The sequence below is a fragment of the Miscanthus floridulus genome, chromosome 3, assembly GCF_019320115.1.
Source record: "Miscanthus floridulus cultivar M001 chromosome 3, ASM1932011v1, whole genome shotgun sequence".
NCBI lineage: Eukaryota > Viridiplantae > Streptophyta > Magnoliopsida > Poales > Poaceae > Miscanthus > Miscanthus floridulus.
In genome coordinates this window covers 113,132,079-113,204,167 of record NC_089582.1, presented here as the reverse complement: position 1 = coordinate 113,204,167, position 72,089 = coordinate 113,132,079, and the positions used below count along the sequence as shown (strand labels likewise).

Below are 72,089 nucleotides of genomic sequence, written 5' to 3'. Positions count from 1 at the left end.
ACCTCCGAAGATGCTAACTTGAAGACATGCCTATTCACCAAAACAACACTTGGGTGGCTATGGCATAGAAGACTTGCTCATGTTGGGATGAGCTCACTCAAGAAGCTAATGAAGAATGATTTGGTGAGAGGGTTGAAGGATGTGAAGTTTGAGAAGGACAAGCTTTGTAGTGCATGTCAAGCCGGCAAGCAAGTTGCAAATACTCATCCAACAAAAGCTTTCATGTCAACCACAAGAGTGCTAAAACTCCTTCATATGGACTTATTTGGACCAACAACATACAAGAGTTTGGGAGGAAATCTTTATTGTCTTATGATTGTTGATGACTATTTAAGATACACATGGGTATTCTTCCTTCATGACAAATCTGAAGTTGCATCATGCTTCAAGAAGTTTGCCAAGAGAGCACAAAATGAATTTGAAGTGAAGCTCAAGAAGATTAGAAGTGACAACAGCAAAGAATTTGACAACACAAACATAGAAGCCTATTGTGATGAAGTTGGGATCAAGCATAAGGTCTCCGCAACTTATACTCCTCAACAAAATGGTGTAGTTGAGAGAAAAAACCAGACATTGATCACTCTTGCAAGAACAATGCTTGATGAGTACAACACTCCCGAACCTCTATGGACGGAAGCTATCAACACCGCTTGCTAAGCATCCAACCGCCTATTCCTTCAAAAGTTCCTTGGCAAGACACCTTATGAGTTGCTCAATGGGAAGAAGCCAGACGTATCCTTGTTTAGGGTGTTTGGTTGCAAATGCTACATCTACAAGAAGCAGCAACACCTAGGGAAGTTTCAAAGACGTTGTGATATTGGTTTTCTTGTTGGTTACTCATCAAAGTCCAAAGCATATAGAGTATTTAATCATACCACCGGCTTGGTTGAAGAAACATATGATGTGGAATTTGATGAATCTAACGGCTCCCAAGGAGCACATGAGAATCTTGATGATGTAGATGATAAACCATTGAGGGAGGCTATGAAGAACATTCTGGTTGGAGAAATCAAGCCTAAAGATGATGTACAAGTGATTGATCCACCTTCTTCATCAAATGTGTCACAAGATGGTGAAAAGATGGAAGAGTAGAAAATGAAGACACTCATATCTCCCATGAGCAAATGGTGACACAAGCATAAGATGTTGATGCTCCACAACCTCCTCCTCAAGTGGTCAATAGAAGAAACACACCTCTACTACAAGATCATCCACAAGATCTCATCATAGGGAGTCCATCAAAGGGTGTAATGGCTCGCTCACAAAAACTTGCTTCATTTATTGCACATCACTCTTTTGTCTCTTGCTTTGAGCCTACTAAGGTAGAAGAAGCTCTTCAAGATCCGGATTGGATTAATGCCATACATGAAGAGTTGAACAACTTCACCCGCAATGAAGTTTAGACTCTTGAAGAGCGGCTATAAGGTGCAAGAGTCATTGGAACAAAGTGGGTGTTCCACAACAAGCAAGATGATCAAGGCATTGTTGTGAGGAACAAGGCAAGACTAGTTGCAAAGGGGTTCTCTCAAGTTGAAGGTTTGAATTTTGGAGAGACCTTTGCACCAGTTGCAAGACTAGAAGCCATCTGTATCCTCCTTGCATATGCATCACATCATGAAATGAAACTATATCAAATGGATATGAAAAGTACATTCTTAAATGGCTTTATTAATGAACTAGTCTATATTGATCAACCTCCCGGGTTTGAAGACCCTAGATATCCTAATCGTGTTTATAGGTTGTTCAAGGCGTTATATGGGCTTAAGCAAGTCCCAAGAGCTTGGTATGAGTGCCTTTGGGACTTCCTCATTGAGAAGGGCTTTACCATTGGGAAGGTCGACACCACACTATTCACCTAGAAGCTTGATGGATATATCTTCATTTGTCAAGTGTATGTTGATGATATCATCTTTGGATCATCAAATGTAGATTCTTGCAAAGAATTTGGTGAATTGATGTCGAAGAAGTTTGAGATGTCAATGATTGGAGAGCTTACATTCTTTCTTGATTTTCAAGTCAAGCAAATGAGAGAAGGGATTTTCATCTCTCAAGAGAAATGTACAAATGATCTTCTCAAGAGATTCAAGATGGATGAATGTAAGCCAATCAAGACACTAATGCCAACTAATAGACATCTCGACCTAGATGAGGGAGGTAACACGGTTGATCAAACTCTCTACTGCTGTATGATTGGTAGCTTGTTATATTTAACCGCACCTAGGCCTGGCATCATGTTTAGTGTGTGTATGTGTGCTAGATTTCAAGCTAATTCTAAGGAAACTCATTTGATTGTTGTTAAAACAATCCTTAGGTATCTTAAGCACACACCAAGAATTGACCTTTGGTATCCCAAAGGAGCTATATTTGAATTAGTTGGCTATTCTGATTCGGACTATGCCGGTTGCAAAGTTGATAGAAAAAGCATATCCGGAGGGTGCTATTTGCTTGGTAGATCACTTGTGTCTTGGTCCTCCAAGAAACAAAATAGTGTGTCTTTGTCCACCGCCGAAGCGGAATACATTGCCGTGGGTGCTTGTTGTGCATAAATTCTTTATATGAAATAAACTTTGCTAGACTATGGTATAGTTCTAGAAAAAGTACATCTTTTGTGCGACAATGAAAGTGCAGTAAAACTTGCAAATAATCCGGTTCAATACTCTCGCACTAAGCACATAGATACCTGCCATCACTTTCTTAGAGATCATGTTGCAAAGAATGATATTTTATTAGAAGGTGTAAGGACCGAGGATCAATTAGTGGATATCTTCACTAAACCGCTAGATGAGGCGACTTTTTGTCGATTGCAGAATGAGCTCAATGTTCTTGATTTTAGTAACTTCACTAAAAATGAGCTTGTGTTGTCCCTTGTATTGCATTGTAATATACAACATGTTTAATCTTTGGTAATGCATATAGGGCTTGTCTAACATGGTTAAGATAACCGCCGTAAAGCGAGTGAAGAAGCTTAACCTTGGATCAAACTTGACAAGCAACTAGATTTACCTTCAAGTATTGCATTGCATATGCATGAATGTTGCTTTGTCGTTTATCTTCAATTGCACTCTTACTACCTATTTTCCTAAAAAGAAAAAGGCAAAATATTTTAAAAATTGAAGGGTTTGAGAGAGGTCACTCACATCAGTCCCAATTGGTGTTTATTTGGATCTTATTGAAGTTGGGACTTGATTGGGAACATGCAGCATGAAGGACTTTGAATATTTGCTGGAAAAAGAGTGACCGGACGCTGCACCAGACTCTGAAGTCTAGCGTCCGGTTAGTTCATAAGAGGTGAACATGCTGTGATGGAGTGCCCGGACTCTATTGTTCAGCGTCCTGTCAGTTGACGTTCCTGTGTCCGGTCGATTGAAGACAAAGGAGATAGGTTACACCAGACTCTAACTGCATCCGGTCGGTGTTCACCGGACGCGTCCGGCCCCAATTTATGGGGTTTTGGACCTCTCTGGAATCGACCAGACTCTGGGTGGCAGCATCCGGTCGTTGCCACTGGAGCGTTCAGTCAGTAGAAATCGTGTGGGTTCAGGACTTCTTCTCCATTTCCTTTTGTCTCATCGGGGGACCCCTTATAATCACGTTGTGACCTATCCCGCATCTCCACCACGCCAACTTCGCCATGGCCTGCCCTAGCCGCTGTAGCACCGCTGTGACTCCCTGTGCTCGTGCGATGCTAGCCCCGCGCCGCCGCATCCCATGCCACCATGTTGGAGCTACTCCGCCCGCCCACACCTCTGCTATGCCCACCTACGCCTCTGCTCCACGTGCCCAGCCCACGCCATCATGCCCTGCCCATACCGTCGTGCCCGCGCCATCCATGCATGCGCCATCTACGCCACCACCCATGCTCCAGCGTCACCGCATGGCATAGCCCCACGCCACCGCACCCTGCCAGTGACCACCGCGCCTCCACGCCATCACCGTGCTAGCCCATGTTGTGCCCTAGGCGCCTCCCGCACAGCCATCCTAGCGCCACCGCATCTCACCGGAGCCCACGCTTCCAAGTCCTAGCTCTACCATGTCCACGTCTCTACAGCGTGCGCCCCTGATCTAGAGCCCCCATTGCTAGCTTCACCATTACAGCATCCTCATTGCATTGCTCGGTCACCGAACTTCATCGCAACCCTAACCCTTGCCTCGCATTGCCTCCCGGTGGTTTCCCGATTGACGTTCCTCTTCTTTTTGGATCACCGGTTCATCAGGTAGCAAGCCCTCGTTTCCAATTTTGTATCCATTGCTTGCTTTCTTAGGGTTTCATATCTCTATATATATTGTATTTATTTGTATATTCTATCTATTCTATCATGCAGCGAGTCGGTGCCATTGTGGTCCCATTGACAGTTATTAGTTAACTCAGGGCCAAGCTCATGAGTATGGATCGAGACCAAGCCTCAGAAGTGATAGTTGGCAGTTGATCTTTGTCAGCGGCAGTTATTGTTTTCAGCTTCATTAGATGGCTCGTGTTAAGAATGTCGGAGGAGGTCCTAGTGATGAGGATCCGAGGCCCACGCCTCGCCAGCCTATAGATACAAAAGGCAAGGCGACGAAGAAGCTAGCAACGAGGAAGCACAAGTACCCTAATATAGATACAGCGAGAGCAGCCGCAGTTGCAGAGGCCGCAGAGTGCGCAGAGAGAGGAGGTGCTCGGAGTGGTGTTGTTATTATAGATCAGCTTTCTCCATCTACAAGGGCTGCACTTGAGCAGGTTGAGTGCCGTCATGATGGTCCAGCTGGGACTATCATGGTTGGAGGACGGCGGGTGGCTATTGATGAGAGTTAGTCTTAGGGGGAGTCACAGCAGCAACCACAGCCAGTGGAGCAGACTCAGGAGGAAGAGCATGCCGAGGAGACAGAGCAGGCACCTCAGCCACATATTCCCTACTCTGGTCGTACCCGTGCTCCAGTCACACCGAGATCAGAGACACAGCGGAGGGGTTCTCATCCACTGCCTAGACCACAAGGTCAGCCTCCAGTGCCTCATCTAGATTTGAGGGCTGCCATGGCCAAGCAGGTGTAGCAGCTCAGATTTGTGGACTTTGAGCAGTGGTTCCTGCCGAGGAGGGATGACTGAGCTTCAGAGGGCTTCTACACACCACTGTAGGAAGATTTTTATAATGCATATCTTAACAGTGGGGGCAGTATTAAGATCTCAGAGGGTGTGCAACATTGAGTCCATTGTAGCAGCAGCTGGAGAGCATATTCGCCCTTACTTAGCTTACTTGCTAGGGCTGATAGATTTACTTGGATGGACATGCTTATATGTTCCATCTTGGGTCCATCAGTTCTATGCTACACTCTGGATTGGCCCATAGCATAGATTCATTCACTTTGCTTTCAGAGGCAGAGATTACAGGTTGATGAGCTCTAGGGTCAGAGAGATACTCAAGCTTTAGAAGCAGCCCATCAGGCTTCATGAGGTTTGCTATGGACAGACAACGCCTCCCAGACGCCCTCACGACGGTCTTGTGCCTCCTACAGATCTAGTCCGCCATTGTTTCATAGATCCTTTTGGTGAAGGGTCAAGCAGGACACCCAATGATCTCACTCCTACTGCTAGAGTGTTTGATGCTATTATGAGGAGGACACTACTTCCAAGGATGGGGTATCATGAGGGCTTGACTCGCATACAGCTATGACTACTGAACTCTCTGATGCAGCAGACTGTGTTTGACATTTGGGATCTTCTTCTTTCAGAGATGGAGGATACTATTGTAGAGGGGCTCAGGGGTCACAGGCAGCTGCCATATGCTCACTAGATTACATTCTTGATCCACCAGGCAGTTACTGTGAGGCCACCTGAGATGCTGGCAGAGTATAGTGGTGCTACTATAGAGTTCCCTGCATACAACATGACTCAGATGGTTCGCCATAGTGCAGTGAGGACTCCTAGCCAGCTGCGCCATCGTCCAGAGGTGCCAGAGACTATAGCCCAGCAGGATGAGACTATCAAGGGCATAGCAGCTACTGAGGAGGAGCAGTTAGATGCTCAGTAGGAGGGGATGGTTGAGAGCAACCCCAGTGATAGCTCAGATGAGGACTATCGTGATATCCCTCAGATGCCTCCATGATGACTTGACCATGAGGCCGGTAGCTCTAGTTTAGCTCCACCTACACCACAGACAGACCCCGCTCTACTTGCCATACTTGAGTGGATGAGGCAGGATCAGGCTCGCCAGGCTCAGGAGACAGCTGCTACTTTCGCATAGTTCCAAACTAGGCAGGATGAGTTCCAGCGATGGCAGTAGGCGATCCAGCAGCAGCAGCAGCAGGCCATGCATTAGTAGTAGCTTCTCATGCAGCAGCAGTTACTTGGGTTTATGCAGCATATTATGACAGCCATTAGGGCTCCACCGCCATAGCCTTCGCCCCAGCTTGGTCAGTCTACCACCACTTCTATAACTCTAGCTTTATAGCCCAGTGGGCTTCAGAGTCAGGGACCGCCAGCGCCATAGTTTCCTTCACCTACACAGCAGGTGTCCTAGTGGTTTGCTTCATTAGTGCTAGCCCCGCAGTTCACTCCTCTTCATACAGGCTTTACTTTGCCTTAGAGTTTGTTAGTGCTCATCCCAGTTTCTAGGAGCCTTGGTGCTTCATTTAGTGAGTTGACAGGGCAGCCTACTCCGCTAGAGCTATATGTCCCAGGTCCTTCCACAGTTGTACCTATTACCAAGACTATAGAGACACTCCCTTTGTCTATTGCATCAACAGAGCAGGCAGCGCCAGTTATAGATCCGACCCAAACCGCTTCAGCATCGCTTCTAGCTCCAGAGGGCCAGACTGCTCAGAGCTCTAGATTAGATGATAATGGTACATAGTTCTAGCTCGCTCCTCATACCTCAGCGCCTAACTCGTTTGCTGCAGCCCCACCAACCAACCCTTAGGTTTTGGTGTTTGACGCTAAAGGGGGAGAGGGATCAAGTATGTTAGACTTAGGGGGGGCGACTTAGGGGGAGCTTAGTATTCTATTTGGTTTTTATGTGTGATACACTATTATGCATTCGTGTGTTTACTTTTATGCATCAAACTATATTTATGTGATAGTGATATCTACGTGATCATGATATTTGACAGACATGTGTGCTCTCTACTTTGAATCTTGTATATGTCACATCACTTGTGTTATGCTCATTTGCTTTGCTTTCGCGTTTAACTCCGATGCAAATGAGCTTTATTACTTGTACTCATGCTTATTTCATACCGTTGGAGTACATTATGTTGGCTTGGGTCATATCAGCTTGCCTAACTCTTTTGTTCTTATTGACAAAAGCTTATATGATCCAAGCATGTTAAAAACCTCAACTCTTTCACATACTCGAGGTGGTATTGTCATCAATCACCAAAAAGAGGGAGATTGAAAGCATCTAGGCCCCAAGTTGGGTTTCGGTGATTAATGACAATATGTGATTACTGTGACTAACGTGTGTTTTGCAGAGGCAATTAAGTTAGGTCATGGTAATGGAGATCGATTGGGCTATCATGGTGGTCATGCCCCTATGATAGAAATCATTTCGGTTTTCAAAGGATGGATGACAAGGTTAAGGATGGACTAGTTCTAAGTGTCGATTAGAGTTGAAGAGACACTTAGAGTAGTTTAGGACTTTGTTTTTCCTTTGGCCATACTATTAAGGGGGTATGGATGGGTAGCTTGACCTAGGTGAGCCTAGTGAGTTAGGTGTGGTGCACACTTGCTAAATCTAGCACTAGGTAGCTCCTAAAAAGCCCTTAGATCCATTGGAGCAAATTTCATTCACATATGATCGAGAGTTGGAAGTGAATGGAGGGTCAAATACTGACCGGACGCTGGCTCCGGGGTGACCGGACGCTGGCACAGAGTCCGGTCAGTTCATTTGATCAAGGTGAAATTGTCTGGTGCGACCGGACGCTGAGAGGTGAAGTGACCGGACACTAAGTCCCAGCGTCCGGTTGACTCCAGTAAGGTTCTAGAGAGGGAAAATCATGACCGAACGTGTCCGGTCAGTGTTGACCGGACATTGTACAGCGTTCAGTCACAACTTAAACACTGGAGTTTAGGGAGAACTGACCAGATCGTCCGGTCAACATGACCGGAGCGTCCGGTCACCCCGCAAAGGCACATAACGATTTGTTTTTCAGCCATGGTTATAAATACTTCCTCCATTCGTGTGTGGGTGGACTTTTGCTCATTCCAACAGCTGAGAAACACCTTTGAGAGTGCCAAGAAGAGCAAGGTCCTAGTGAGGTGATTGAGATTTGAGAATCCCAAAGAGATCCCTCATTAGTGAAAGCAAGAGTAGCAAAGTGTGCATCCACCCTTCTCATTAGGCTTGTCGTGGTCAAGTGAGAGTTCGTGCTTGTTACTCTTGGTGATCGCCATCACCTAGATGGCTTGGTGGTGATTGGGGGCTTGGTGATCATCCAGTGGAGCTTGTGGATGACCCAACTCAAGTTGTGAGTGGTTGTGGGTGATTCACCGTGACAGAGTGTCAAAGAATCAACCCGTAGAGAGCACTTGATCCTTGCGCGGATCAAGGAGGAGCTACACTCTTGCGTGGGTGCTCCAACGAGGACTAGTGGGGAGTGGCGACTCTCCGATACCTGGGCAAAACATCATCGCGTTCCTCCTCTCTTTACTTTGTGCATTTACTTTGAGCAATTCAATTCTTGTCATTTACATTGTTAGAATTGCCATGCTAGAGTAGGATTGGAACATAGGTTGCTAAACTTTTGTACGGTAGATCAATAGAAACACTTTCTAGGCACAAGGGGTTAATTGGGCTAACCGTAGGATTCAATTATTGCAAAGAAATTTCGAATTAGCCCAATTCACCCCCCCCCTCTTGGGCATCTTGATCCTTTCAGGCGCCAAGTCTTGCTCAAGCTTCATTGCCACGTGGTCCATCTCTCCATAGCCTCCAACTTGCCCTTCACGCTTGCAACCGGTCCATCAAGCCAAGTCTTGTCTTGATCTTCTCCCCCTTAGTCACATGACTCAATGTCATGTCTCATATGTAATGAGCTCTTTCATCACATGTGTGAGCCTAGTAACAAATCCAAGCCATCTTCACCATCATGGCATGAATTGCTCACATAAGTGTACCTGTGGACTAATCACCTATGTATCTCACATTTAAACATATTAGTCCACCTAGTTTGTAATTCAATTACCAAAACCAAACTAGGGACCTTTCAAGTACCTGTGGCGGCAAGGCAGGCGAGAGTTGTGTGCGATGACTAGATAGTGCATGCTTGTGGTAGCTGCACAGGGCAGGTGGGTGTTGTGTGCAGCCATGGCGTCATAGCTGCGCCGCTGCACGTGCTAGTTCAACCCGCTCAGCTCCTTCCTCTATGCATACTCTGCTTGACTACTTCCACGCCCTGCACGGTGTCCTCGTCCCCCATGCCGGAGTCGCTCATGGATGAACCACCGCACAGGGGCCACAAGTTCAGCAGGGAGAAGCTCATACTCATCATCATTGGCATTGTCCTGTTGCTCCTCTTCTACCTCCTACTCTATTTCCTGAGTAGGAACAAGCAGGCGACTAAGGAGGATGGTGCTGGCGCTGCGTCGTGGTGGCCGGGCATGGCAAGAAGCCCCAGTCTGGCGCAACGGAGGTGGAGTCCAAAGGCGACCGCCATAGCTACCTCCGCTCATTCTGCCTCGATGACAACGGCGCGGCGCACTACTCCACGTGGTACATGGAGCGATGGCACACTACTCTGCACGCACTGCCTCTGGGAGGATGGTGAGCTGTATGAGCTAGAGTGTAGTACGTGGAGCGACGACGCACGGTGAGATGAGGCATCCATGGGTGGGCTCGGTCTGATGGAAGGAGGCAGAGACTTCATGTCCGTATGCTCTATTGTATGCATATGTGCTGATGGTTGGCCCTTATACACTAGTAGGTGTAGAAAATGGCATGGATGGAGGAGGGATGAAATTATAATGGCAGATCTCTGAATAGACAAATTGTAATGACGTTTCTCCAAACTCAGAGAACTATAATGGCATAGATCCAAAAAAACTTTATAAAGACCTCTATCGGCCAGAAGGTACTGAGGACATGGATACTCTCCTTGGAATGGTGCTAAGGAAAGTTTTTGAGGCGATGAACGCAACTTTAGAAGCCTCGGTGTCTAAGGAGGAGATCAAGGCAGCGCTTTTTCATATGTTCCCAACAATGGCGCTTGGGCCTGATGGCTATCTAGCTCATTTCTTCTAGAGACATTGGGATTTGTGTGGGGATGAAGTGTGTGAAGTTGTCCTTCGGGTACTCAAGGGGGAGAATGACCCTTCAGTGATTAACAACACTTATGTTGTTCTGATCCCAATGGTGGTGAAACAAGAATAATTGGGGCAGTTCCCTCCCATCTTCCTGTGCAATGTAATTTATAAGATAGACTGAAAAACTATGGCTAACAGATTGTGGATCATTTTATCAGAAATTATTTTAGAAGAGCAGTCGGCATTTGTGTTGGTAAGGCTTATTACGGACAACATCTTGGCAGCCTATGAATGTCTTAAAAGAAGAGGGCGTGGGAGAAGATGTGTTGTGCGGTTAAACTTGATATGAAGAAGGCATATGATCACGTTGAGTGGGATTATTTTCATAGAATTATGCTGAACCTGGGTTTTAGTAGCACATGGGTGCACATGGTTATGAGGCTAGTGAAGTCGGTCACTTTTTGGGTGCTATTTAATGGTGAAAGACTAGAAAGTTTCAAACCATCATGGAGGATTTGTAAGGAGATCCAATTTCTCCCTATCATTTCTTGCTGACAGAAGAGGGCCTTTTGTGCCTGTTAAATTCAAGAATTTAGTCATCGAACTTAAGTGGCATTAGGGTAGTGTCATGGGGTCAGAACCACGGCAAGCATTATTGTTCGAGTCGGTGTCAGAGTACGTGTCTCTGGTGGCTCGGGTGGACTCAAGAACACAAGAATCATAGAGATGACACAACAGGTTATCCTGGTTTAGGCCAATCGGTGCCCTACGTCCAGTAGCTGATGATTCTTGTACTCAAAAGCACCTAGAATCAGGGGGTTACAACAAGGTTGTAGAGAGATTTGGTAGGGGGTTAGCTCGGTGCTAATCCTAAGGTTGCCTCGCCATCGGTGGAGTCTTCCCCTCGACGAAGAGGAGGAAGACGACGGGATGCGGTGGAGGAGCTCTCGGTGCCCCTCTCTGGGTTGCCTTGCTCTCGGTGTTGAGCAGAGGCCAAGGAATGGAATGGAGTGGAATGATCAGCCTTCTGGTCATCCTCTATCCATCTAGGTCCAACCTTATCCCTTATATAATGAGATAGGTTGGGTACATGGCAGTTTGGGGAAACTAGTCTATGGTCTACATGCGCCTGAGTCCAGGAGGGCCTTGCAGTGATGCGCTGTGGACCGTGGCGGTGTCATAGAGCCAAAGAAGCCTTGGGCATCGTCCGACTGCTCTGTTCTGACACTCTGTATATCAGGCTATGTTAGCTTGGACCGGCCTCCCCTAGGTGGACCTTCTAAAGTCTTCTTGGCGGTGAAGGTGGTTAGCTTTAGGGGCTGACATGTGGGCCTCTAAGCCCCTGGAGGCCGTGGGGAAGCTTTGTCTTCTTGTGTCATGCCCCATGCGTGACCTTGTTGGGAAAGTGGCCGGCAATGCCGTGTCTAAGGGGCAGCGCCGAGGAGCCCCCGAGCCTCGGTAGCTCGAGGCATGTCTTCTTGCGCCGGGCCTTGGCTAGCGTCATTGGCGGAGTAGGAGCCAAGGGCTAGGCCAAAGTGTTGTCGTGGATTGGGAACCTTAGGGATCGGGCAAGCCCCCGAGCCCCAAGTAGAGGGCGTGGTGGAGTTAGGATCGGTCGAGTTTCTTCTTAGAGGGTGCATGCGAATGTACCCAATGGGTATAGCCCCTAAGCCCCTGGGCAATCCTGGAGGGGTCGGTCAGGGGTCTTCATCGTTCAGGAACCATTGGACCCGAGGCTTAACATACCCATATGTTAGGATCTTGTCAGGTGGCACCGTCGGCCCCGATGGTGAGTCACCTATTGTCTGCGGATGACAACTTGCTATTTTTCAGGGCAAATAGGGAGAATGCGGAGGAGGTGAAGGATGCTCTTTGCCTTTATTGTCGAGCTTCCGGGTAAATGGTAAATATGGAGAAATCATCTATCCACTTCGTGAAGGGGTGTACTGCCCAAGTGAGGGAGGAGATTAAAGTGATGCTAGATATACACTCTGAAGTGCTAAGTGACAAGTATCTGGGGATGCCAACAGATATGGGTATCTCAGGAAATGGGGCGTTCAGATATCTAAAAGATAGGATCTGGAGCAGCATTCAAGGTTGGATGGAGAAGTGTCTGTCGGTAGGAGGAAAAGAGGTGCTTATTAAGTCAGTGGCACAGGCTATTCCAACTTACTCAATGTCTTGCTTTAAACTACCAAGAGGCCTTTGTCAACATGTGGACAACTTGATGCACTGTTTTTGGTGGGGAAGTAAAGATGGGAAGCATCAGACATGTTGGGCTGCTTGGGAAGATATGACTATGCCGAAGTACATGGGTGGTCATGGCTTTTGAGACATGGAGTTATTTAACTTAGCTCTTCTCGCTCTCCAAGCATGGCGAATTCTGCAGGACTCGAGGGCTCTCAGTTCATGGATTCTCAAGGCCATCTACTTCGCGGAGGGTGAGTTCTTGGAAGCAACATTTGGCCAGAACCCATCACACACTTGGAGGTCAATAATCAAGGGAAGAGACACCCTAGTTCAGGGATTGATTAGAAGGATTGGCATAGGAGAGCAAACTGATATTTGGTCTCAAATTGGCTACTAAGAGATGGCCTGATGAGGCCAGTGTGCTATGTTAAAGATGACCCCTTACAAGGTTAGCGAGCTGATTTATCAGACTCTTCGGAGGTGGGACAAGTAGTTGGTGAATGAATTTTTCTTACCGATGGATGCCGAAGTTATTTTACCCTCACACATGTTCTATCGAACATTTGGTGGGCGTCATCTGCAGCGGCGTTCGACTTGCATCCATGGCCAGTGTGTGGGGGCGGATTTTTTTTAATTTTAACACTTTTTTGAACTTAATTTTAAATCTAACACTCTCGGTTTTTTTAAACTAACACTTTTGGCCGCGCCTATTGCCCTGGCGTGGCCAAATGCCTGTGCCGCGCCATGCATGGTGGCGCGGCAGAGGGCTGACATGGCGGCGACCAGAAATGCTGGCCGCTGACATGGCAGGGCTTTGCCGTGCCACCGATCTTGGCGCAGCAGTGCCGCGCCCTGATCCATGGCGCGGCAGAGCCAGGAATAACCTCCGCCGCGACTAGTCCCGCTGGCCGAGCAGCAAAGTGACCTACCGCCCACGCCTACCATCGCCCGCACCTATCCGCCTATCTTCGCCCGCGCCTGCCCACCGCCGTGCACGCCGTCTGCCGTGGCCGCGTTAGCCTTCGCCTGCTAGCCTGTGCCAACCAGGCAGCTAGGCCACCGGCCGTCGGGTGCGGCCGCCACGCCCGCACGCCGGCGCGCCTCCCCCTCTGGTCACACACGGCGGCTGCCCTACGCCCATGCCTCCTGGCCTGGTCTTGCACACTGCAACGAGGTACTCCACTAATATAGTTAGCACAGTTAATAAAGTTAGTAAAATTATTAAAGTATAATTATTATAGTTAGTAAAGTTAGTTAGTTAAGTTAGTATACATAATATAATAAGTTAGTATAGGTAGTAAAGTTAGGTAGTTTAGTTAGTACAGTTATAGTATGTCTTGTATAGATGTTAATATTTGATTAGTTAGTATAGTTATAGTTAGAAAATATATTAATGTTAGTATGGACATTACGTACGATGATTTCGACGACTTAATGAAGTTTCTTGAAATGCTTCTGCAGATGGATTGTTGTGTTAGAGTTTTGTATGGAGGAAGTGTTAGGAGAGAGGATGGTATGTTTGAGGATATGGAAGAAGAATTGGAATGGTTTGATGAACCTCCTAGCTTCAACGACCTTTGTGTCCGTTTGAATATAAAGTTTGGCGGTGATTTCACACTAAAGGGGAGGTTTGATACTGGGAAGACTAGGGCACACTATGTCCTCATGCCCTTGCGCGACCCTGCTCACTGGTCCCGCTACACTAGGGTTCTCTAAGGTTCCAATGTGCCCATGGCTGAGGTGGTGGTGGAGAATGGGTACAGGATGCATGGTGTTTAGGACGGCCCGTCCAGTGATGGTTTCGGAGGCAATGAAAAAGAATTAGGGGTCGAAGGGGAAGCATGTCAGGATAACATGGATTTGGATGGTCAGTTGATGCAGGAGCAGTTTCATTCAACTGCAGTAGGCTATATAAGCAATGACTTCGATGTGAATGAGTTCGAATGGGAGCAGGAGGAGGAGGACAGGATTGGTGATGTAGTTAGCAGTGATTCAGATGATTCTGATGATGACCAAGGAGGTACAGATGCTATGGCAACAACGGCTAATGTCATGCCAGTATCGGTACATACTATGCCATTACCAGTACCAACTGAGGTTTTGCAAGGTGTCCATGCTCAGGGTAGACTAGTCATAGATTTGGCTGCAGATGATATCCCCTATGATTCATGGGCCAGAATTAGCGAAGCGCAGTAGTATGTTCCACCACCACCTTACACAGCGATTGAGCTTGAGCAACTAAGGTCGAAGAACGTACCTTTTAGGGGCATTCTAAACTATAGGGATGTTAGCATGACGGATATGGTAGTTTATGATACCAGTCTCTAGATGTGTAGGAATTCATTGTATAACCATGAGACAGAAACCCTTAGGAAGGGGATGATATTCAACACAATGTCAGAGATGAAACTCTTCCTTCAGGACTATGCTGTGTACCACCATAGACCGTACACCGTCACTCATTCGGACCAGGAGTTGAGGTACCACTTGATATGCAAAAACGGTTGTCTGTGGAGGTTAAATGCACGTAGGAGACAGAGTGATGGCAAGTGGAGGATAACTAAAGTTGTTGAACCCCACACTTGCCTAGACAATAGGAGGAAGGAAAATCATCAGCAGCTCACTACACGTTACCTTGCTCATCGTATATTGGGGCTCGTTGATGACAACAATGACATCTCGGTGTCTTTTTTACAACAATCCATATCTAGATTCATTAGGTACGATGTGACGTACGGAAAGGCTTGGCGTGCTAAGCAAATTGCTCTGGTGATTCGATGGGGTACTTGGGAGGAAGCGTACAACAGAGTGTCCCGCATCTTATGTGCAATGCATTATTACAACCCTAGCTTGAAATGATTTGTGGACACCGGAGGGATGTTTTTTCGGGACCCATTGAGGCATGTCCTCTATCGTGTGTTCTGGTTGTTTGCGTAAATGGAACATGCATTCTAGTTTTGTCAGCCAGTCGTACTTATTGATGGCACTTTCCTAACAGGAAAGTATAGGGGCACCTTGATGATGGCTGCTGCTGTTGATCCTAAGGACCAGATAGTACCCGTGGCATTTGCTTTGGTAGAGGGAGAGAACAATGAATCGTGGTCATGGTTCATGCAGCTTCTACGTGTGCAAGTGCTTGGCCCAACTCGCACTATATGTTTGATCTCCGACCGTCACGCAGGGCTTCTTAATGCTGTAGCTGAGCATATAGATGGGTTCCCGCCTCTAGTACATAGATGGTGCATGAGACACTTTGCCGCTAATTTCTGGTGGCGTCAGCGGAAGTAGGAGGTATGTGACAAGGTAAAGGCTCTATGTTGTGTACGTACAGAGCACCAGTTCAAGGAGACAAAGAGAGAACTAGACAAGATGTTAAATGCAGCGGAAAAGGCCTGGTTAGAGGCGCAGATGGAACAAAAGGCTAAGTGGGCGTTAGCATATGACAAGGGGGGTTTCAGGTATGGCATCATGACCACTAACTCCTCAGAGTCCTTCAACCGTGTATTCATCAGAGTTCGATCATTGCCTATGTCTGAAATTGTTGAGTTCTCCTTTCATAAGTGCAACGAATATTTTGTGAAGAGGTGGGAGCTTGCGCAGAGGAATATAGCTGAGTAGGGATGTTTTGGAAAGGCCGGAGCTGAACATTTGAAGGAGGCCAAGGAATTGGCAAAGTAGCACACCACCGAGCCATATGGACCCCACCGCCATATCTTTAGTGTACGGGGCAAGGGTGGCACAAGCCTGGGCGGCGAATGTTATGGTGGACGAAACTACCGAGTTGATCTTGAAAAGGTAGAGTGCAGTTGCAATGTCCCTCAGATCATGCATGCCCCTTGTTCTCATATGATCACGGCCTGTAGGGTTCGTGGGTACAACTATGAGGATCTACCATATATGTCACCCTTGTATCTTCGTTCGAACACCGTTAGTATTTGGAAGATGAGCTTTGAGCATACCTTGACCTAACACAGTGGTCACCTTATAATGGTTATGACTATGTGCCGCATCTAGATCTAATGAAGGTAGGGGAGGGTAGGAGGAAGAAGAAGCGACTGAAGGGGGACATGGATGCTATGAGAGGGTACGGCGAAGGCATGTACAGCGGGGGAGATTTCAACGAGACCCGTGGCAGGAATCTTTGAGCCGTTTGTAAACAATCTGGCCACAAGGCTAGCTGACATAGAAGACAGCAGGTGATTTCATATTGTATTCAAATTGCATAACAAGTAGTTCAAATTTTGCAATGCTACATAATGTTAATCTAAAAATTGTTAATTTGAATACTCTAACCCTTTGTTTATCATTTTGTAACAGGATGGCCCCTCCCACGCCACACCAGCTGATCCCCCTTCTTGATGTGGAGTATGACGACCCCCTTCTTGTACCGGACGATGAGGTTCATTACATCGTAGGACTTAGTTCATTACGTCGAACTTATGCCGAACGAATATTGTTGTCGAAAACTTATAGACTCATAAACCAATGAAAATGTTGTATGGCAACTTATCGTCCATTTATTTGCTTCATGTTCGTTTTGTACAACACTTATAGTTTTGTACAGCACCTCCGCCTGTAAGCCCACCTTCGCTTGTAGTTCTGTAGTTTTGTACAGCACAGACGCGCCGTGGGCTATGGCACGACAAATGATTACGTTCGTTTTAGAAATTTTTAACGCATGATACAAATAGATGTGATCACTTAAGATCGATCATGGGTAATCCGAGTACATGATATATGGGTACAATACATTAGTAGTTCAAATGGAATATAAGACAACACAATAGAATTTCTACTACATGGCTACATTGATCATTAATAAACCATGGAACTAACAAACAGCACAATAAAAAACCCTCAGTCAGAAACATACTGAGTAAGCAACTCATCGTCTGAGTACCAATCCTCAACCACAACCCTGTTGCTGTGGCTAGGCTCACCTGTGTTGCTCTAACCTGCCTGTCGCCTATAGTAAGCGGCCTCCGCTTCATCTGCGGCCGCTACGGCCTGAGTGAAGAACGCGTCGTCATCCTCCTCCGCCTGTAAGCCCATCTCTGCTAGAGTGATGAGCTCGCTCAGTCTGCCAGTGTCATCCTCATCCTCCTTCGCCTACAAGCCTGCCTCTGCTAGAGCGATGAGCTCGCTCAGTCTGCTAGTGTCGTCCTCATCCTCCACCGCCTACAAGCCCGCCTCTGCTAGAGCAATTAGCTCACTAAGTCTGCCAGTGTCGTCCTCATCCTCGTCCCCCTCATCAGACAACACAATCGGGGATTGAACGGTACGACTAGCTCGCGATCTATGCTCATCTAACTTCTTCTCCTCATACCTTGCACGAGCCACCTCTGTGGCATGATCCTCGCTGCAACCAGTCCCTTCATATATAAAATGCAATCAGATAGCAACGTGATTATATTATATTTAAAATCAGGCAACAAAAATAGGTGTTCAAGCACTCACTGGCACATAATGCAGCAACATGCTTGTTCAAGACCTGCATCTTTACTCTTGTCTCCTCCCTTGCCCTCTCCTCCTCTAACGTCATCCATCTCTCTAATCCTCATTTGTTAAGCCCAACATCGATCGGGTTACAAATACCACGCTGTCTAGCAAACCCATGCATCTTTTCTTTGTGATGTTTAACGAATAGGTTGACGTAGTCAGGTCTATATCCCCTCTTCCTTTCAATTAGTTGCCTCTTCTTCAGTTCATCCAAGAACTTAGCTTGACCATCGTAACGTTCCCACCTGCATTTCCTAGTGCTCTGTTCAAAAGAAATATTATATCATATATGTCTTAGCAAAAGAAACAAAATACGATTTCATGTTTACCACAAAAATAACGAACCTCTTCGTACTCAACCATATGGCCGCAATAATGGCCTATTCCAAGCTCCGAAGGGACTAGGCCATAGTTAGAATTAACACCACATTCGCACTTGACTGGTGGTGCTTTGTAAATTAACCTTTCTTTCTTCTTTTATTTTGCTTTTGGAGGTTCTTCGGGCCATTTGTTCTTAGGACCATACAACCACTTCTTGAAACGACACTTCGCCATTGAGTACACCTAAATAACGTGACATTAGTACATGACACATATAGCTCAACATTTCAACACATACACTTTGCACTTACTTCATGCTTGTTTGGACACATAAACTCCAACATATTGTTAGGGTTTATCACGGCTCGGTCTCCGCAATGGCACAGAGGAGGTTCCTCGAGTCGTCTAACTACGGCTAAGTGCTTCTCCTTAGCCGTCATTGGAGGGGGGTTAGGGGGAGGTGGAACCCACCGCTCGAAGTGCTCTCGTGGATGTCGCTCTCTCCACCAATCATCGAAAAGGAGGTACATGGGGTCAAACTTGTCTGCACTGTCGATCCACTAAAAGAAAAGGCACCTCTCATGGGCCTACACAACAAAAATTCAACAAAATATTAGTAACCTAGTAATACAAATGAAGAAGAAAAATATACGGAAACAATAACTTACATTAAAATGACTGCACGTGTAGAGCAACGAGCCGCTGTGTCCGGATGTCTCGATTGAAAAACGTTGGTCGGACGACCACAGTCACAGTTAGGGACAGGGAGTTCAGGAGGGACAGGGGCATCTTTGCTAGACTCGTCGGGGTACATTTCTCTAGGACGACCCCGTTTTCGCCATAACTGCTTCCGAAACATGTCTTCCATCTAATAAAACGGTTCAAATTAAACACCAATCAAAACAACGCAAATTAATGTAAAATATAATCATTTGCAATGCAACTAAAATATTATAAACAACAATTATAGCAACAAAAATATACATAGCAAACATACTTCTAACTAAATAATTAACCTTAACATTGACAAACTCATACTAATATCTTCAACATAGTTCCCAAACATAATTTTCCTACTTACCTTAACTCCCATTGATAATATCCTATCCACCATTTAAACGAAAATAAAATGTGCGTCATTACCTTGAACTAGGACGAGGAGGGAGGGAGGCGGCCGGAGAATGGAAGGGAAGGGAGAGAGGCGACAATGGAGGCCCAGGCTGCCGCCGTTCGTGGAGCAGCGGCCGGCGTGCTTGGCGACGGTCAGGAGCGGGAGCGACGCCTAGGCCATTTTGCTGCTCGGCCAACGGGACTGGCCGTGGCGGAGGTTATACCCGGCTCAGGGCACGGCACTGCCGCACCATGTATTAGGGCGTGGCAGAGCCCTGCCACGTCAGCGGCCAGCGTTTCTGGTCGCCGCCACGTCAGCCCTCTGCCGCGCCACCGTGCATGGCGCGGCATAGGCATTTGGTCGTGCCATGGCAATAGGCGCGGCCAAAAGTGTTAGTTTTAAAAAAAACCGAGAGTGTTAGATTTAAAATTAAGTTCGAAAAAGTGTTAAAATTAAAAAAATTTGTATGTGTGGGGGTGGGTGTGGGGTGGGGGGCGGTGGAGCTACACCCCGAGGCCAGCGCGGGGAGGTCGGAGTCGTGGCCCATGGCCGTAGAAGCGCGCCACGGAGGCGACCCGAACCTCAAGCTCCTCGTTGTCCTTGCTCATCAGCGTCATCATCCTCGCGCGGCCGTGTGCCATGGAGGGAGGAGGCTACGGCAACACACACGCAGGGGCCTGGCTGAGCCGTGGGCCGTGGAGAGAGGAGGCTGCGGCAACGCGCACGCAGGGGCCTGGGGAAGCTCACGCAGGGATCAGCGGCGCTCGCGTGGTGGCCGGCATAGCTCGCACGGAGGAAGGCAGCTGGCGGTGCTCGCGTGGAGGAAGCCAGCTGATGGTGGACGAGGAGGTGAGCGGACGAGCGTGCGGGTGCTAGTCAAGCCTAGCTCCGCAAAAACGGCCGCCCACTGCGTTTTCGCTAAGCCTAGCTAAGAGGGTGTCAGTGCACTACCAGAGCATGGCAACGGGTCTTAACCAAGCTACCAAACACTTCGAAGTTGCATTGCCGGAGTAAGCCTAGCTCCACAAAAACGGCCGACCACTGCATTTTCGCTAGCTAAGAGGGTGTCAGTGCACTACCAGAGCATGGCTACGGGCCTTAACCAAGCTGCCAAACACTTCGAAGTTGCATTGCGGGAGTATGGACAGAGATAGCGCAGAACCCCAAACACTCCCTCAGTGAAGTGATTCTCCAAAATAAATCAGAGGACTATGGGCTGAAGAAATATAGCTTGTTCTAATTCACTCCATACATAGAATCACTCTACGCATAGTTTATCCTAAAAAAATCATAGAGAAACTTCCATAAAAAAAATCTCCTCTCTCAGAGAATAAGCCATAGCATAGAATATATAGAGCAGGAGCTCTGCCTAGCATATGTTGGAGTCGACGTTGCAGGAGTTCAAAAAAAGGGGAATAATAGTTGCAAACTTTGAAATGCCATGTCGGTGTTTTGACAAACGCATGTCTAGTGCATTGTCAGCATCATATCTCAGTGCAAATTCCACGCAACTGTTACACCCAGGATTAAGTCTTACAGGGCGCACATGAGAGGCATAGTAGCACAAGTTTTTGCCACATAAATATCATCTAACCGGAGTGTCCACCAAAAAAATGCAGCCTGTCAGATACTGGAGGGACGTGCGAGGAATAAACACTCTTCCTCCCCCAAGTCACCTGCACAAACAAAAATGGACCAAGGCACCATACAAAATTAAACACAAGAAAATATGGCAGGATATTAGGAATACCAAACCCTATCAAGCAACTAGCTAATTTTTAAGAAACAACAACGAATAATCTTGCTGATTAAAGAAAACTGTGATCGTTTCCTTCCTCCCATTTATTTTTGTGGACATGTTTAGAAAACTTGGTGCAAGGAGCCAAAAATCGTGATGTACCTTTCTACTCATGCATACTTTAGCATCTTAAAAAGACATACTTGTTGCAGGTGTGCCTATAGTTTGTGTTTCACAGACTATGTTTTCTCCATTGTCTGACAGTTCAAAAAAGTGTGGGCTTCCATTTGTCTCACATTCAGGTACCATTATATAATGATTTGAACCTTTCATGTCATATCTTGCTATAAACTTGACAGTCTACCACCCTTGTTGCAGTTACTGCACCTGTCCCGCAATTTATATTTGGTATTTTGGGTGGGCCTTCTAGATCATTTTCCATACATGCAGGTAAGTTGTCTAACATCATGCTAAGTATACTTTTCTCCAGTCTCTTTGTTTTTACTCAAACCCCAGAACTTAAACCTTCCCATACAATCTTTGGCTGGTTGATTCAACTTTTTGCCTTTGAGATTGTATGGTTACTGGTGTCCCATCTTATTATTGGTTTGCAAGTTCATGATCAGCCATGGTCGAATTATGTATGTATAAATCCATAATTACTAGTTAGTTTGGACCTTGATTGATTTTGCCAGCAAGGAATCTTTTCTTCGTTGATTCCTGATGGTACTCAAACAGCCATATTGAAACTAGAAGCGTGCAAGTAGCCACAATATAAGTAATACTCATCTTTAGATTGTAATGGTGCTCGTCCATTAAAGTTTAGATGGTCAGTTACTCACATTGCTACTTTAGTAGGCTGTGATTTGCTTTAGACAGGATTACTTTAGTTGAGTTATCTTATGCTGACATAGACTGCTGATTCGATGTAGTGAAGTATTTAAGCAGTATTTTTTCAGCTTAGAAGATTGCACATTTTCATCCTATCCATTACCATGTTGTGATTGAATTAATTCTTTTGTGTACTAGCACTGTCTAGCTTCCTTGCTGTCGATTTAATAGAACAATTTACTTTCTCAATAAAATTAAATTACAAATATGTACTGACATGACAAGCTAACAATACATACTGAAATACCTATCTATCTAGCAACCTAGACCTGCTTTTTTGTCCTTGCAATTCATGATTGAAAAGATGATAACCACTTCCTAGAAGCACAGTGCTACTGTAATGTTTCTTTTTGAATGAATGGGTATAAGATTGTGCCAATTTCTTTCTCAGAGTTTAGAGTTTCTTTTTCATAGAAACACTTGTAAGATTGTGTGTTCTAACAAAGAACACTGTTTGGCCTATTTTTGATGCATAATAAGTAATAGCTGCTTATATATGCTGTGACCTCGTTTTTTATTTTATGGATACATAATAAGATTATTTGGATTTCTAGTTATTTATTTGTCGTCTTTTTTTACTGCAAAATTCATTGCAGGAACCAATAATCCTGATGATGCAATCACTGAGCATAATCTGTATAACTGTTCTGATTAGCTTTTTGAAATCCAGATTGGTGATAGTAAAGAATTATGTGAGAGGATATCTATTGAAAAATGTGATATGGTTTGCAAGATTTTTGGGTTTGAGAAAAGGTACAATGAGTTTGTGAGACCTCGTGAGATCATTGCTTGTTTCAAGGTGTTTAATGGTTCCTAAAGATAAAGATTCGAGTCATCACTCGACAGTGTTTTTACATCGGCAAACATTTTAGATAGCTAATCACAATCCAAGATATTTCAGTGCTTTTGATATTATGGCTCATGAGTCTGGTATGACTAATGATGAGTGGAACATGTTCTTGGATTATTTGGTTAAAAAAATCTATGTTATTGAGAACTAAAATTATCAATATCAAAAATTCAAATATTGATGTATGATTATAGTATAATTGACCGTCAAGATAACACCGAACTGGATTTTTGCAAAAGGGAGTGCGACGCATCTTATGATGCAGAAAGTTATAGTTTGGCTTTTATCATCTGGCAAGGGGATGAAATAATCTATTCTAAAATTTTCAAAAACGTTAGCTGTAAATCAGTAACAGAAGCGAAGTTCTATGCGGCTTTTGCTCTTCTATCCAAAGCCAAAAAATTGGACAATCAGTAGTTGTTGTTGTGTTCTGACTGTGTGACAATATGTGATATTCTCAGTGATGAGCACTGCATTCAGTATGTGGAAGCCCCATAATGAGACTTTCCCTCTCTGATCCTTTGCAGATGATGGGCTTCCACGTACTGAATGCAGTGCTCACCACTGAGAACATCACATATTGTCACACAGTCAGAACACAACAGCAACTTCTGAATGCCCAAATTCTTGGCTTTGGATAAAAGAGTAAAAGCTGCATAAAACTCCGCTTCTGTTACTGATTTGCGGTTAACGTTTTTGAAAATTTTAGAATAGATTATTTTATCCCCTCACCAGATGATAAAAGCCAAACTATAACTTTCTGCATCATAAGATGCGCCGCACTCCCCTTTGCAAAAATTCAGTTCGGTGTTCTCTTGGTGAGCAATTATACCATGATCATACATCAATATTTGAATTTTTGATATTGATAATTTCCAGTTCTCAATAACATAGATTTTTTTAACCAAATAATCCAAGTACATGTTCCACTCATCATCAGTCATTACCAGACTCATGAGCCATAATATCAAAAGCACTGAAATATCTTGAATTGTGATTAGCTATCTGAAATGTTTGCCGTTGTAAAAACACTGTCGAATAATGACTCAAATCTTTATCTTTAGAAACCATTAAACGTCTTAAAACAAGCAATGGTCTCACAAACTCATTGTACCTTCTCAAACCTAAGAATCTTGCAAACCATATCATATTTTTCAATAAATATTCTCTCACATAATTCTTTACTATCACCAATCTGGATTTCAAAAAGCTAATCAGAACAGTTATACAAATTATGCTCAGTTAAAAATCCAAATAATCTTATTATGCATCCATAAAATAAAAAACGAGGTCACAGCATATATAAGCAGCTATTACTTATTATGCATAAAAAACAGGCCAAACAGTGTTCTTTGTTAAAAGACATAATCTTACAAGTGTTTCTATAAAAAAGAAACTCTAAACTCTGAGAAAGAAATTAGCACAATCTTATACACATTCATTCAAAAAGAAACATTATAGTAGCACTGTGCTTCTAGAAAGTGATTATCACCTTTTTAATCATGAATTGCAAGAACAAAAAAGCAGGTCTAGGTTGCTAGATAGATAGGTATTTCAGTACGTGTTGCAAGCTTGTCATGTCAGTACATATTTGCAATTTAATTTCATTGAGAAAGTAAATTGTTCTATTAAATCGACAGCAAGGAAGCTAGACAGTGGTAGTACACAAGAGAATTAATTCAATCACAACATAGCAATGGATAGGATGAAAATGTGTAATCTTTTAAGCTGAAAAAACACTGCTTAAATACTTCACTACATCGAATCAGCAGTCTATGTCAGCATAAGATAACTCAACTAAAGTAATCCTTATCTAAAGCAAATCACAGCCTACTAAAGTAGCAATGTGAGCAACTGAGCATCTAAACTCTAATGGACGAGCACCATTACAATATAAAAATGAGTATTACTTATATTGTGGCAACTTGCACGCTTCTAGTTTCAATATGGCTGTTTGAGTATCATCTGGAATCAACGAAGAAACGATTCCTTGCTGGCAAAATCAATAAAGGTCCAAACTAACTAGCAACTACGGATTTATACATACATAATTCGACCATGGCTGATCATGAACTTGCAAACCAATAATAAAATAGGGCATACATAATTCGACCATGGCTGATCATGAACTTGCAAACCAATAATAAGATGGGACATCGGTAACCATACAATCTCAAAGGCAAAAAGTTGAATCAACCAGCAGAAGATTGTATAGGAAGGTTTAAGTTCTGGGGTTTGAGTAAAAACAAAGAGACTGAAGAAAAGTATACTTAGCATGATGTTAGACAACTTACCTGCATGTATGGAAAATGATCTAGAAGGTGGGTAACTTACCTGCATGTATGGAAAATGATCTAGAAGGCCCACCCAAAGTACCAAATATAAATTGCGGGACAGGTGCAGTAACTGCAACAAGGGTGTTAGATTGTCAAGTTTATAGCAAGATATCACATGAAAGGTTCAAATCATTATATAATGGTACCTGAATGTGAGACAAATGGAAGCCCATAATTTTTTGAACTGTCAGACAATGGAGAAAACATAGTCTGTGAAACACAAACTATAGGCACACCTACAACAAGTAGGTTTTTTTAAGATAAGTTTGGTAGAGAATTGTTAACAATGTGCAATACAACCAGACAAAAGTTGAACATGAGACTGGAGAAGCAAATGTGAAACAAAACAAGTGTTTGTTTCAATTTACCTGCATTTGAAACTGATAACAACACTTTCTTTTCAGGTACTGTGAATCTACCGAACACAGGATGCGAGTTCGGAGAAACCAAACAACCTGAAATGGGTAGGACAGTTACAATTGATAGCAAATATCCAGATACATAAACAATTGTATCACAGAACCAAACAAGACCAACTGACCATTCTAAACTGTAATAATGGAGCACCAAAACAATCTAAAGATGTATATTACTTATATAGTGGCCCTTTGCTGGAATCTAGTTTCAATATGGTTGTCCGAGTAACAAGTGGAATCAACAAAGAAAAGATCCCCAGCTTTTAAAGTGTAATGCAGTAGCATGCCATGGTACAGAAAATCTCTCCTTGCTGACCAGATCAATTCGACCATGACTGGTCATGAACTTCCAAACTTATATTAAGATGGGACACCAGCAACCATACAATCACAAAGGGAAAAAGATGAATCAACCAACAGAAGATTGTATGGGAAGGTTTAAGTTCTGGGGTTTGTCAGTAAAAACAAAGAGACTAGAGAAAAGTTTACTTAGCATAATGGATCTAGAGAAAAGTTTGCCAATTTAGCTGCATTTATGGAAATAGATCTAGTAGGGCCACCCAAGTACTAAATATAAACTGCGGGACAGGAGCAGTAACTGCAACAAGGATGATAGATTGTTGAGTCCATAGCAAGATGTAACAGGAAAGGTTAAAATAATTATATAAAGGTACCTGAATGTGTCACAGATGGAATCCAACATTTTTTTGCGCTGTCAGCCAACTGAGAAGGCATGGTCCGTGAAACACAAACCATTGGTACACCTGCAACAAGTAGCTCTTTTTAAGTTAAGTTTGGTAGAGAATTGTTAACAATGGGCAATAAAACCAGGCAAATGTAGTCCATGAGATTGGACCAGCAAATGTGCAACAAAACAAACGATTGTAGTTTCAACTTACCTGCATTTGAAACTGATGATGTCACATCCTTTCCAGGGACTGTGAATCTACCAATCACAGGATGCGAGTCCGGAGAAACCAAACAACCTGAAATGGGTAGGACAGTTACAATTGATAGCAAATATCCAGATACATCAACAACTGTTCACCGAACCAGACAAGACAATCACAACAAAATATATTGTTCACAAAAAACATCTACCAAACAACCTAAACTGGGTAGGACAGTTAGAATTGATAGCAAATATCCACATAACCCAACAAGTGTAGTACAGAAACAGACACCAGCATCATAACAAAATATATTATTAAAAAAGTGTTATCCTGAATTACTACGTAATACTTCCATGGAGTGGATACATAGCATCAAAATAAGATTATTTAGTTTTATATCTAATAATTTGTGAGAAGGACAAGTGTTAGGGAAAACAATTTGAAAGAGGCACCGTCAAAAGCTGATTGGGTAAAATATTTCGAAGCTACCCCCACCAAATCCAATAAAGAGAACATCCATCGCAAAACCTAGATAGGGTACATTATGATTTACCCGATCCAACAAAGAACACAACCCAAAACCTAAATGGGGTACATTATGATTCAGAAAATGTGGTTTGTTGGACACGTGACTTTACCAAATATTACACTCGGCTGGAAAAAACAGGCTTTGAAACGAAGGGATAAGATACAGGGCAAGCACTAATTACCTGGAAATTCGGCAGTGGCCTGCTCCGTGTAAACAGGCCGAAGCTGGTGCCGGTGCCGGCGTCCCAAAGCCAGACGGATGCGAGGCATCCTGCTAGCTAACTTCGCACCGACCCACCGATCTCCAAACTCGAACTCTGGGAGGGTGGGTTGGAGTACGAGGGAAGAGGGTTGTTGAGGAGAGGGTAACCAGGCCGGACGAGGCTAAACCATATACAGGGCAACCTCTCACATGTCATCACATTCCAATTCGCTTTCACATACAACTTCCTCGCGGTATCCTACTCCATCGTCCATTGTTGTCGGTAACGGATCCTTACTCCCCGTTACATCCACTGGCTCTACAGTTATTTGACCATCTTTACGTCTTAATAATGTGCTAGTTTCCCCACAACTTATTAAGAACCTAATTTCTATTCGCCAGTTCACTATTGATAGCAATTGTTCTGTTGAGTTTGATCCAACTAGGTGTTCTGTGAAGGATCTTCTGTCTCGGAACATGATCGTCAGGTGCAATAGCTCCGGACCGTTGTACCCTCTCCGGCTGCCAGCTGCTCAATCCTTGGTCGCCGCCACCGAGTCTTCACTTTGGCATCGCCGCCTCGATCATCCTGGACACGAGGCCCTCTCCAAGTTTGCATCGAGTCTTCCTACTTGTTGTCATGATACTACTACTGTCTGTCATGCATGTCAATTAGGTTGTCATGTGCGTCTTCCATTTCATTTGTCAACTTCTCGAGCGTCCAATAAATTTGATCTGGTACATTGTGATCTGTGGACATCACCTGTTCTTAGTGTCTCGGGCTATAAATATTACTTGGCTATTCTTGATGATTGTTCACATTATTTATGGACGTTTCCTCTGAAATTGAAATTTGACGCTTTTCCGACAATCGCTCACTTTTTTGCCCTTGTGTCCACTCAGTTCGGCACCACAATCAAGGCAGTTCAGTGCGACAACGGTCGTGAGTTTGACAACTCCAGCTCCCGCACGTTCTTCCTTACCCATGGTGTTCGCCTCCGCATGTCGTGCCCATACACTTCCGCCCAGAACGGTAAGGCCGAACGCATCATTCGTTCCATTAACAATGTGACTCGCTCCCTACTGTTCCAGGCTTCCCTCCCACCCTCATTCTAGGTCGAAGCTATGCAGACAGCCACATATCTCATTAACATCCACCAAAACGCTGAGCTCATCCACCCCGCACTTTGCCCTCTTCGGCACAGCGCCCTCCTATGATCACCTACACGTTTTTGGCTGCACTTGTTATCCCAACTTGTCCGCCACAGCTCCCCACAAACTTCCCCTCGATCCACCTTGTGTGTCTTCCTGGGATATTCAGCCCATCATAAAGGATACCGCTGCCTTGATCTCTCTTCCAATAGAGTTATCATCTCTCGTCACGTCGTCTTTGACGAGTCAGCATTCCCCTATGCTGAGCGTGCCTCCACTCAATCACCCGCAGACTTTGATTTTTTGGACATTACTGACTATGTGCCGGCTCCCATCGGACCAGCACATAAGTTTCTATCTGCAGGCACTGGTCCTTCGACACCCGCACAACCACGTGCGGCTGTGGCTGACACCGATGATGACCTGGCTGGTTCAGCAGCGCTTGATGCGCTCCCAGCCAGTCCACCAGTTGCGCCTGCCTCGCCTTCGCCCGCACAGCCACGTGTGGCCCCTGCCTCGGCTTCGCCCGCACAGCCACGTGCGGCTACGATGTCACCATCATCTGCACGGCCACGTGCGGCCACGACTTCTTCGACCTCGCCGTCACCTGTAGCTTTGGCCGAGCCGCGCGGACCTCCGCCCGGTTTCCCACCGCTGCCTATCTTCCCGGTGCCCGTAGTCCGTCACGTGTACACGCGCCGTGAGCGCCAAGCTGCTGTTCAGCCAGCTGCTGCTCCTACGCCGTGCCGGGAGAGCCCAGCTGCTGTCCGGCCAGCTGCTGTCCAGCCCAATGAAAAACAAGGCGAGGTTCCGCGCTCGCCTAGGCGCGCCCAGGCGCAAGGCGGAGCCTTCCCGCGGGGCCTAGGGGGTGAGGCGCACCTCTAGGCGCTGGGCGCGCCTCCGCGGAGTTCCGCGGCGCCTGGGCGTCGAGTAGGCGGAGGAGGCGGCGCCTAGGCGGCGGGAGCGCGAGCGCGTTTTGGCGGGCAGGAGCAGGCGGGAGCGCGCGCGAGAAGCCGGGTGCGCGGGAAAGGAAGCGCCCGCGCTGGAAGAAAAGAGCGCGGGTTGTAGAGAGGATTAGAGAGAGAGAGTGAGAGAGTCAAAGACCCGAGCTCGCCGCCGCCCCTGGAGCTCCCGTGCTGCCCCTCCTCGCCGTCCGCCGGATCCGCCCCGTCCGCCGGATCCGACCCGTGCGCCCCGTGCGCCCCGTCCGCAGGCCCGCCGCCCCTGGAGCTCCCGTGCGGCCCCTCCTCGCCGTCCGCCGGATCCGCCCCGTCCGCCCCGTCCGCCGGATCCGCCCCGTGCGCCCCGTCCGCAGGCCCGCCGCCGCCCCTGGATCTCCCGTGCGGCCCCTCCTCGCCGGGCCGCCACCGGTGGTGACCTTCTCGCTACCCCTGGCCCAGGCGCTCGAGAACCCCAAGGCAAGGTGAGGACGTGAGGTCTGCCCGCCCCCTGCTCCTCTCTCCTCTGCTCTCGGCTGTGCTGTGCTCGTAGTTAGTTAACTGGGTTGCAGCCCTGTTGGGCGTCCGCTCAAGGCTCTACCAACTGAGCTGAGCAGCCTGAGCTATTGCTTCAACACAGCCCAGTCATTCTTAGTTAACTAGGTTGCTATTAGCTGAACTTGTGTGCTACCATGACCTGGTTATCAATCTTAGGAGTACAAGTTATCTTCTAAACTGCTGGATTAGAGCATCTTCTAAACATGAGGAGCATCTTCTAAATTAGTCCTGCTGGATTAGTTTTCATAAGGGGAATGAAATACTCAGTGGCTTTTTATCAGTGGCTTTTTATCTAAATTTATAAGTAGTGCTGCAGGTTTTTATCAGTGGCTTTTTATCAGCAGTAAACTTACAGGAATGAAAATATTTATATGCTCTCATGTTTAATTTGTAGATACACACTAAGAAGAGAAATAGGCTTACTACAACCCGATTCAACAAATTGGTCTTTATTCAATTCAATTCCAAGTTGCTTAATAAGAAAGAAAGGATAGCGTCAAAGAAAACTACTGATGTTCTCTTGTCTAGTGAGACAACCGAAGCTCAAGGTTTTTTGTATGAGGATGGAGATGATTGTGCAATAGTTGTCTATAGAGATGAGGAAGATGAGGAGATGGAAGGTACAGGGATAACTTGGTCTGTTATTGGAGAAGCAGTAGGAGCAGACCAACAACTTGAGCTGCGTAGAAGTGCAAGAGTGAGGCAGCTTTATGAAGGAGAAGAATTTGACTCCGAAGAAGAAGAGTTTGATGAAGATGAGGATGAATATATGGAACCCTATTGAAGAAGATATGGCAGTGGGGCTTTATCATGTCATGTTTATCTTTTAATTGTATCTTTAACTTATGAACTTGGAACTCCTGCAGTAGTGCAGTCTGTGTGCCTGTGTTCTGTATTTTAAGAACTGAATTATGTGTTGTTCTGTACCATTTAATTTTCTTTGCTGCTACTGTTATCCCTACATGTTTGTGGTTTCAAATGGCTATCATTTGCTGCTGATAATGTCCGATGGATAGGAAAGGGCTAAGATCATTGAGATAAGTACCTAACCTGCTCTTTCCTATTTCATATGGTCTGCTGTCCATTTATATTTAACTACTGATATGGTCTGTTCTCCACTTGTATTGCTGCAGCCTGCAGGACATCACATTGGTCTGTTCTCCACTTGTATATAGCATGTTACATACTTCAGTTGGTTTATCTTCTACTGTTGTCATTGGTGAAAGTGATCCATATGTTCACATAAGTGGGCGGGTAAGTACTTCCAACTGAATCAATCTGTTGCAAGACATAGCTGCTTCTGCTTGAAATCTGATGGTCCCATCTTCTTACCAGGAAATAAGCCACCTTCATACTGTTACAATCCTAATGACAGCAGTAATGATCATTGCTTTCCCGTGCTGACCATTCAAGCAATTTCAATGCAGCATGATATACCATTTCTCAGTATCAACTATGAACTAAGCATGAACATCGCTTTTCTATCAACTAAGGTATGTCTATTGGACCTTCTCTCTTTTTATAAAATTCACTCAGCTACTATATTTATATAATTTATTTAGCTATATATGCTGAGATACAAAAAATGTCAAAACGCCTAGAAAACGCCTAGAAAACGCCTAGGCCTGCCTAGGCGCGCCTAGGCGCTAGGCGATGGGTCACCGCCTAGAAACCGCCTAGCGCCTAAAAAAACATTGGTCCAGCCAGCTACTGCACCTGCACCGCTGCCCAAGGGTGGTGTTGTTGTCCCCCCAGTGATCAACCAGCACCCCATGGCCACGCGCACGAAGACCGGCTTCCGAATTCCTGCTCTCTATCATGCTACGCCACTATCTCTAGTGCCCAAGACCTTCCGCAGCGCACTCGCCGATCCGAATTGGCATGCTGCTATGGAGGAAGAACATGCTGCTCTCCTCCAAAACCACACATGGGATCTTGTTCCTCGCCCCCCTTGGGCTAATGTGGTCACCGGGAAGTGGATTTTCAAGCACAAGTTCAACGCCGACGGGTCACTTGAGCGGTACAAGGCACGTTGGGTCCTTTGCGACTTCACTCAGCGGCCTGGCGTGGATTTTTCAGAGACTTTCAGTCCACTTGTGAAGCCTGCCACAGTTCGCACCGTGCTTTCTCTGGCTCTGTCTCACCAGTGGCCCGTGCACCAACTCGATGTGAAGAATGCCTTCCTACATAGCAATTTGTCAGAGACAGTGTATTGTGTACAGCTGTCTGGTTTTGAGGATCCCACCCACCCGGACTTCGTGTGTCAGCTCAACAAGTCCTTATATGGGTTGAAGCAGGCTCCTCACGCTTGGTACAGTCGGTTCGCCACTTTTCTGTTGTCTCTCGGGTTTGTCGAAGCCAAGTCAGACACCTCGCTCTTCATCTACCGGCGCGGCTCAGATATTGCATATCTCCTCTTGTATGTGGATGACATCATCCTCACAGCCTCCTCCTCGGGTCTCCTTCGGCGGATCATTTCAGCCCTCCAACAGGAGTTCTCAATGAAGGATCTTGGCAAACTGCATCACTTTCTTGGTATGCATGTTCAGCAGTGTGGTGACAGTCTCTTCCTTTCGCAACGGCAGTACATGCTGGATATCTTGGACCGTGCTGGGATGGCTGAGTGTAAGCCGTGTTCTACTCCAGTCGACACAAACCCCAAGGTTGCAGCGGCTGATGGCCCTCCTGTGGCTGATGCAACAGATTATCGAAGTCTTGCTGGCGCATTACAGTATCTGACCTTCACCCGGCCTGACATCGTCTATGTTGTTCAGCAAGTTTGCCTTCACATGCATGACCCACGGTAACCACACTTGGCAGCACTCAAGCGCATCCTTCGCTATGTTCGGGGTACTCTCCACTTAGGTCTACTATTGCGGCCATCTACTGCCACTGATCTTGTGGTCTACACTGACGCTGATTGGGCTGGTTGCCCTGACACGCGCAAGTCCACCTCGGGCTACGCAGTGTTCCTCGGTGATAATCTCGTCTCCTGGTCATCCAAGCGTCAGAATACAGTCTCCAGATCCAGTGTTGAAGCTGAGTACCGCGCGGTGGCCAACGGTGTTGCTGAGGCCTCTTGGCTGCGTCGGCTCTTGCTCGAGCTCCATGCCCCCCTTCGGCGAGCTACTTTGGTCTATTGTGACAACATTAGCGCCGTCTACATGTCCTCCAACCCGGTTCAGCATCAGCGCACCAAGCACATCGAGATTGACCTCCACGTTCGGGAGAAGGTTGCTGCTGGTAATGTTCATGTCCTGCATGTGCCAACCTCATCCCAATATGCGGACATCTTCACCAAAGGTCTTCCATCTTAGGTCTTCACTGAGTTCAGGTCCAGCCTGAACGTGCGCGGTGGCGACGATCAGACTGCAGGGGTGTGTCAGACTGCTATATTATGGGCTGTAGCTTGGGCTATTAGCATTACTGTATGGGCTGTTACGCCCTGGGCTTGGGGCTGAGTGCACCTGTAGGCGCCCCTTGGGGTTTTATGGTAGATGATCTTGGTTTAGGCAAGGATCACCGTTGATTGGGTGTTTCTATAAACCCTTGACAATCATTGCCTATATATATTGTACTCATTTGGTACCTCCATAATCAATCTACCAAGTTTTCCCGAGCCACATCTTCTTTCACTAATTATGGCCAAGGCCAATAGAGTTTTGGCCAAGCGCTAGTTTAATTTCACAACTTGTATCATTTCCTATCATTTTTTTTTGTAGCTGCAGTTACCCATTTTCCTTGGTAAATGACCTGATGGGAAACACACTAGTCTCCACATTAGCATGAAAGAGTTCAATCATAATTGAGCTGCTGTGGCATTGCAGTAGGCCATCTGTATTTGGTGCAATTAAAAAAAAACAGATTTCTCAACTTGGGAATTTTTAAATTCATTAGACCATTTTAAAAACTTTCAAAAAAAATCAAACAGGGAAAGGGCGGAATTCTTATAGCTATTGTTCTGCTGCTGCCACAATATTAGCAAACACCCTCGCTCTAACCCGAAACAAGACCAAGCACTGTTATCGCAAGATTAGGAATCCACCTAAGAGGAAAGAAAAATAGATGTTATCATAATGTAACTAAAGCAAAGACATTTTATTTATAACTTAGCAATTACTTTCAGATTTGTTCACAGGGCAATAAGTTCTAGAACAATACCCTGGCATAAAATAGTTTGCATGAACATGTAAATGTACATAACAGAAAAATATGTAGAGACCATTCGAAGACTAGAGATATGAAGTTGAGAACAACTTTGCCTTTCTAACAAAGAGATATTGGTGTGCCTTATATGCACCAGCCCATAAGAATGGACAACTAGCAAGCAAATATAAGTACATAACTTGATAACAAACTAATCATGCAAGTGGCTTATCTGACTACTGCCCTGCTTGGCTGCATCAGTACCACACAATACTATTTGTGTGAACAACATCTTATGTACTTAGATATCACAATAGGGACAAATTGCACGACAAGAAGTGGACAATGATGCTCCAATACTTGATTATTTTTACCTTTTCCTCTGCAGCGTGCAGATTATCTGATTCCATAACTGCCATGTTTGGATTTATAAGCCCGGTTCTCCATAAAAAAAAAGAAAGTAGAGGTTAGGGCTCATTTTTGTTAAATGCAAAAAGAATAACTTGAGCCTGCACACCTTTGCTAAATGTCTCTGTGTCTGACATTTTGCAGTCATAAGGCCGGCTTCAAGAAAAAAATAAAATAAATCAGCAGATTAAACATGTGTTCGCATAGATTTTTTTTGTGTGAAACAATATAAAGACTAGTACAGGTTTATAGTGTCCATGATTTCTCCAGTAGGATTAAACCCATATTCCTTGAGGATAGATGAAACATGTTCCAAGACCTCCACACGGGGCACCTGCATGACATACAAGCTGATGTATAAGGTAGAATAAAAATAAACACAAAAGACAATATATCATCAACATAGGTCTACTGTATCTCATATAACCAATGGTAGCAGAGATATGATGCAAAGAATTGTTTCAACAAGAAATTTGCAATTATACAATATGAGTGGGAAGACAATAGAACAGTGTACAAAAGCAGCTAAACATACAATCACATACAATTCGTATACATCTAGATTGATAAGCAAAATCTCTTAGTTTCCACGAGTTTTGTAACCAAAGATTATAATCTAGACGCTTCAAAGGTACAAGTCATGAATGGCTTCGCACTTCTATATTTTAAACTAAACTTTATATTGGTTCATTTATTCTTGCTCCCAGCTATTATAAATGCATTTGACTATAAAGTGCATGGAACAAGCATTAAAATCACCAATTGTTCTGCTCTGGATTATCAAAGAGAAATCTGTCAATTTTCTTCAGGCTATACGATAGAAAATGAAGATCAGACAAAAATGTTGATCATGAACTGTATACATACGGGCCCACAGACAAATTATGGTATGAGCTCCCAGTCCCAGGATCTGGAGTTTGCAGGCTAAGGGTGTGTTTGGATACCTGAGAATCGGTACCAAACAAGATTTCCAGCCTACGAAGCAAGAACCAGAATGATTCACGTTTTCTATGTTAGCACTCAAAACGGCTAGGACCTGGTTTCGCACGACTCCGATTCTCAGCTCGCGTACTTCTGTGTGTTTGCCAAGAATGAAGTGCAACAAGTTAAAATGGGTTGTATTTAGTTCTAAATTTTTTTGAATCATATCTTCATTCATTTTGTTTGAATCAAAATCCAGCCTGGCAGACAAGCGGTCTCATGATGATGGTGCAGATGATGCAGCTAAGACTGAGGAGGGCACCCGCTTCGGTGGAGCAGACATCAAGGCCAGAGATTGAACAGACTCGTGCTTCACCCTGGATGACACTGACAATGGTGGCAGCAGCGACGAGTCCCGAGACTTCATCAGATCACTGAGCTTGAGGACCATCTCATAGATACGATCGATCCCTGCGGAGAGGCGATCGTACCCCGCAGAGACGGTGATGATATCACCCATGGAAGGCAGTAGTTATTGGCTGGTGGTAGTTGCAGGAATGGCGGAGCGGAAGCACGATATGAAAGAAATCTGGCACAGGACCGAGGATCAAGGTCTCTGATACCAAAGATGATGTGGTAAATTGATTGGGCACTTGATACAAAAACAGCAGATAGATCAGTTGCCTCGCCCTTGCTGTGGAGTGTGTAGGCTCTGAGCTGCTTCTTGGATCTATTTCTGCTTACCTTCCCTAGCTACCTATGGATACCTTTATAGACAAAGCACCCAACAAACCTACTAACGAATCTTATCCTGGTAACTAATGAATCTTATCTGCTAACAAACATGAACAAACGAAAAAACTGTCAACTAATCCTAGGCTGCTGATGCAGCACGTCCAGGGCCAGAACCAGCCCACTCGCCATAACACCACGACACTTTTGGGGAAGCATAGTCTTATGATATTTAGTATGCTAAGTTGAAACTCAAAGCTAAACAGAAGATATGCTAATCTATGCAACTAGATTCTGACAGCCTGCAAAACAACTGGTGATCTTGTGAAAGTCTTTACAAAGTTCATTTCTGTATAGATTTGTATAGAAGAATGAACTCTAATTACAAAGTTGTCAAATAAAACATATACTATTCTTTTCAGTCAACGTAAGAATTATTAACATTCTTCTTGCTAAAATTAGGGCATGCTTTTTTTTAGACAACACATATAGCAACAGTAAATACAAATATTAAGCAACAGGCATCTGAGGATGTGAGGAACCATGGGTACAATATAACAAAAAATGAGTACCTCTGAATGTGCCTGAATATATGAAGAAAGACGTTGACCGGTATGGGAAATTACATCAACAAGCAACCCTGTGCAATCAATAAGTGCTCTTCTTTCCTTCAGAAGCTTCTCTGCCATTTCATTTGAACCTTTCTCCCATCTCAAGGCAAATGAAAGCCACAGTATACGCTTATTGATAACGTAAAACCCATCTTTTTTACTACTACCATTTATCTTGGAGGAACAACCCCTGCGAATCTGCTCCTGAGCAGCCAGTAGTAGAATCGCAGACTGGATAAGCTTTCCATTCTCAATGTAGTTCCAGAGCTCTTCAAGTAGATTATTTGTTTTTTTCAGCAAGCAATCTAGTTGTATCCAAGAAGATCTTCTGTTAAACACCAAGGAACAAAAATCTGTCATTTAGCATTTATGTCATGCGGCACAAGAAACTCGTACAGGGAAGGGAAACAAACCATTTCAGGTAGACACAGCAGATGGATAAGCTTGTAGATATAATCCAAATGACTCTGGCTGGGAGAAAGATTGTCCTCCAGATACTTATGGATGCAAGTATTCTCAATTGCAACATGGAGTGGAAGTAGGTTCTCGATGACATCATTGCCAACAGTGTGCACATTGGCTGATGCGCCATGGCGTAAAAGCAACTTGATCATGTCACAAGAGAACCTTTCAGCAGCTTCATGGAGCGGGAAGTATCCATATGGGTTTATGCAGTTGGGATTGGCGTGCATTCCATAGAGCTCAGGTGCCTTGCCCTCCAATACAACTTTTGCACATCGCAGAGCATTATAACAGACCATGAGGTTTAAGGTGCGTGCGGTGACGGTTAAATTCCATGACATGCCCCTGCCTCCACAGTTCTTGAATAATCGGAGGAAGCACCGGACACTATCCTTTACAAGGATGGGCTTCAGCTCGTCAATTTTGTCAAAGAGGGTATCATTCACCCACTAGATGGATGCATCACAGTTGAAAAAGGTAAAGGCATCAGTTATCCAACTATAACAAAGCACATCAAGATAAAGTCTATGGAGGTGCATATATGACAATAAGAATAGCAGCAATGATAAAACCATGAAACCCAACATGCAACGAGAAGGGAAGAGAGAGAATACGAGAGGATCTAAAGCCTATCATGGTTCAGGCATGTGATTCATGTTCCTAGGCAAGGTTCATATATGACAACAATGTACAGTAGACTTTAACTACCCTATAATATTACATGATTAAACAAAATAATTAATATAATGGAATGAACCATCAATCAACTTCTGTAATGAAGATAACAAACCTGGGGAGCAGGGTCTGGGATGATTATGTCATTTGGCCGGGACTTGGCGATAGAAATAGACCTTTCTAGCATGAACTGAAAGAGAATGCCAAGAGTCAGTGCTAAGGGAAGAAATATAAATATAAATAGGAGTGAAATATCACACGGATAGATAGTTATCATACCTCATCTATCTTATCCCTATCGTATCCTTCATTAACTTCAAAATAAGGGACAGGATGCCGCGGATACCTTTTTCTTATTGGAAGTGATCCATCTTTACCATTATCATTATCTTTGTTGCAGGAAGCTTCCTCTTTCAGGATAATGTAGCCAGGTGCCTTAAATTTCAATGCCATCCTTTCGTGTTTTCTGAAAAAAGTTTAATCTGGAATTAAGATTCAAACACAATTGCTGCAAAAGCATGCCACAGTCGAACATCGATCCAGAAGACCATGAGGTAAATTGAGTTCTTATATGCCTAAAGTCAGGGGGCGGACCCAGTCGTAAAGGACATGGGTGCACACATGTAGACCCAATGTTTTCTTTTTGCAAGAAAATCGAATTTAGTAGGCATAATACATACATGTATATACACTTGTAACTAGAACAGATCCGAATACAGATACCCAAACAGCTCGAGTTAGGGTTCGGAAGCGCGGTTTCGCACAAAAGGAAGGGAAGAGAGGGGGTGCGCACACCTGATTGGTGTTCGTCGCCGGCGAAGGGCCCGACGACGACCAGGCGAAGGAGCCGACGAGGCTAGCTAGACCGGGGCACCCGGTGTCGAGCGTCGAGCGTCGGAGGTGGTCACCCAGTTGCGCCACGAGCGAGACGGGTGTGCCTCTGCCTCGGTGGCGTGGCAGTCTTCTCGTTAAAAGCATTGAATGGATTGAAAAAAAATGGTTTAAGAAACAGCTCCAAATTCTCTCGAAGCAGATTTTTAACTGGAAATAATTACTCTCATTTTCTAGAATAAACCCTATGTAGTGTGGAGTGAGGGCTGTTTAGAAGAGCTCTACTACCTTCAGACCCATAAAAACGGATCTAATTTTTCTAGCCAAATTCTTATGGTCAGACCCATAAAAACGGATATAACGGTTTGGTTGGGTGGCGGAGCCCAACTCAGCCACCGACCACTCTTTTGGCGTGGCTTAGGGTGTGTTTAGCTGGGAAGGCGACTTTTTTTTTTTTTTTGTCACATTGGAGGTGTTAGAAGGATGTCGGGAGAGGTTTTTAATATTAATAAAAAAACAAATTACAGAACCCATCAGGCGAGACGAATCTAATAATACTAATTAATCGGTCATTAGCACATATGGGTTACTGTAGCACTTAAGGCTTTTTATGGACTAATTAGGCTTAAAAGATTCGTCTCGCGATTTCGTCAAAAACTATGCAATTAATTTTTTTTGTCTATATTTAATACTCTATAAATATGTCCAAATATAGGAAAAAAAAATTTTGGAAACTAAACATGGCCTTAGTGGAAACGCGGGAGCATCTCGTTTTCTCGTGGCCAGGCCTGGCTAGGTGCGACTCTCGGTTCCCGTCACCTCCCGTCCTCACGTTCCGTGCGTCTTCCCTCCCTCCGGCGCCATGCTCGAGCCGCGCCGCTCCTCATCCCCGTGGCCGCCGGCGAAGCACAAGCAAATCCCCTTCGACATCGTCCTCCCCATCGTCCCCTTCGGTTCCGGCGGCCCCGCCGCTGTTTCCTCGGTCAGGCTGGGAAGGACTTCGGCGGCAGGCTGGTCCATGCCAGCGCCGAGCTCGGCAGGAGGACGAGCCGGCCGCGCCGCGACGCTTCTACACGAGCGCGAACGAGCCGGCCGCGCCGCTCGGCCACCGCGCCTCCATGAGCAGTCGCCGAGGTGCTGCTGCTGCGGGGCGACCTCCATGAGCAGTCGCCGATTCCGTGCGTCTTCTCTCCCTCCGAGGTGCTGCTGCAGCGGGGCGACCTCCATGGCTCCATGAGCGCTTCGCCCTGGCCGGCGTGCTTTGGAGAGGTGTAGTTGTAGAGGTTCCAAGTTCCTCTGGATTTTCTTTCCATGGTGCATTACTGCATTTCTTCTTAGTTACTTAGCAGAGCTGCTCATTATCACCCACTTGTTCAATCGAGTAAGGTTATTGTAGTGATAATTAGTAGCAACCAATGTTAGATTAATTAATCATATTTCAGTTCTAGCCTTTTTTAAAACAAAAAGGTAATACAAGTTGTCATTCACCTAGCATGTGCTGCTGAAAAAAACAGCATAGTCATTGTCATTTAGTAACTCTTTTCTTTCAGAACCGATTCATGGCCAGTAGTAGTACGAAATTAGGCTGGGTATTGTAATTAGTGCACGAAATTTCAGTAGTAGCTAGTCACTACAGACCTACAGTCATCACTCACACCTAAGACTGAGACTAAGTTGAGAAAAGTATGGTTGGTGTGCTGGAAGAAGGCGTGAAGCACTTTCTGCTGCATATATATATGGTTGGTGGGATCAAACTACAATTGACATTGCAATCTGTCATGCAGAACATGATGGATGGGCACCATCAGCTCGCTATGATGCAGCAGCAGCAGCATCAGAACCACGGCCAGCAGAGGACAGGAAAAAAGAAAAAAAAACTTAAGACAATTGGGTGTTCTCTGGCTTCTTTCCTTCCTGAATGTTTACAATTGTCATTTGATCATTCAGTAAAAGATACTTGTGTTACCAACTTAACTGGAATTGAAAGTGTAAATGCTGGTGCACATTTCCTGTTCTTGCTTATCTCATATATCAGATCTAAAGCCTCTCATGCAATTGGAAACTGCAATATAAGACGTATTCAAGATGATCCAGAAGGACATGCTCAAGTTGCAGGTGAGTTTGTTGTTGATACACAAGTCTATCCTTTCTAGGCTAATTAAGTTTTGAGGTCGCACAAAATGTTCAGGCTTTTAGCCTGTCATTTTGTGTGACTTTTACTAACAATTTCTTAGTTAGCAACAGGCAGCATGGGCCAGCAACAACGTGTATTTGAAACTAGAGTGTCAGCAGTAGGCAGGAAATAGAAGCAAATTGGGTAAAGGATCAGACGAACAGCATAGAAATCAGGCGAGAAGGAGAGGCAGGAAGGAGGAGTGCTTAGAGTTTAGAGTCTGGTTACAAGATTCTTCATAATCCCCCTCTCTCGCTCATAGCGTCTATTTTACAAGGCTTCCGCCCGACGGTGCTCGCAGGCACAATCACAGCCATTCCGCGCCAGCTAGACGCACGTTGGGCCAGCGAACGCATTTTCCAGTCCGAAGCACCTGGGCCGCTTCTTCTGAAGTATCTGCCGTAGATGGGCCGCTAACACCCCCCGGTCCTTGGAAGCCTGCTTGTCCCCAAGCAGGAGCTTTGGGAAAAGCTTGACGCAACTGCTGCAAATTCTCCCAGGTTGCCATTTCTGACGGCCAGCCAGACCAGAGGATGAGGCCTTGCTCCACCGAACCATTAGAAGTAGGCATGACCTGACGCTGCAAAACCTCCATAGGAACCCGATGCAACTCAATGTCAGCTGGTAAAGATGGAGATACCTGGACCTAAGGGAGAACCATAGCTTTCAATTGGGAAACATGAAACACCGGGTGGGTAGCAGCGGAACTGGGCAAAAGCAACTTATAAGCCACCTGACCAATGCGCTCCATGATCTGGAATGGACCATAGAACTTGAAAGACAACTTCTGATTAGATCGAGGGGCCAGCGAAGACTGAACATAAGGTTGCAGCTTAACAAACACCATATCACCCACACTGAATTGACGTTCAGATCGCTTCTTGTCAGCTTGACGTTTCATACGGTGTTTGGCTTGGGCTAAGTGTTGACGGATCAAATCAGTCATGACTTGACGATCTTGAAGCCAAGAAGACAGTTCAGGTACAACCACATCATCCAGGACAGAGATTCCAAAATGGTGAGGTGGGTAGCCATAAAGAGCTTCAAAAGGAGAACAGCCAAGTGCAGAGTGAGGGGAAGTATTGTACCATAACTCCGCCAAAGCAATCTAAGAAGACCATTTGGCCGGGCATGTATTGACAAAGCAGCGTAAGAAGGTCTCCATGGTCTGATTGAGGCGTTCAGTCTGACCATCAGACTGCGGGTGGTAACTTGAACTCATCTGCAAGGAGACATCGCCCAAACAGAATAGCTCACGCCAAAATTGACTGGTAAAAATACGATCCCGATCAGAGATAATGGTAGTTGGCAGACCATGCAAACGATAGACATTGTTGAGAAATAGCTTAGCCACCACAGCAGCTGTAAACGGATGGAGCAAGGGCAGGAAATGGCCACACTTGGTGAAGGAATCTACCACAACGAGAATACACTTAACATTACCAGAGCAGGGCAGCCCCTCAATGAAATCCAGAGATATAGTGTGCCAAGCAACAACAGGTACTGGCAGAGGTTGAAGAAGACCAGGCAACCGACTTCGATCGGGCTTAGCCTGTTGGCAAGTAATACAAGCTTGAACGAAGTCTCGTGTAGCGGATTTGATGCCACGCCACTGGAATAGCTGCTTCAACCGAGTATATGTTGCCGGAAATCCACAGTGACCCCCCAAAGCGCTGGCATGGATGGCATGGAGAATTCTCTGCTGTAGTACCTTGTTGTCCCCAATCCAAATACGTGTTCCCTGACGTAGAACACCGTCTCGTAGAGAAAATCTTGGCACGGCTGCAGAATCAATGGTGAGTTTGGCTATCATCTCGGATGAGATAGGATCAGCTGCATATCCTAACACCACCTCTTGTATCCAAGTAGGGGCAACCACAGAAATAGCAGCACATGATGAATCATGGAAGCTCTTGCGAGACAAGGCATCAGCTACATGGTTTGCAGCACCCGGCTTGTATACAATGTGAAACTGGAGACCAATGAGCTTAGAAAAGAGCTTCTGCTGCCATGACATATGCAAACGTTGGTGAGTAAGAACAGCACCAATACCACTAGCACTAGCATCCGTCTCAATGCTAAATGGCTTGGAGAAATCAAGCAAAGCAAGAACTGGTGAAGAACTCAGGGCTTGCTTGAGAGCTTGGAATGACTGATCGTGTGAAGCAGTCCAGATGAACAAGGTGTTCTTTTTAAGTAGCTCAGTCAATGGTTTTGCAATGACACCAAAATTACAGACAAATTTTCTGTAATACCCCGCTAAACCTAAGAAACTGCGCAAATCCTTAACGGACTGGGGAGTACGCCAATTGACCACAGCCGCTACTTTCTGAGGATCAGTGGTAACCCCTGCTGGAGTAATGACATGGCCAAGATATACAATACTTTGCTTGGCGAACTCACATTTAGTCAGTTTGATCTTCCAGTCATGAACTTGAAGCTGCTGAAAAACTAACTGTAGGTGGTGAAGATGTTGCTCATAGGATGGACTGAAGATCAAGATATCATCGAAGAAAACCAAGACAAATTTCCGAAGAAAAGGAGCCAGAGTGGAATTCATAGCATCTTGAAATGTTCCAGGTGCTCCCGTAAGGCCAAACGGCTGACTCTGAACTCAAACTGTCCAAAATGAGTTTGAAATGCGGTTTTAAACTCTTCACCGGGCTTCAACCGAATCTGGTGGAAACCTGAGCGCAAATCGAGTTTAGAAAACCAAGAAGCTCCAACCAACTCATCTAGAAGCTCATCAATTATGGGTACGGGAAATTTGCCTTTGGCTGTGATAGCATTCAATTGCCGGTAATCGACACAAAACCGCCATGTATTGTCCTTTTTCTGACCAACAGTATAGCCGAAGAGAATGGGCTGGTACTCTTTTGAATAATACCTGAGGCCAACATGTCCTTGACTTGTTTCTCCACCTCATCCTTGATAGCTGGGGAGAAACGGTAAGGACGAGAAGAGAACGGAGCTACACCAAGAACTAGGGGAATTGAATGATCACAGTTGCGAGAAGGAGGCAACTGATTTGGCGGATCAAACAACCCCGAGTAATCTTGTATCAATTGCTGAACTTCGACAGGGTAAGCAGGAGGATCAGAAAACTACTGATGATCAAGAGAACAGAACTGTAAAACTGCTCCAGCTGTCAGATCCGGTAGAATACCCACTAACTGAACAGCATTGCCATGATGTTGGAGCTGAATCCATTTCTAGCCCCAATGGACTGTCATCGGACTATGGGCTTCCAACCAATCCAAACCCAAGATCATGTCATAAGAGGACAATGGAAGAATCTTCAGATCAGAAGAAAACTGACAACCCTAGATAGAACAACCAACATCAGGAATGTGTGAAGAACAAGTGAGTACCTACCCATTCGCGACCTGGACTTGCAAGGGAGGAGATAACTGTTGCAGAGTTGGAAATGCCGAAGCAACAGCTGAGCTGATAAAGGTATGTGAACTACCTGAATCAAGCAGAATTTTAACATGGTGATCACCAAGGAGCCCCCAAAAACACATAGTGCGCGGTTGAACCATTCCAGTTACTGCTGTCACTGATAAAGAGAGAAACAATTGCTTCGGCTTCGCTTCCTGAACTGAATCCGCAACTTCAATAGGAGTGGCTTCACGAAAAACATCCAGCAGCTCTTGCACGACATGTAGTTGGACGGCAGCAGGGCATTGATGATCATGACTCCATTTTCCACCACACCTCATACAGAGGCCTTGAGCACGCCGGGTCACGCGGAGAGCGGACCAGCGCTCATCCAAGGTCGGTCCACGCCCAGCGTCCACAACCGGCTTCACCTCGGCGGTCGGGAGGGTAAGACGGGGAGGTGGTGGAGGTAGTGGAAACGCCCGCGGGGCGTACAGACGAGGCCCCGCCGGATGTTCCGCACGGTGGAAGTCCCTCTTCTTGGCCGGATCAGCAACCTCCTCCTGCAATTTAGCAAGAAGGCAAGCAGTATCCAAATTTTGGGGACGATGCAAAGCCACTGCAGCTCGAATATAATCTTTCAAACCATCAACAAATCTCATAGCATAGTAAAGAGGGTCTGTGGTACCACCATAAGCTGATAAATCATCGACGATAGCAATGAATTGGTTTATGTACTCTTGAACAGAATTAGTTTGACGGATTTGGAAGAGTTGTCTAAGCAAAAGCTCATGCTCATCCTGGCCAAAACGATCAAGGATCAAGCAAGTAAAAGTAGGCCAAGTAGCGGACTGAAGCTGGGATTCAACAGAAGGGTACCAACACTTAGCAACGTTTGTAAAATGCATTTTAGCAACCCTAACCCACATGTGAGGTTCAGTACCATAGAGATCAAAGTAATCCTTGCATTGACTAAGCCAGTATTTAGGTTGGGATCCGTCAAACATAGGAAAATCAAATTTAGGAAGTTTGGATGGCTGGAACCCATTATGCCCCACCCCAGTAGTACCACTACGAACTCCAGGATCATCAATAGACTGGAAAACAGATCTCGGAGAGGGTGGAGTGGGGAATGGTGGCATACCCTTGACCGGGGAATGAATCAGGGCAGAAACTACCCCACATCCACTTCCCAGTCGACGCAGTGCCCATTGGGCAGATTTGCTGGAGCGTTGACGAATGGACGCTCGACAGCTGACGGAACGGCGGCGAAGACGCCCGGCGTGGTAGCCGGTTGCTCCAGAATCGCCCGCTCCCAGTTGCGAGAGATCTTCGACACCTCCAACTTGGACTTCGAGATGTCAAGCTTCATGTCATCAACGAGGCCTTCAATCGATGGCCGCCACTCATCGAGCGACGCAGTGGCCTTGTCCAGAGCCGCCATGCACCCCTCCTGCGCCTGCTCGAAGTCCCGGATCTGGCGAGAGGCGCGCTTCCTGATCCGCAAAACGCGAATCCCACTTCTTGTCATGCTCGTTGAATTGGCGGTTGATCTCTTCGAGGATGATTTTGGTCTTCGGATTCATGATTCCCAGTCGGTGCTGTCGTCGGGTGAAGTGGTCGTGGGCTAAAGGTTGGGAACGATCCAGATCTGCCGCAACCACAAGTCGATTCAAGCGGAGAAGGGAATTACGGCGACCAAATCCCTAGCAGCAGCTCACTGCTAGAAACGAGATCGAGCCAACCGGATCACTTGCTCAAATCAACCGATGGAGTAAAAGCGGATCGATGTGGAAACCCAGAATCGGTGTCTCTGATACCAATTGTCAGCACTAGGCAGGAAATAGAAGCAAATTGGGTAAAGGATCAGACGAACAACACAAAAATCAGGCGAGAAGGAGAGGCAGGAAGGAGGAGTGTTTAGAGTTTAGAGTCTGGTTACAAGATTCTTCATAATCCCCCTTTCTCGCTCATAGCGTCTATTTTACAAGGCTTCCGCCCGACGGTGCTCGCAGACACAATCACAGCCATTCCGCGTCAGCTAGACGCACGTTGGGCTGGCGAACGCGTTTTCCAGTCCGAAGCACCTAGGCCGCTTCTTCTGAAGTATCTGCCGTAGATGGGCCGCTAACATAGAGGTCAACATGACTTTCTAGGCTAATGTTTGTGATTCATTCTTAAGTTCATTATTACTAAATTAGGAACTAAGGTGCATAAATGCAGCTGAAGTGTCACTCATGAGTTCATTGGGGAGCTATTTAATTGTTATGCACGTTTGTGCCTTACAGAATGTATGAAGTTTGATTAAGGAAATATATTTTAAAGTAATAACATTTTTTGTTTCGTTATTTTGTCTTCAGAATATTTCTGTGAACTGTGTTTGAGTGTTTATTTGGAGTTCAAAACATTGCGCAATTTACACTACAGGCTTAGAATAAGCAAGCTCATATATACCAGTTCTATACATTGATTAACGTTATGGCTTACGGCAGGCCAGCCCGACCACAAGCTACCTTGTCAAACTCAAACCTGCAATTCTGCACCCCGGCCTACCTGCACCCTGCTTCCAAACGGCGACATGAATTGAGGTAACCTTATCAATTCGGAGAAGATGTGACTATATCGAAACAAATCAAGCAACAAAACACACCCTCGAGGGGCTGGCCAGGCTTAGAAGCTAGCCAGGCTAGAAACAAGCCCGGAAACAAACACACCCTTTTTTGACCGATCCAAACACACCTTTATGTGTACAGATTTCAAGAATGTGGGAATGTGGAGGTCCCGGTGAGAGAAATGAAATCATCATCTTGATCTTGAGTTTATGTTCTTTGTAAAGAAAGGAACCGAACAGATCAAAGAGTGTTTAAGCTCTTTAAGACAAAGTATGAAAGAAAATCCACCCGAAAATTCCTCATGGATTGGCCACAAGTTTACCTTTCTGGTTAAGATTTTACCTAATTGGTGCTGACAACCCTACATTTAAAGTCATAAGGATAACCCTACCTAATTGGTGCTGACAACCCTACCCAATTGCCGTTATCTGGGAAAACAACCACTTATGCCAGTATCGAAGGCAGGCAAAAACAAACCAGCTACCTCAGGCTCAGGCTCATCGTACGAAGAAAAAGAAGAAAAGTTAACTCAGTTGATGTATCAAGATTTAATATTCATTCTACACGTTTGCAAACTGTGTTTGTTCTTTTTTTAAAAAAAAAGTGATAAACGAGGACAAACAACTGAGGAAGTCCAAAAAGCCACGTCCTCAAGAAAAAACCAAACATTGAGGTGAGTACAAAATGTACATTACTAACCTCTAGCTGAAAATATTCTCACTTATCTGTTCGAAACATTCAAAACAAGTTCCAATACAGTTAGGTAAGGTTAAATTAATTCTCAGGAGCAGATACTAAGTTGCATGCACACGATAGGTCATGAGTTCAATTCTCAGGTCCACTGCATAAGTTACATCGGGTGAGCTTAAGAGGGCAGATGTTGGGTTCCATCCCACAGGAAGGTCGGTCCTAAGTTCAATTCTCACGAGCAATTACAAGTTGCATGCATACAAAAAAGTCCTAAGTTCAATTCTTAGCTTCACAACTTATGTTATCTCAGATGAGCCTAAGCGAGCAGATGCTCGGTTCGATTCCACAGCCTTCCAAATCACTTCAACGACCTCCATCTCCATTTGTTGACTGGCTTAATGGTCCTTCACTTTTACTAGACGATGAAACCTGGGCACATTGAAGTCACTTATGACAATTACATAGATGTTCATGAATACTTGGGGAAAAAACACGCCTGTACAGAAGAAGAAAAAAAATTCTAACATGCCTTTTTTTTTGCTCCACGAAGGACGGGCCTGATGCAAGCGGTAGAGTCTTACCGCCTGTGACCGAAAGGTCCCAGGTTTGAGTAGCGGTCTCATCGCATTGCACAGACGAGGGCAAGACTTGCCACTGACACCCTTCCCTAGACCCCGCACAGAGCGGGAGCTCTCTGCACTGGGTATGTCCGTTTTTTTTTTTGCTCCACATCTGTTTTTCTTTGGTAGGTCACCTTTATCCTTTCTATTAGGGTCATTCAATGGAAATCGAACTATACATCAGAATATACAGAGACATTAGAACGTCATAAATGCAAATGATTCATCGAACATATAGACACATTAAAACAACATTAATGCAAATGATTCATATAAATCACTGTTTGAAGCAATTCCTGACCTCCTTTAAAATAAACCAGATCCATTATGCTAAGTAAACTTTTCTCTAGCCTCTTTGTTTTTACTGACAAATCCCAGAACTTAAACATTTCCATACAATCTTCTACTGGTTGATTCATCTTTTTCCCTTTGTGATTGTATGGTTGCTGGTGTCCCATCTTAATATAAGTTTGGAAGTTTATGACCAGTCATGGTCGAATTGATCTGGTCAGCAAGGAGAGATTTTCTGTACTATGGCATGCTACTGCATTACACTTTAAAAGCTGGGGATCTTTTCTTTGTTGATTCCACTTGGTACTCAGACAGCCATATTGAAACTAGATTCCTGCAAAGGGCCACTATATAAGTAATATTCATCTTTAGATTGTTTTGGTGCTCCATTATTAGAGTTTAGAATGGTCAGTTGGTCTTGTTTGGTTCTGTGATACAGTTGTTTATGTATCTGGATATTTGCTATCAATTGTAACTGTCCTACCCATTTCAGGTTGTTTGGTTTCTCTGGACTCGCATCCTGTGTTCGGTAGATTCGCAGTACCTGAAAAGAAAGTGTTTCATCAGTTTCAAATGCAGGTAAATTGAAACAACACTTGTTTTGTTTCACATTTGCGTCAACAGTCTCATGGATAACTTTTGTCTAGTTGTATTGCACATTGTTAACAATTCTCTACCAAACTTATCTTAAAAAGACCTACTTGTTGCAGGTGTGCCTATAGTTTGTGTTTCACAGACTATGTTTTCTCCATTGTCTGACAGTTCAAAAAACTATGGGCTTCCATTTGTCTCACATTCAGGTACCATTATATAATGATTTGAACCTTTCATGTCATATCTTGCTATAAACTTGACAATCTACCACCCTTGTTGCAGTTACTGCACCTGTCCCGCAATTTATATTTGGTACTTTGGGTGGATCTTCTAGATCATTTTCCATACATGCAGGTAAGTTGTCTAACATCATGCTAAGTATACTTTTCTCCAGTCTCTTTGTTTTTACTCAAATCTCAGAACTTAAACCTTCCCATACAATCTTCGGCTGGTTGATTCAACCTTTTGCCTTTGAGATTGTATGGTTACTGGTGTCCCATCTTATTATTGGTTTGCAAGTTCATGATCAGCCATGGTCGAATTATGTATGTATAAATCCGTAGTTACTAGTTAGTTTGGACCTTGATTGATTTTGCTAGCAAGGAATCTTTTCTTCGTTGATTCCAGATGGTACTCAAACAGCCATATTGAAACTAGAAGCGTGCAAGTAGCCATAATATAAGTAATACTCATCTTTAGATTGTAATGGTGCTCGTCCATTAGAGTTTAGATGGTCAGTTGCTCATATTGCTACTTTAGTAGGCTGTGATTTGCTTTAGACAAGGATTACTTTAGTTGAGTTATCTTATGCTGACATAGACTGCTGATTCGATGTAGTAAAGTATTTAAGCAGTGTTTTTTCAGCTTAGAAGATTGCACAGTTTCATCCTATCCATTGCCATGTTGTGCTTGAATTAATTCTCTTGTGTACTAGCACTGTCTAGCTTCCTTGCTGTCGATTTAATAGAACAATTTACTTTCTCAATGAAATTAAATTGCAAATATGTACTGACATGACAAGCTAGCAACACGTACTGAAATGCCTATCTATCTAGCAACCTAGACCTGCTTTTTTGTCCTTACAATTCATGATTGAAAAGGTGATAACCACTTCCTAGAAGCACAGTGCTACTGTAATGTTTCTTTTTGAATGAATGGGTATAAGATTGTGCCAATTTCTTTCTCAGAGTTTAGAGTTTCTTTTTCATAGAAGCACTTGTAAGATTGTGTGTTCTAACAAAGAACACTGTTTGGCCTGTTTTTGATGCATAATAAGTAATAGCTGCTTATATATATTGTGGCCTCATTTTTTATTTTATCGATGCATAATAAGATTATTTGGATTTCTAGTTATTTATTTGTCGTCTTTTTTTACTGCAAAATTCATTGCAGGAACCAATAATCCTGATGATGCAGTCACCGAGCATAATCTATATAACTGTTCTGATCAGCTTTTTGAAATCCAGATTGGTGATAGTAAAGAATTATGTGAGAGGATATCTATTGAAAAAGGTGATATGGTTTGTAAGATTCTTGGGTTTGAGAAAAGGTACAATGAGTTTGTGAGACCATTGCTTGTTTCAAGATGTTTAATGGTTCTTAAAGATAAAGATTTGAGTCATCACTCAATAGTGTTTTTACAACGACAAACATTTCAGATAGCTAATCACAATCCAAAATATTTCAGTGCTTTTGATATTATGGCTCATGAGTCTGGTATGACTATTGATGAGTGGAACATGTTGTTGGATTATTTGATTAAAAAATCTATGTTATTGAAAACTGGAAATTATTAATATCAAAAATTCAAATATTGATGTATGATCATAGTATAATTGACCGCCAAGATGACACCGAACTGGATTTTTGCAAAGCAGAGTGCGACGCATCTTATGATGCAGAAAGTTATAGTTTGGCTTTTATCCTCTAGCGAGGGGATGAAATAATCTATTCTAAAATTTTTAAAAACGTTAGCCGTAAATCAGTAACAAAAGCGAAGTTCTATGCAGCTTTTGTTCTTCTATCCAAAGCCAAGGAATTGGGCAATCAGAAGTTATTGTTGTGGTCTGACTGTGTGACAATATGTGATGTTCTCAGCGGTGAGCACTGCATTCAGTATGTGGAAGCCCCATCATCTGCAAAGGATCAGAGAGAGAAGGTCTCATCATCTGCAAAGGACTATGATCAGCTGGTCCTGTATTTGATGCTTCGGTCATCTGGTATCAATGTGGAAACCGAGAGAGTTGATGGTTTTTGCTGATGATTTAGCAAAAGCCAATGAGTCAGAAGTTGATGAGCCTCACTTTTCTGTACAAAAAATGAAAAAGTGGTCAAATCATTTGAAGGGGCTTCCAGTGTTTCGAATTGAATGGACAGAGTACACCGCATAGTTTAGTATGGTAGCTTTACCTCTTGTTTCCATTGAAAGATTATTGTCTCTTTAAAGTTTAATTTTTAACATTTTGTTTTATTGATGCGGGCAAAGTTCAGCTTGATGAATCACATGGAATAAATACAGACTCAATATTTTATATTGAAGTTGAAGATCAATATAAGTTTGATTGTCTTTCCGGTGTTATACAAGTATTTGGGCCAGTTAATCTGGTATTGTTTGTTAAGGACATTACTGGCAAGTTCAAAAATAATCCTGATTTTTTTGAGCAGTTAGAAAAATTTGTTGATTTAGATTCTGAGAATCGGTCTGGAATTTCTAGTGGCTTTACATATTCTCGTGATGAAGCAGCTCATAAAAGTTTGGTGATTGTTTTTTATGCTACTATAGCAAATGAACTTTATTATAAGAAGAAGAAAACTACATTTCATATAGTATTTGTCACCGTCGATGAGTGGAATATCATTGATCAAATGAATATTCCAGAACTTAGTGCTCTATCATTTTTATATTTTAAAGGAGGTTAGTAATTACTTCAAACAATGATTTATATGAATCATTTGCATTAATAACGTTCTAATATGTCTATATGTTAGATGAATCATTTGTATTTATGACGTTCTAATGTCTCTGTATATTCTGATGTATAATTCGATTTCCATTGAATGACCTACCAAAGAAAACAGATGTGGAGCAAAAAAAGGTATGTTAGAAAACAGATATGGAGCAAATAAATAACTAGAAATCCAAATAATCTTATTATGCATCCATAAAATCAAAAATGAGGTCACAACATATATAAGCAGCTATTACTTATTATGCATAAAAAACAGGCCAAACAGTGTTCTTTGTTAGAACACACAATCTTACAAGTGCTTCTATGAAAAAGAAACTCTAAACTCTGAGAAAGAAATTGGCACAATCTTATACCCATTCATTCAAAAAGAAACATTATAGTAGTACTGTGCTTCTCGGAAGTGGTTATCACCTTTTCAATCATGAATTGCAAGGACAAAAAAGCAGGTCTAGGTTGCTAGGTAGATAGGCATTTCAGTACGTGTTGCTAGCTTGTTATGTCAGTACATATTTGTAATTTAATTTCATTGAGAAAGTAAATTGTTCTATTAAATCGACAGCAAGGAAGCTAGGCAGTGCTAGTACACAAGAGAATTAATTCAAGCACAACATGGCAATGGATAGGATGAAAATGTGCAATCTTCTAAGCTGAAAAAACACTGCTTAAATACTTTACTACATCGAATCAGCAGTCTATGTCATCATAAGATAACTCAACTAAAGTAATCCTTGTCTAAAGCAAATCACAGCCTACTAAAGTAGCAATATGAGCAACTGACCATCTAAACTCTAATGGACGAGCACCATTACAATCTAAAGATGAGTATTACTTATATTGTGGCTACTTGCACGCTTCTAGTTTCAATATGGTTGTTTGAGTACCATCTGGAATAAACGAAGAAAAGATTCCTTGCTGGCAAAATCAATCAAGGTCCAAACTAACTAGTAACTATGGATTTATACATATATAATTCGACCATGGATGATCATGAACTTGCAAACCAATAATAAGATGGGACACCGATAACCATACAATCTCAATGGCAAAAAGTTGAATCAACCAGCAGAAGATTGTATGGGAAGGTTTAAGTTCTGGGGTTTGAGTAAAAACAAAGAGACTGAAGAAAAGTATACTTAGCATGATGTTAGACAACTTACCTGCATGTATGGAAAATGATCTAGAAGGCCCACCCAAAGTACCAAATATAAATTGCGGGATAGGTGCAGTAACTGCAACAAGGGTGGTAGATTGTCAAGTTTATAGCAAGATATCACATGAAAGGTTCAAATCATTATATAATGGTACCTGAATGTGAGACAAATGGAAGCCCATAATTTTTTGAACTGTCAGACAATGGAGAAAACATAGTCTGTGAAACACAAACTATAGGCACACCTACAACAAGTAGGTTTTTTTAAGATAAGTTTGGTAGAGAATTGTTAACAATGTGCAATACAACCAGACAAAAGTTGAACATGAGACTGGAGAAGCAAATGTGAAACAAAACAAGTGTTTGTTTCAATTTACCTGCATTTGAAACTGATAACAACACTTTCTTTTCAGGTACTGTGAATCTACCGAACACAGGATGCGAGTTCGGAGAAACCAAACAACCTGAAATGGGTAGGACAGTTACAATTGATAGCAAATATCCAGATACATAAACAATTGTATCACAGAACCAAACAAGACCAACTGACCATTCTAAACTGTAATAATGGAGCACCAAAACAATCTAAAGATGTATATTACTTATATAGTGGCCCTTTGCTGGAATCTAGTTTCAATATGGTTGTCCGAGTAACAAGTGGAATCAACAAAGAAAAGATCCCCAGCTTTTAAAGTGTAATGCAGTAGCATGCCATGGTACAGAAAATCTCTCCTTGCTGACCAGATCAATTCGACCATGACTGGTCATGAACTTCCAAACTTATATTAAGATGGGACACCAGCAACCATACAATCACAAAGGGAAAAAGATGAATCAACCAACAGAAGATTGTATGGGAAGGTTTAAGTTCTGGGGTTTGTCAGTAAAAACAAAGAGACTAGAGAAAAGTTTACTTAGCATAATGGATCTAGAGAAAAGTTTGCCAATTTAGCTGCATTTATGGAAATAGATCTAGTAGGGCCACCCAAGTACTAAATATAAACTGCGGGACAGGAGCAGTAACTGCAACAAGGATGATAGATTGTTGAGTCCATAGCAAGATGTAACAGGAAAGGTTAAAATAATTATATAAAGGTACCTGAATGTGTCACAAATGGAATCCAACATTTTTTTGCGCTGTCAGCCAACTGAGAAGGCATGGTCCGTGAAACACAAACCATTGGTACACCTGCAACAAGTAGCTCTTTTTAAGTTAAGTTTGGTAGAGAATTGTTAACAATGGGCAATAAAACCAGGCAAATGTAGTCCATGAGATTGGACCAGCAAATGTGCAACAAAACAAACGATTGTAGTTTCAACTTACCTGCATTTGAAACTGATGATGTCACATCCTTTCCAGGGACTGTGAATCTACCAATCACAGGATGCGAGTCCGGAGAAACCAAACAACCTGAAATGGGTAGGACAGTTACAATTGATAGCAAATATCCAGATACATCAACAACTGTTCACCGAACCAGACAAGACAATCACAACAAAATATATTGTTCACAAAAAACATCTACCAAACAACCTAAACTGGGTAGGACAGTTAGAATTGATAGCAAATATCCACATAACCCAACAAGTGTAGTACAGAAACAGACACCAGCATCATAACAAAATATATTATTAAAAAAGTGTTATCCTGAATTACTACGTAATACTTCCATGGAGTGGATACATAGGCCCTATTCGGCTTATCCCATATTCGGCTTGTTCGGCTTCTTTTTTCAGCCGGAATAGTATTTTTCTCTCACAATAATTCAGCCGGAACAGTGTTTTTCAGCCAAGTTTCAGACCAGCGAACGAGGCCATAGCATCAAAATCAGATTATTTAGTTTTATATCTAATAATTTGTGAAAAGGACAAGTGTTAGGGAAAACAATTTGAAAGAGGCACCGTCAAAAGCTGATTGGGTAAAATATTTCAAAGCTACCCCCACCAAATCCAATAAAGAGAACAGCCATCGCAAAACCTAGATAGGGTACTGTCGGGGACCTAATACCAGGATACCCCAGAAGGTGGAACCAATAACCACCGAACATTAAAAACTTCTGGACGTATGAGAGCACCGTTTCATCCCTTGTTCGAATAACAGGGGTTTGGTTCCGCCTCGCCGACACCTTTTGAGATAGCTCTGCCTCATCCGAGGGCTCAGGGTTAATCTCCGTCTCGCCCGACGCCTTTGGGGTGGGCTCGGTCTCTCTCGAGGGCCGAGGGCTAGTCTCCGTCTCGCCCGACGCCTTTGGGGCGGGCTCGGTCTCGCCCGAGGGCCAAGGGATAGACTCCGACTCGCCCGACCCCGAAGGGCAGGGTCGGTCTCACCCAAGAGATAAGAATTGGTCCCCGTTTCGCCCAGCAGCAAGGAACGAGCCTCACCCTGCTCCATATCTAAGGACTGGATTCACCTTACCTGACAGCTTCTCCCCATTCCCTCAAGATGATAGGGATAGGGCAAGACAAGATGTTCGGGTCAACCATGGCTCCAAGAACCATACCCTGCGCCCTGGCAGGAAAAGTACTGCCAAGAGATGACGGGACAGGTGCTTTAGACCCTTCCGGGCGCCACAGAACCCGAAAGGTTGTGCAGGTGCGTGCTTCTCGCCCTGTAGGGTTGTAGGCGCCGCCTTCAGCCCTGGGACATGGAACCCGATGAAGATATACGACAACTGCTACGCTCCAGAAAAGGACTTAATATCTCCACGCATGACGGATATTCCGTCACCACGCTATGGACCCGAGGGAGCGGCACCCGCTTCCCGACCCCTCAGGTCCACCAAGTCAGAAGGCCTTGACCATGGCGTTGCTCTAGACCCCGACCCCTCATCCCTCCAACGAAGACTCACAGGAACCAGAAGGCGTGCAGAGCAAGGCTGGGAGAGGCTAATAAGTCAAAACCACTATACTACAGCCCACACCCTATGCAGGACAACATTCTGTAATCAACCTGACATTCTACAGAGATATCAACAGTATTATAGGAGCTTATCTTCCTTCGTACTCATCAGAATGAAGAAGGAAACCAGGTAGAGGTGAGCCACAAGACTAAGTAGAGTATACATCCTAAACCCTCACCCTTGTAAAAGCCACCCCCTTCCTCTATAAAAGGGGATGCGCTTCCTCCATCAAAGGGACGGACTTTGAACCGAACAGGAAGACACACATACACACAATCAAGTTACCACGAAGAGCTTGACCTCCGTTCAACCCTTCCATCAGAGACTTGGGACCAGTCCCTCTCTCGATCGTTTGTACCCCTTACTATAGACCGTTCTCGGTGCTAATAACACGAGCAGCAACAGACTGGATGTAGGGACATTCTGCTCGAACTAGTATAAATCTTGTGTCCTTTAGCACACCATCCGAGCCTAACGCGCATTACTATAAATTTACTTGCCGGTGCTCGTACGAAACACCGACAGTTGGCGTGCCAGGTAGGGGGGCTTGTGCATTCCAAATCAGGCCTCGGATGGCCACCCATGCAATCACCTGGGCCCCGGGCGCACACGTGCATTTGGGCGACCTAGATTTTATCGTCACACTAGGAGGAGAGCTGGCGCTGACTCGCTCAGCCGCCCCATCTCTCTCTTCCATCAACCTCAGCCATCTTAGGCTTGAGGGCCCGCCAGGCAACTCCCTCGGACCCCAGTCATCAAGGGAGGCCTCTCACAATGCCACCCTATGTCTAGGAGGGTCCGTACGGAGCGCCCCGACGGCGTTTCCATTTGGTCTCCGCAACGCTGCGGCGACCGCTGGCCGCCTTTAGGCGCTACGTATGGTTCAGTCACCCACGAACATTGAGTTCGTGGGGGCGATTGAACATGATACAGAGACCCTCTACGAGCTCCTCAACGAGGAGCCAGGATCATTCTCTAGCTCAAATTCCAGTAGGGGGAGCCACCACCCTTCCTGGGAATGCTTCATGATGCAGACCCCCGAGGGTCACGTCGAAAGTGTCTCCAGGGAAGAGGTCACCCCTACGAACAACCCTGATAGCAGATCTAGGGAAGAGACGATGGCCCCATCTCGCCTAAGGATGGAGCAGCTGAGGGCCCGTCAGCAAGAGATCGATGAGGCCGGGCAAGGGCTCGTCCGGGAGTATGTGGACATCAATCACGAGATTGAACGCCGCAAAGACGGGAGGCGCGCGCGTGCCACGGCCCGCGCCGTACACCAGAGGATCCTCACCAACGATGGGACCCATCCTCACTTTGCCCGAGCCAGCCAGAACATCGCTGCAGTAACCGCCTTGCTGCATGGCCTTCCGGAGGCCACGACAGCCGAAGATCGCCGGGCCCACAGGGAGATTCGCAGGTTGCTTGAGCGTGTGGCGGTGCAGCAGGCGGAAAGTTCATTGTCCTGATGACATGAACCCGACACCAGCCAGCGCTCGCCCTCAGCACGTCCCACCAGGGATGCATCCGTTCACCAAACACCACCAGCCAGCAGGCAGCCCTCCGCCGTCCTAGTACATCAATGCCTCGGCCACGGCCATGACGTACACAACATCATCGACGCTCGGAAATGCGCCCATGGCGACGACGGAGAAGCAGCACGCCGCGGCTACCACCCCCGACGAGGCGGACGCTATGACAGCAATGAAGACCGAAGCCCGAGCCCTGGCCTGCCAGGTCCTCAGGCCTTTGGTCGGCACATCCTCAACGCCGCATTCCCCCTAAGGTATCGACCGCCTACCAACATCCCTAAATATTCTAGCGAAACAAATCCCGGGCTTTGGCTCGAAGACTATCGGCTTGCATGTCAGGCCGGTGGTGCGAGTGATGATAATTTCATTATTCGCAATCTCCCGTTGTTCTTGGCCGATTCAGCGCGAGCATGGCTGGAGCACCTACCGTCCAATGCTATCCAGAGTTGGGCGGATCTGACGGAGATCTTCGTGGGCAACTTCCAGGGCATGTACAAATGCCCTGGAAACCCATGGGACCTCAAGAACTACCACCAGAAGGCCGATGAAACCCTTTGCGGGTACATTCGGCGCTTCTCTCGGCAGTGCAACGAGCTCCCTAATGTCGCCAACGCCGACATGATAGGAGCCTTTTTGTCCGGAACAACCTGTGAATCCCTGGTCCACAAGTTAGGACGTAGGGGTCCGCAGACTACCAAGGAACTCCTAGACATCACCACCAGTCACGCCTCCGGAAAGGAGGCGGTCAGAGCTGTCTTTGATCGCTCCGATGGAAAGATGAGGCAAGACAAGGACACCGGCGAAGGCGCCTCCAACCGTCCCATCAAAAGGAAAAATAAGAAGCAACGGCGCGATAACTCGCTCGTGGCCGCTGCCGACCGCAAAGGTGGCCGGAAGCCCGCGGAGGGCACTCCAAACCACTTTGAGAAAATGCTCGAGGGGCCATGCCCAAACCATGCCTTCCCGACCAAGCATCTATACAAGGATTGCGGCCTTATGCGCAAATACTTGGCCGGGGGCCTCAACAAAGGGGAGCAGGGGAAGGAACCTATTCCCGCCACAGACGACGCAGAGGAAAAGGACGATGCCTTCCCGACGCCGATCGGTGCCCTCATGATCTTTGGAGGATCGACGGTCTATGACTCTAAGCGCCGCTAGAAGCTCGCGCGCCGCGAAGTCTATACAGTCAGACCGGCCACGCCAACCTTCCTCCGGTGGTCAGAATCCACCATAACCTTCGACCGGACCGACCATCCGGATGCCGTCCCACACCCAGGAAGGTACCCACTTGTCGTCGATTTGATCGTCGGACCTAAGCGGCTCACAAAAGTATGGATGGATGGAGGCAGCGGCCTCAACATCATGTACGCCAAGACGCTCGACGAGATGGGCATTGACCGAACGAACCTCCGTCCCATTCAAGCACCTTTCCATGGCGTCGTGCCTGGTATGCAAGCCGTGCCATTAGGGCAGATCGACCTGCCCGTCACTTTTGGGGATCGGTTCAATTACCGAACTGAGACCCTCACCTTCGATATAGTGGGGTTCCCGGGGACTTTTCACGCCATCTTGGGACGACCATGTTACACGAAATTCATGGCTGTTCCTAATTATACGTACCTGAAGTTGAAGATGCCGGGCCCCCGTGGGGTCATCACCATCGGTACCTCCTTCCAGTGCGCTTACGAGTGCGAAGTCGAATGCTGCGGACACGCATCCGCAGTCATCGCCTCCGAAGAGCTCGCCACCCTCAGGGAAGAGGTTGTTGAAGAGGCACCCGATGTGAAGAAATCAACTAGGTCATTCGAATCGGCAGAAGGCTCCAGGGAGGTCCTCTTGGACCCTAGCAGCTCCGAGGGCAAGAAAGTATGTATCGGGACCGCGCTCTCCTCCGAATAGGAAGGTGCGCTCATCGACTTCCTCCGCGACAACAAAGACATCTTTGCGTGGAAACCCTCGGATATGCTAGGCATCCTGAGGGAGGTCGCCGAGCATACTCTCCAAATCCTCCTAGGCTCCAAGCCGGTAAAGCAACGCCTACGCCGCTTTGATGAAGAGAAACGCAAGGCCATCGGCGAGGAGATAGCCAAACTGCTAGCCGTAGGATTCATTAAGGAAGTATACCACCCAGAGTGGTTAGTGAATCCCATTCTTGTGCGAAAAAAGAGCAGGAAATGGAGAATGTGTATCGATTATACCAGCCTCAACAAAGCGTGTCCAAAGGATCCGTTTCCTTTGCCATGAATAGACCAAATAGTCGATTCCACCTCGGGGTGCGAAACCCTCTGCTTCCTTGACGCATACTCCAGTTACCACCAAATCATGATGAAAGAGTCTGACCAGCTCGTGACATCTTTTATCACCCCCTTCGGATCATTTTGCTACATTTCGATGCCTTTCGGTCTGAAGAATGCTGGAGCAACGTACCAGCGCTGTATGCTCAGTTGCTTTGGAGACCTCATTGGGCGAACCATTCAGGCCTATGTTGACGACATCATAGTCAAATCCAAATGAGCTGACCACCTTGTCGCCGACCTTGAGCGAACCTTTGTGAAACTCTGGGCAAACGGCATCAAACTCAATCCCGAAAAATGTGTTTTCGGGGTCCCGAGGGGCATGCTGCTCAGCTTTATCATCTCCGAGCGTGGCATCGAAGCCAACCCGGAGAAAATATCAGCCATCACAAGGATGGGCCCGATTCAAAACATAAAGGGGGTTTAGCGGATCACAGGGTGCCTTGCCGCCCTCAGCCGATTCATTTCATGCCTCGGTGAACGAGGACCCCCCTTTATCGACTCCTAAAGAAATCTGACCACTTTGAGTGGACAGTCGAGGCTCAGGAAGCGCTTGACATGGTTAAACGATTTTTGACTAAACCTCCGGTCCTAGTTCCTCCATGCAACGGAGAATCCCTCCTACTATATATATCGCCACCACCCAAGTGGTCAGCTCTGCCTTGGTGGTAAAACGAGAGGAGGAGGGGCATGCCTTCAAGGTATAGCACCCTATATATTTCATCAGCGAGGTGTTATCCGACTCCAAAACCTGCTACTCCCAAATCTAGAAACTCCTCTATACCGTCCTCATCACCAAAAGAAAGCTATGCCACTACTTTGAGTCACACCCCATGACAGTAGTGACGTCATTCCCCCTCGACGAGGTCGTCTGTAGCCATGACGCTACGGGAAGAACCGCAAAGTGGGCACTCGAGCTGATGGATTAGGGCATTTCTTATGCCCCCCAAACAGCGATAAAATCTCAGGTACTGGCTGACTTCATCGCGGAGTGGACCGAGGTCCAGATACCACCAGCAGTCGTCGATCAAGAGTATTGGACAATGTACTTCGACGGGTCGCTGATGAAGAAGGGCGCCGGAGCAGGACTAGTTTTTATATCTCCCCTTGGGGTCCCCATGAGGTACATGGTTTGGCTCCATTTTCCCTCATCAAATAATACTACAGAATACGAAGCGCTCGTCAACGGCCTACGAATCGCCATTGAACTGGGCATCCGATGCCTCGACGTCAGGGGCGACTCTCAGCTGGTCGTCAACTTGGTCATGAAAGAGTCATGCTGCCATGACACCAAGATGGAGGCATACTATCAAGAGGTGTGGTGGCTGGAGGACAAATTCGATGGCCTTGAACTCAATCACATCCCAAGGCGCCTCAACGAAGCAGCCGACACACTTGCGAAAGCAGCATCCGGCCGAGAGCTAGTCCCGGCAGGCGTCTTTGCCAGCGACCAATACAAACCCTCGGTACACTACATGAGGTCGGAACAAGCCAACGATGGCCCATCTAGTCCGACCCCAGGGGCCGACCCTCCAACTACTCCACCCGACCCTGAGGTCATGGAGCTTGAAGAGGACCCAGTAGCAGAGTCTGACCCTCCCGATGACTGGAGAACACCTTACCTCGACTACCTCCTCCATGACACACTACCGGCAGACAAGACGGAAGCCCGATGGCTCGCACGACGCGCCAAGTCCTTCGTTCTTGTAGAAAGCGAACTCTACAAATGGAGTCACAGTGGGATTCTACAACTCTGTATCCCTGGCGATTAGGGAAAACTCCTGCTGAGCGACATCCACGATGGAGTCTATGGTCATCATGCCGCACCAAAAACTTTGGTTGGGAATGCATTCCGACAAGGTTTCTACTGGCCCACCGTAGTAGCCGATGCCGAGCAAATCGTATGCACCTGCGAAGGGTGCCAGTACTACGCTCGGCAAACACACCTCCCAGCCCAGGCTCTCTAGATGATCCCCATCATGTGGCCCTTCGCGGTCTGGGGGCTCGACCTGGTTAGGCCACTCAAAAAGGCGCCCAGGGGCTTCACCCACCTGCTTGTCACCATAGACAAGTTTACAAAATGGATTGAAGCTCGACCAATATCCACGATCAAATCCGAGCAAGTGATGTTGTTCTTCCTCAACATTACCCATTGCTTTGGAGTACCGAACTCCATCATCACAGACAATGGCACACAGTTCACCGGCAGGAAATTCGTTCGATTCTGTGATGAACAACACATCCGAATCGATTGGGCAGCCGTCGCACACCCCCGGACGAACAGGCAGGTCGAGCGCGCAAACAGCATGCTCCTTCAAGGCCTCAAACCTAGGATTTTCAACCGGTTGAACAAGTTCGGCGCGCGCTGGCTCGCTGAGCTCCTGACCGTGCTCTAGAGCCTAAGGACAACTCCTAGCCGGGCCAACGGCTACACACCCTTCTTCATGGTCTACGGTTCTGAGGCCGTTCTTCCAACAGACCTTGACTATGGAGCACCGAGAATTAGAGCATACGACGAACAAGGAGCCAAGGCATCCCATCAAGACACCATGGACCAGCTAGAAGAAGCCCATGATGTCGCCCTCCTCCGTTCGGCTAAGTACTAGCAGGCGTTGCGACGGTACCACAACCGACGGGTGCGGGGTCGAGCCTTCAACGTCGGAGACCTCGTCCTCCATCTTGTGCAGAGCAACAAGGACCGCCACAAACTCTCCCCACCCTAGGAAGGGCCCTACGTCATCGCGGAAGTACTTCGCCCAGGCGCCTATCGGTTGAAAACCATCAACGGCGAGGTCTTCACCAACACCTAGAACATCGAGCAGCTACGTCTTTTCTATCCTTAAAATAAGCTTACACTCTTCCTTATCAGATTTTGTCATAACAAAACCCCAATCCTTAGTGACTTCCAACCCCTGCAAATCGTGAGGGGTCAGACCTCTCTCAGGGGCTGACATGTGATCGTAACATATAGCATATGTAATACAAGTATTACGCTTGCAAAAAACCTCCTGTGTTATATTTACAAACATTCTCTAAGTTTTCCATTCGCCTCATAAACGAGTCCCAAGGGCTAAGATTTTGGGAACCAATTCTGAATACAACTGGTAGGACTGCGAGACACCCACGCCCCAGTGGCTGCAACTTCTTTGCTCACCAGTTCAATCAGAATTAGTTCACCCATGTTCCTAGCTTCTTATGACTTAAACCATGAGAAGGGTCGGAAAGCACTAAAATCATTTCTACAGAAAGGAGAAAGATAAAAAATTGCTTGCCATAAGCAAAGGATGTAATTTTGTTCATTTTTTGCACAAATTCATCACTTACAAAGTGATTTCATTACAAAAAGGAACAATATACTTATAAATTCAGAGGACTGTTTACTCGGGGGCTTCCCCACAAAGTTATTCAATTACAGTCTCTGCTTAGCTCTACTACAAGTACTACTGCGGTCGCCGTGCCACGCTCTCCATCGGCGATGCCTGGGGCATGTACACAGGCCAGCTTGTCTACTGCGGTCGCTGCGCCATGCTGTCCATCGGCGATGCCCAGGGCATGTACATGGGCCAGCTCGTCTACTGCGGTCGCCGCGCCACGCTCTCCATCGGCGACGCCCGGGGCGTGTACATGGGCTAGCTCGTCTACTGTGGTCGCCGTGCCACGCTCTCCATCGGTGACATCCTGATATCCTGCCGCTTCACTGGATCCTTGAAGGCGCCACCATCTGCGATGCCTCCGCCGGAGCGTCTGGGGACTACACCATCGTCGTCAGTCGTAACCCCGACAGCGACGCCTCTGCCGGAGCGTCCGAGGACTACGCCATCGTCGTCAGCCGCAACCTCAACAACGACGCCACCGCTAGGGTGTCTGGGGACTATGCCATCATCCCCAGCCATAACCCTAACAACGGCGTATGGGCAGGAAATGCCTCCCGCCAAAGGAGGAGCACAGCGGACGACGGCACAGTCGACGACGTACGACGCCCACCGGCGCCTCTTCTCCTTCGGCAGCAGTGACTCCTTAGCAAGGGCAGCACGCACCATCTCATCTATGTTGGATAACCTCCGGCTCGACATCACGCTCTAGTTTCACGAGCGAATCTATAAGTTTTCTCTCTCTTTGGCATTACTCTTCCTCACTCAGGAAGCGCCGCGACGCACGAACGCATTCGGCAGAAAGGAAGAAGAAGGAGAGATAGCGGCTTAGAGGCAGAAGAGGAGGTGGGATGAGAACTCCTCTCCCCCTCCCTATTTAAAGAGGAGGCATTGTAGCTAAGGAAAGGCGAAAGGTGGGACGAAAAACCCTCTCTATTCCCCTCTTTAAATACGGAATCAATACTGATTGATACCTGAGGGGACATGCCGGAACTGACGGGACGCGCCCCGGTCAACGAGGCGTCCCCCCTTGGTCAAACTGAACACTATCTGGGTATGGTCCACCACTGACCCGCTTCGGACATGGCAATTAAGGCGCCCACATAGGCAGACAACCCTTCGCCTCCTCATGTAGGACCACAGGACGATCCGATGATAGGACCTTTCGGATCTCCTGGGCCGGCCATCTGGCCCAGAAGAGATGACGAACGAATGCCCAAAGAAAGACAAGCATCTCTGCCTTCTTACTTTACGCGTTAAAAATTCATTCTTGGGCTTCCGACCCCGTCAAACGGTAGGAATACGAACGTCAATCGGGGGTTTCCGAGGATGCCTACCAATCTAGACTTCCTCCTCACCCGACCCCCTCCATACACTTGAAACTAAGGATGCGAAATACGGGCATAAAACTTTGAGTAAAAACTAGATGAACTAGCAGACCCTACGCCTCGGTAGCTACGGTGTTTCTGTTCGCCAGAAAAATCATGCTCAACGCCCCTCGCATCTCCAGCTTCAATGTCTGCCTTCTCAAAAAAAAGGGTTCAGAGGGGTCCGCCTACAGAGTCTCTCCCAAAGGAGAAGCTATCAGGTTGCCCAAGTTAATTAAATGGCTCGGATCACCACCGAGATACGAAAAATAAAGAATAGCAATTCTTATGCAGGTTATTCCAACCTCATCGCGAACATCAGGGTCCGAACCCCGCACGGACACATTTGGTAGGAGCTTTTCATCACTCATACCGCCAAGGTAATGTTACCGACCTCACCTTCATTTCGATTATATTATACATAGGCAAAACATCCCAACGCTGCGTGTCGTATCACGAAACGGCCGTCGCCTCATTTGATATAGACGACCACAGGCCGAGGTTCGAAGGTCGGCCCGCAAAGGGCTCGAGGCTGCCTCATGCCGAACAGAGCCAAGGAGAGATAACCGAGACAAGCCCTAGCGGCCTTGCTCGACCCCGCTCAGAAGCGGACAGGGACGTCTCGACCTTTTCTTGTTCGATTCTAACCCCGAGCCAAACCCACAGAATCTCCATCGAGGAGAGGCCATCGGGCCGCCTGAGCCTACCGAATGGCTCGGGCATCTGTCGGGAGGTGGGTTAAGAAGTTGTGGAGTGCCACAAGAGGGCTCTGCCGACCCCATCAGCCAATGATGGACCCGGATTCCACACGAACGTACCCGTTAGTGAGCTCGTTGAGCGCGATACTCGAGCTGTCGAGGCAAGTGTTGTTCACTCAGCCCCTCCGATTATGAAAACCAAGGATGGGGTATTACGCAAATAACGACCGACCCCTATCAGACCCTGACAAGGCCTAGGGGCTCGAGCCAATCAGTACAGGGACATAGGTTCGAAGGCCCCACCTTGCCGAGCCCATAGAGTCCCCAGTTGGGGATTTCTATTGGAAGACAGGGCGGGGAATATTGCAATGTTGTCCAAGGACTTCGTCGACCCTGTCACCAAAACAACAGTTCCGATCTCCAGTAACCCCTGACCCCAGCAAATGCAGGGGGTCGGACCTTACTCGGGGGCTGGTTAAGGTACGGCTACCTCCTTTCTTTCTTTCAAAACAATCTCCTCGCATTAAGACCAGCGGCAAGATTCGGGGGAACAGATTGGGAAGATCGCAAAAAATCAAACAAAATGAAATTACGACGCAAAATCACGAAACCGCGCCAGACTCAAAAGGTACCGACACTTGTCCACATATTACATATAAATTGTTCTAAAAAATTTTCGACTAACTACTCCCGTGGAGGGAGAACCATCTCTTTTAGACTATCTGCCAGGTTTTTCGCAAGGGGAGCAACCATCTTCTCCATTTCCTCCTGCTCTTCATCCTCATAGGTGGACAGGAAGCCTTCACTCATCACCTTCAGGTTGATTTCCTTCTTGTAATGAGCATGGGCGATGGTGAAGGCCTGGGTGATCCCAGCGTGAAAGGCACTCTCCTCGAGCTGGCCCACCCGAGCCATGATACCTACGGCACAAGCCGCGAGTGGGCTGGTCTCCACCGGCTCCATCACATTCAGGGCATTAAGGACCACCCCAACCGCAGCTTGCAGAAGATCGTGCTCATCGCTCTCAACTTGAAGGGCCCTTCGTACATGGGCAGCCTCTTTTTCTAGCTTGATGGAGACATTTTTGGCGCTCAACCTTTGGCTCACCGCGTCACTGAGCTCCGCCCGGAGAGAGCGGACCACCTCGACGTCCTCGTCCACCTTCTGCTAGAGGGCCATGGCCCTACTCTTGGCCTTCCACCAAAGGTCCCGCTCGATCTCCAGCTCCTTCAGGACTTCGCCGGCCTTCTCATTAGCTGCGACATTCCTCTGCAGCAGCTCGTCTCGCTCCTTTTGGAGCTTGGCGGTCTCCTCCCCATCCAGCTTGGACCTCGCCGACAAATCCTCGAACATCCCATGGGCCTCCTCCGCGTCTTGACGCGCCTAGGCCTCTCGCTCCTGGGCGGTAGCAAGCTATGCGGCCATGTCAGCTCACAGCCGGGCCTCCTCGGAGAGGCGATCCCACTCCGCCTTCTGCTCGTGGAGGAAGCGGGATTTATTCTGGCTACGAGCAACAAGAACCTGAAGAGGAAGAAGACTGGAATCAGAAATGCGAAAACACAAAAACATGCGGAGAAAGAAGAAAATCAGGCAAGTACCTGGGTAGTAGGAACGACAATCTCATGCAGGGCTCCTCTGGCCTGGTCCAGGGCCTCCAGCATGGTTGAAATTCTGATGTCAAGACCCTCCCGCTCCATGCTCTCAGAATGATCATCGAGCGAGAACAGAGCTGACGTCGGGTCCTGGGCGGCCATCCACTGAAGCGGTGGCTCCCCCCGCGTGGGGGAGCGGCTTCCTCCCGACAAAGGGGCCGGGGGCGGCTCCCTCCTAACCTTGTGCGGCACCACCGCCACACTCAAGGACCCTCTGGCTGGACCCTCCTCCATCTAGGTCGCTTCGAGCGCCACGGGTGGATCCACCTGGGCCCCTGGTGGCATGGATTGCACTACACCCTCGAGCGCCACCACGACCGCGCCCGGCTGATCCTAGCTTGGCGCGGTCATGACCACCTCCACTGACGGTATGCGATCCTTGGCTGGCTGTCCCACGTCCACCATGGAGGAGGCCGCCCGCTCAGTAACCTCCACGGGCGTAGGAGCCACCACGGATGCCATCGGGTTAGCCAACGTGGCCCCGACGTCGGCATCACTCCCGCTCAAAACAGGAGTGACGCTAGGCGACGCCATCTGTCCCACTTGAATGGCGAGACTCTTCTTCGGTGCCAGCCCTAGGGGGTGACCCATCCGCAAGAACCTGCACAAAGGTATTAATCATTAGACCAAAATAGAAATGAAAAAAGGATGAAAACAGGGGAATCAGCAGCTCATGTTGACGTCCTCGGCCGGCGGAAGCGTTTTGAGGATGGATCCCCAGATCCCTGCCCTGACTCATCTGGGCGGGACCGTTTTGAGCCTACCCCCTACTTTGGGGCAGGGAGGCTTACCTCGTGGGGCGTGGCTCCAGACCCGCTCCCCTCCATCGTCTCATGGGGCACAGCACCAGAGCCGCTCCCCTCCATCGTCTCATCGGGCGCGGCACCAGAGCCGCTCCCCTCCATCATCTCATAGGGTGCGGCACCAGAGCCACTCCCCTCCCCCATCACTTTGGGGTCAGCAGCGGCATGCCCGCTTTCCTACACCCACTGGTCCTCGGCCAGCACGCCGTACGAAGCGGCAGACTCGCCGGCCTCCACCGACCTCATTGATTCACTTCCCTCTGCGTGGAAAGGGAAGGGTCCCTGCACGGATGGGTGGCCACTTGTCAGCGTGTCCTCGTCCTCTAGTACGTCCCAATCCATGCCGACGGCTACCTCATCGTCATCATCATCGTCGTCGTCTTCATCCTCACTGCTCACATCCTCTCCCTGATCCCATGCCTCCTGCTTCAGTCGCTTCGCCTTCTTCATCTGCTCTCTTGCTTTCTTGTCCTGCTCGGCCACGAGTTGATTCGCCACCTGAAAGGTCCTAATATGGCTAGAGGGGGTGAATAGCCTATTTAAAAATCTACAAATCCACTAGAGCAATTTGATTAGTATGACAAATAGCGTAATGCAAACTTGCTCTAGCTCTACAAGGGTTGCAAGCCACCTATCCAACAATTCTAGTTGCAATGATTACTTAGGCACACAAATTTGCTATGTAACTACTCACTAAGAGCTCTCAAACTTGCTATTCTAAAGAGCTCAACTAGATGAATGTAAATAATAAAGCAAGCTCTCAATTCTAATTACACTAAAGAGCTTGTATCAACTAGTTTGCAAGAATGTAAATAAGTGAGTAGGGTGATTATACCGCCATGTAGGAGATGAACCAATCACAAGATGAATATATAGCCAATCACCAGGAGAATGCCAAAGACAAGAGACAATCGATTTTCTCTCGAGGTTCACGTGCTTGCCAACACGCTACGTCCCCGTTGTGTCGACCAACACTTGGTGGTTCGGCGGCTAAGAGGTGTTTCACAAACCTCATCCACACGATTGGACACCGCAAGAACCGACCCACAAGTGAGGTAACTCAATGATACGAGCAATTTACTAGAGTTACCTTTCGGCGCTCCGCCGGGGAAGGTACAACTCCCCTCACAATCATTAGAGATGGCCACGAACAATCACCAACTCGTGCCGATCCTCCACCGCTGCTCCAACCATCTAGGTGGTGGCAACCACAAAGAGAAACAAGCGAAATCCGTAGCGCAACACGAATACCAAGTGCATCTAGATGCAATCACTCAAGCAATGCACTTGGATTCTCTCCTAATCTCACAATGATGATGGATCAATGATGGAGATGAGTGGGAGGACTTTGGCTAAGCTCACAAGGTTGCTATGTCAATGAAAATGTGCAAGAGAGAGCCCTTGAGCCGGCCATGGGGTTATAAATAGAGCTCCAATTAAATAGAGCCGTTATACCCCTTCAATGGGCAAAACGCGCTCTGACCGGACGCTCCGGTCACACTGACCGGACGCTGGCCCTCAGCGTCCGGTCGCCCGATGGACGCCACGCGTCGCTGGCTTCAAACACTGTTCATCAGATTTCAATGGCTACGAAGCTGACCGGACGCTCCGGTCAAAACTGACCGGACGCTGAAGCCCCAGCGTCCGGTCGTTTCCAGTAAGCTCCCCGAGGCATATTTTTTCGACCGGACGCGTCCGGTCCACCTTGACCAGACACAGCCAGCGTCCGGTGCTCAACCCTAGCCACTGTGCCGTTTGACAGCTTGACCGGACACAGCCTTTCAGCGTCCGGTCGCTGAGTGACCCAGCGTCCGGTCAGTAGGCCGATGCCAGCATCATTTCGACCAACTCCATTTCAACTCTAATTTCTTCACCCTTGTTCAAATGTGCCAACCACCAAGAATTTTGCATCCGGCGCAATAGAGAGGGACCCCAAACCCATCTCAACCCTGCAAACACCACCTCCTTTGTAGTTGTGCCAACACCACCAAGTGTATCACCTTGTGCACAAGTGTTAGCATATTTTCACAAACATTTTCAAGGGTGTTATCACTCCACTAGATCCTAAATGCATATGCAATGAGTTAGAGCATCTAGTGGCACTTTGATAACCGCATTCCGATATGAGTTTCACTCCTCTTAATAGTACGGCTATCTATCCTAAATGTGATCACACTCACTAAGTGTCTTGATCACTAAAACAAAATGGCTCCTATATTTTATACCTTTGCCTTGAGCCTTTTGTTTTTCTCTTTCTTCTTTTCCAAGTTTAAGCATTTGACCATCACCATGCCATCACCATTGTCATGATCTTCGCCATTGCTTCATCACTTGGAGTAGTGCTACCTATCTCATAATCATCTTGATAAACTAGGTTAGCACTTAGGGTTTCATCAATTAACCAAAACCAAACTAGAGCTTTCACCACCGCCACGGCCTTGTCCTTGGGCAGCGGAACCAGACTGTCCTTAAAGACTAGCCCCCTCGGCTGGTTCCAACGCCACGAAGGCAAGTATCAAAAAATGGAGATTCAGAAAAAAGAAAAAAAAGAGCATGAGAGAAGAAGGCTTACGAATTCAAAGAACCCAGGCTCCGACCGCATTGGGGGATGTCCGGGCACCGGATACATGATGTCGAGGACCCTGCCGGTGGAATCCTTCGTCTGCTCCGTCGCCTCCTTGATGCGCTGCGCCACTTCCGAGTAAGGGTGCGCCTCGTCAACGAGCACCGTCCCTGCAAACGACATCTCGGGCATCATCCGATGCAGGGGAAGCACGCGCGCCATTAGTGGCGCCACCCTCCTCGCATGGTAGGCGCTGATAATCCCTGTCCCCTTTACACCCCGATCCTTCAGGGCTTGGAGGGTGGAAAGAAGGTCAGAGATGTGTTTCTTGTCTTTGGACTAGACGCCCTAGCTCCACGACTCCAGAGCATCCACAATAAGGCGTCCAGTGTACCTCGGTAGGGTGGCACTCACATCATCCCTAACATAAAACCACTATGAATGCCATCCCTTGTTGGATGTCGCTAGATGCATGTATGGGTAACCCCTCGACCGGGTATGGCGCAGATGGATGCTGGCACATCCCATCGGTGCGTTCATATCTTTTCCCCCAATCTTCCTCTTCGATAAACTAATGTTAAAGAAATACCGCCACAGATCAAAATGGGGATCGATCCCTAGGAAACCCTCGCACAAGGCAACAAACGCTGCCATGTGTTGAATCCCATTGGGAGTTAGATGCTGCAGCTCCACCTCGTAATAATCCAGCAGCCCCCGAAGGAATCTATGCGTGGGTACCGCGAATCCCCGCTCATGAAAGATGGTGAAAGAGACAACATACCCTTCGGGCGGCACCGGCTCACCCTCGTCGCTAGGTAGCAGCCACTCCAGGATGGTGGACAGTGGGCGGAGAAGGCCATGGCGGACGAGGCCCTCCAAACGATGTGAGGTGATGCTAGATCTGCCCCATAGCTCCATTAAAGCAATAGGGAAGGAGGGCAGGCATGAGCTTGATGACGGCTGCAACACGAGCACAAGCCGGTCGATGGGGGCGGTACGGGCGCAGGAGGCTAGGGTGATTGGCAGTGGATATTTCAGAACACAAAGACAGGGGAGCGAAATACGGAACCATGGGGGCGAACCCCGTGGTTTTATAGGGGGCGACGGACACGAGAAGGGCAACCGTTCACCTCGATCTCTGGGCCTACCACGCGCACCACCGCGTCATGTCGCGGGACACGCGCCCGTAGTCCCTATCCTCTCACCCCAAAAATCACAGCGGAAGGTTCACCTTCCCCAGGCGAATCCAGACTCTCTACCCACCTGGGAAACGCAGGCCACGAAGGCCCCTTCTTTCTCTTTGGCCCACCTAGGGCCCAGAAGCTCGGCGGCCGGCCCAACTGAAGAAGGATCCATGAACGATCCGAAATCAAGGGCACAAGCACCAATTAGGTCAGCTTTGAATGAGTTCCCCACGAACGGGAAGCCATGACCCTCTCGGAAAAACATCCAGTCAATGAAAAACTAAAACCTTCAGCCTTACCCGCGAAGGGACCGATACAACCCCCCGGGCGACTCTACTTGAATCACCCAGGGGCTCAGGGGCTACACCCATCGGGTGCGCTCACGCGCACCCTCTGGCAAAGTAAACTTCGAACACCCTCCAGGCGGTTCTACTCGAATCACCTAGAGGCTCGGGGGCTACTGTCGGGGACCTAATACCGGGATACCCCAGAAGGTGGAACCAATAACCACCAAACGTTAAAAACTTCTGGATGCATGAGAGCACCGTTTCATCCCTTGTTCGAATAACAGGGGTTTGGTTCCGCCTCGCCAACACCTTTTGAGATAGCTCTGCCTCACCCGAGGG

The 72,089-nt window shown here is 46.5% G+C and overlaps 3 protein-coding genes, 3 long non-coding RNA genes and 1 pseudogene across 6 annotated transcripts; 4 read left to right on the top strand and 3 right to left on the bottom strand.

Moving 5' to 3' along the window:
* Positions 1-17,257: 17,257 nt before the first annotated feature.
* LOC136546539 (uncharacterized) lies at positions 17,258-19,087 on the bottom strand. Its single transcript, XR_010781391.1, has 5 exons — positions 18,892-19,087; positions 18,535-18,810; positions 18,248-18,466; positions 17,861-18,164; positions 17,258-17,775 (listed from the first exon to the last, which is right to left on the bottom strand). It is a non-coding gene; the product is annotated as an uncharacterized lncRNA (long non-coding RNA).
* A 1,655-nt stretch (positions 19,088-20,742) lies between these two features.
* On the bottom strand, positions 20,743-38,775 carry LOC136542117 (uncharacterized; annotated as a pseudogene).
* Positions 38,776-39,409: 634 nt separating this feature from the next.
* Positions 39,410-40,636, top strand: LOC136546538 (uncharacterized). The gene is made up of 2 exons (XR_010781390.1): positions 39,410-39,891; positions 40,407-40,636. It is a non-coding gene; the product is annotated as an uncharacterized lncRNA (long non-coding RNA).
* Positions 40,637-48,094: 7,458 nt separating this feature from the next.
* On the top strand, positions 48,095-50,290 carry LOC136546537 (uncharacterized). The gene is made up of 4 exons (XR_010781389.1): positions 48,095-48,181; positions 48,883-48,968; positions 49,100-49,189; positions 49,266-50,290. It is a non-coding gene; the product is annotated as an uncharacterized lncRNA (long non-coding RNA).
* Positions 50,291-50,296: 6 nt separating this feature from the next.
* LOC136544239 (uncharacterized) lies at positions 50,297-51,813 on the top strand (the record flags this gene model as incomplete). The annotated part of the gene is made up of 2 exons (XM_066536466.1): positions 50,297-50,776; positions 50,914-51,813. Coding segments are annotated over 2 exons (810 nt in total), but the record flags the coding sequence as incomplete, so codon positions are not given.
* A 979-nt stretch (positions 51,814-52,792) lies between these two features.
* Positions 52,793-55,072, bottom strand: LOC136544238 (uncharacterized). The gene is made up of 7 exons (XM_066536465.1): positions 55,042-55,072; positions 54,427-54,513; positions 54,202-54,291; positions 53,480-53,566; positions 53,258-53,347; positions 52,985-53,181; positions 52,793-52,864 (listed from the first exon to the last, which is right to left on the bottom strand). Exons 1-7 carry the CDS (start codon positions 55,070-55,072, stop codon positions 52,793-52,795), a joined length of 654 nt encoding a protein of 217 aa, XP_066392562.1.
* A 3,794-nt stretch (positions 55,073-58,866) lies between these two features.
* Positions 58,867-59,430, top strand: LOC136544237 (uncharacterized). The gene has a single exon (XM_066536464.1). It carries the CDS (start codon positions 58,867-58,869, stop codon positions 59,428-59,430), a length of 564 nt encoding a protein of 187 aa, XP_066392561.1.
* Positions 59,431-72,089: the final 12,659 nt, after the last annotated feature.

Excerpts from the sequence above, each read along its gene's own strand:
- LOC136544238 (XM_066536465.1), bottom strand. The coding sequence starts at position 55,072 with ATGGCTGTTCTCTTTATTGGATTTGGTGGGG. Across the intron at positions 54,514-55,041 it reads CTTTATTGGATTTGGTGGGG|GTTGTTTGGTTTCTCCGGAC; the intron begins GTAGCTTTGAAA and ends TACCCATTTCAG. Across the intron at positions 54,292-54,426 it reads ATCATCAGTTTCAAATGCAG|GTGTACCAATGGTTTGTGTT; the intron begins GTAAGTTGAAAC and ends TACTTGTTGCAG.
- LOC136544237 (XM_066536464.1), top strand. The coding sequence starts at position 58,867 with ATGGATGGAGGCAGCGGCCTCAACATCATGTACGCCAAGACGCTCGAC.